The sequence below is a fragment of the Nicotiana sylvestris genome, chromosome 11 (genome assembly GCF_000393655.2).
Source record: "Nicotiana sylvestris chromosome 11, ASM39365v2, whole genome shotgun sequence".
Classification (NCBI taxonomy): domain Eukaryota; kingdom Viridiplantae; phylum Streptophyta; class Magnoliopsida; order Solanales; family Solanaceae; genus Nicotiana; species Nicotiana sylvestris.
The window spans coordinates 29,172,137-29,244,225 of NC_091067.1; the positions used below are offsets into that span (position 1 = coordinate 29,172,137).

At 38.2% G+C, this 72,089-nt stretch overlaps 1 protein-coding gene across 3 annotated transcripts; it reads left to right on the top strand.

Annotated features, from left to right (window-relative positions):
- Positions 1-13,381: 13,381 nt before the first annotated feature.
- LOC104236614 (histone-lysine N-methyltransferase ASHH1-like) lies at positions 13,382-37,287 on the top strand. 3 transcript variants are annotated; one of them, XM_070162872.1, is made up of 11 exons: positions 13,382-13,568; positions 14,499-14,554; positions 20,103-20,167; positions 20,868-21,024; positions 27,170-27,256; positions 27,539-27,623; positions 27,698-27,791; positions 27,926-28,124; positions 30,224-30,258; positions 35,371-35,803; positions 36,768-37,287. In XM_070162872.1, the coding sequence occupies exons 2-11, from the start codon at positions 14,522-14,524 to the stop codon at positions 37,062-37,064; spliced, it is 1,485 nt and encodes a 494-aa protein (XP_070018973.1). In that variant the 5' UTR covers positions 13,382-13,568; positions 14,499-14,521; the 3' UTR covers positions 37,065-37,287. The 3 variants fall into 3 exon arrangements, with proteins under 3 accessions (XP_070018973.1, XP_070018974.1, XP_070018976.1); XM_070162873.1 differs by having other exon boundaries at positions 13,442-13,568; positions 14,483-14,554; XM_070162875.1 differs by having other exon boundaries at positions 13,458-13,568; positions 27,548-27,623.
- The last annotated feature ends 34,802 nt before the right edge of the window (positions 37,288-72,089 follow it).

Here is a 72,089-nt window from a genome sequence, read left to right on the forward strand (position 1 = left end):
ATCTTGTGGTAGGCGTACCACCCGCTCCCATTTTATTATATCTTGTGGTAGGCGTACCACCCGCTCTCATTTACAAGTCATCACAAAATTACAAGAAAACCCGGCAAGGGAACAAAAATAATATAATAACTTCCCGGGAAGGGAACAACAATATCAAAATAGTCATCCCGGCAAGGGAGAATCAGCTATAACCAAATCCTAACTCATTTTGCACTCAACTCAATTAATGACAATACTCAATCATAACTAAGATCTACGAGGATAAAATCAATCTTTACTCTATATAGGAGATCATTAATTAAAGCATCCGAAGTGCCATCTAAGAGCACAATAACGTTCAAATTGAAGACTCATGGTCATGCTCGACAGTAATGTATAGATACTCGTCACCATGCATATACGACGCACTCAACAAGAAGCAAGTAGCAAATAGGACTCAATTTCTAATCCCTCAAGCTGAGGTTAGACCGAACACTTACCTCGAACTTTCACGGCCAACTCAAGCCTCGAACACCACTTTTCCTCTCAAATTAGGCTCTAACCCAATCGAATTTATACATAATTGACTCAATATCATCAATAAGTGCTAAACAATCCAATTCCAATGTTCAATTATAACTTTCCAATCATTCTTCCCAAAATTCCAAAAATCGGCCTCGGGCCCGCTTGGTCAAAATACGAGGTTCGGACCAAAACCTGATCACTCATTCGCCCACGAGCCCGAATATATAATTTGTTTTCAAATCCGATCCCAAAACGAGGTCTAAATCACAAATAATCAAAAAGCCCTAACTCTACCCAAATCCCTAATTTCTATCCTTAATTACATGTTTTAGGCCTAAAATTCTAGTGGGTGTTGATGGAAAATGAAGAAAACAAGTTAAAGATTACTTACCCAAGAGATTATGGTGAAGAGAAGCTTCAAAAATCTCCTAAGAGCTTTGGAGAAGAAGAGGTTTGTGAAATTTTTATAAAATCCGAAAGTGTTCTGTTTTTGGCCTTTTTAAAATCACTGGGCGAAAATGCCCTTCGCATTCGCGACTGACCCTTCGCGTTCATGATGGTCAGGCTGGGTGAGCCTTCCCGTTCACGTACATAGGCTAGCGTTCGCGAAGAGTAATCTCTTCGAGCCCTCGCGTTCGCGTCCAAGGGTTCGCGTTCGCGTAAGACAACTACCCCACCCCCTGCCCAGGCCCATTTGGCTTTTGCATTCGAGTGTCCAGGACCGCATTCGCGAAGGGTTATCCCCCCCCCCCCTAAAGCCTCGCGTTCGCGACCTGAGGTACGCATTCGCGTAGAAGGAAATTCCTTCAGCAACAATTAACCCATCGTGTTCGCGTGGGTACTCCCGTGAACGCGAAGAAGGAAGTACCAGAAACCCAACAGCTGAGAAACTTGCAACATTTTCTAAGTCTAAAACCCCCCGAAACACATCTGAATCACACCCGATCCCTCGGGGCTCCTAACCAAACAAACATACTAACTCAACAACTTCATATGAACTTATCCGTGCGATCAAATCGCCAAAATAACCTTTAAAACAACGAATCCATCCTCAAAATCAAAGGTTTTTTCTCAAACTTCATAAAACAGCAACTTTAGCAATTTAGGTCCAAATCACGTCAAACAGACTCCGTTTTCAACCAAATTTTACAGAAATGACTTAAACCATATATAAGACCGGTACTGAACCAAAATACGGGCCCGATACCATCGCTTTCTAATCAGATTTCATTTCAAAATTCCTTAAACATTTTCAGAAAACAATTTTACTTAAAAATTCATTTCTCGGGCTTGGGACCTCGAAATTCGATTCTGGGCATACACCCAAGTCCCATATTTTCCTACGGACCCTCTAGGACCGTCAAATCAGGGGTCTGGGTCTGTTTACCCAAAATGTTGACCGAAGTCAAATTTATTCATTTTAAACTCAAATTTCATCATTTTTCATAGAATTTCATATTTAAGCTTTCCGGCTATGTGCCCGGACTGCGCACGCAAATCGAGGCGACGCTAAATGAGGTTTTCAAGGCCTCAGAAGCACATAATGAAATTAAAAAATAGGTGATGACCCTTTGGGTCGTCACATTCTCCACCTCTAAAACAACCGTTCGTCCTCGAACGGATAGAAGAAAGAAGTACTTGAGTCGGGGAAAAGATGAGGATAATGGCTCCGCATATCAGACTCGGACTCCCAGGTCGATGCCTCAGGAGGCTGACCTCTCCACGGAACACAAACAAAAGGAAAACTCTTCGACCTCAACTGACGAACTTGCCAGTCTAGAATAGCCACCGGCTCCTCTTCATAAGGCAAGTACTTGTCCAATTGGATAGTGCTAAAATCTAACACGTGGGATGGATCGCCGTGATACTTCCGAAGCATGGACACGTGAAACACTGGATGCACGACTGATAAGCTCGGTGGCAATGCAAGTCTATAAGCTACATCTCTCACTCGATCAAGAATCTCAAACGGGCCAATGAAACTAGGGCTAACCTTGCCCTTCTTTCCAAATCTCATCACACCCTTCATAGGCGACACTCGGAGCAATACTCGCTCACCAACCATGAAAGCCACATCTCGAACCTTGCGATCTACATAACTCATTTGCCTGGACTGAGCTGTACGAAGCCTATCCTGAATGATCCTGACCTTGTCCAAGGCCTCCTGAACCAGATCTGTACCCAACAACCGAGCCTCCTCCAGCTCAAACCATCCAACCAGAGATCGACATTGCCTACCATACAAAGCCTCATAAGGAGCCATCTGGATGCTCGACTGGTAGCTGTTGTTGTAGGCAAACTCTGCTAAAGGCAAAAACTGATCCCACGAGCCTTCAAAATCAATGACACAAGCTCGGAGCATATCCTCTGGAATCTGAATAGTCCGCTCGGACTGGCCATCCGTTTGGGGATGAAATGCTGTACTCAACTCCACCTGAGTGCCCAACTCTTGTTGAACTGCTCTCCAAAAACGCGAGGTAAACTGCATACCTCGGTATGAAATGATAGACACAGGCACACCATGAAGACAAACAATCTCCTGGATATAGATCTCAACTAACCTCTCGGATGAATAGGAGACTGCCACAGGAATGAAAAGCGCTGACTTGGTTAGCCTATCAACAATGACCCATACTACATCGAACTTCCTCCGAGTCTGCGAGAGCCCAACAACGAAATCCATAGTGATCTGCTCCCACTTCCACTCGGGAAGCTCAATCCTCTTAAACAATCCACCAGGCCTCTGATGCTCATACTTAACCTGCTGGAAATTCAAACACCGAGCCACATATGCAACAATATCCTTCTTCATTCTACGCCACCAATAATGCTACCGCAAATCCTGATACATCTTCGTGGCGCCCGGATGAATAGAGTACCTGGAGCTATGGGCCTCCTCTAAAATCAACTCTCGAAGCCCATCCACATTAGGCACACAAACTCGACACTGCAATCTCAAAACTCCATCATCACCTAAGGTAACCTGCTTGGCACCTCCACGCTGCACCGTGTCTCTAAGGACACACAAATGAGGATCATCATATTGCCGATCACGGATACGCTCCAATAAAAAAGAACGAGTGACCGTGCAAGCTAATACACGACTAGGCTCAGAAATATTCAACCTCACAAACCGATTGGCCAAAGCCTGAACATCCAAGGCAAGCGGTCTCTCACCGATCGGAATATAAGCAACACTTGCCATACTGGCTGACTTCCTACTCAAGGCATCAACCACCACATTAGCCTTTCCCGGGTGATATAAGATAGTGATGTCATAATCTTTCAACAACTCCAACCACCTCATATACCTCAAATTCAACTCCTTTTGCTTGAACAAATATTGAAGACTCTTATGATCCGTGAACACCTCACATGCCACGCCATACAGATAATGCCTCCAAATCTTCAATGCGCGAACAATGGCTGCCAACTCTAAATCATGAACCAGATAGTTCTTCTCATGAATCTTCACTGCCTCGAAGCATAGGTAATGACCTTGCCATCCTGCATCCACACTGCACCAAGCACAATATGAGATGCATCACAATAAACTGTATAAGGCCCTGAGCCTGTGGGCAAAACCAACACCGGTACCGTAGTTAGAGCTGTTTTGAGCTTCTGAAAGCTCGCCTCACACTTGTCCGACCATCTGAACTGGGCACCCTTCTGGGTCAACCTGGTCATCGGGGCTGCAATAGATGAAAACCCCTCCACGAACCGATGATAGTAGCCTGCCAATCCTAAGAAACTCCGAATCTCTGTAGCAGATGCTGGTCTAGGCCAGTTCTTGACAGCCTCGATCTTCTTCGGATCAACCTGAATACCCTCTACTGACACAAAATGACCCAGGAATGCAACTGAACTCAACCAGAACTCACACTTTGAGAACTTAGCATATAACTGACTATCCTTCAGAGTCTGAAGAATCAATCTGAGATGTTGCTCGTGCTCCTCCTGGCTACGGAAATATATCAAAATATCATCAATGAAGACGATTACGAACTAGTCCAAATAAGGCCTGAACACTCGGTTCATCAAATTCATAAAGGTTGCTGGGGCATTTGTCAACCCGAACGACATAACCAAGAACTCATTATGCCCATACCGAGTGCGAAAATCTGTCTTAGGGACATCAGAGGCCCTAATCCTCAATTGATGGTAGCCAGATCTCAAGTCTATCTTTGAAAATACCTTGGCACCCTGAAGCTGATCGAATAAATCATCAATCCTCGGCAATGGATAATTATTCTTGATTGTAACCTTGTTCAACTGCCGGTAATTGATACACATTCTCATTGACCCATCCTTTTTCTTAACAAACAACACCGGCGCACCCCACAACGAAACACTAGGTCTAATGAAACCCTTCTCAAGCAAATCTTGCAACTGCTCCTTCAACTCTTTCAACTCTGGCGGGGCCATGCGATACGGCGGGATAGAAATGGGCTGAGTGCTCGGAGCCAAATCAATGCAGAAGTCAATATCCTTGTCGGGTGGCATCCCTGGCAGGTCTGAAGGGAATACCTCAGGAAACTCGCGACCAACAGGCACAGAATCAATAGAGAGAACCTCAGCACTAGAATCGTGAACATACGCCAAATAGGCCAAACACCCCTTCTCGACCATACGCCGAGCCTTCACATACAAGATAACACTGCGGGTAGAATGACCAAGAGTCCCTCTCCACTCTAAACAAGGCATACCCGATAAAGCTAAGGTCACAGTCTTAGCGTGGAAATCCAAGATAGCGTGGTAAGGTGATAACCAGTCCATCCCCAATATAACATTGAAATCAACCATGTCTAAAATCAACAAATCTACACGAGTCTCAAGACCCCCGATCACCACAATACAAGAACAATGGACTCGATCAACCATAATAGAATCACCTACTGGTGTAGATACATAAACAGGATCACTCAATGAATCACTAGGCATGATCAGATACGATGCAAAATAAGGCGACACATACGAGTACATAGACCCTAGATAAAATAGCACCGAAGCATCTTTATTACAAACCACAATAATACCTGTAATGGCTGCATCTGAAGCCTCAGCCTCGGGACTAGATGGAAGGGCATAACATTAAGGCTGGGCCCCACAACCCTGAACTACCTCTCTGGGACAGCCTGCTGCTGGTTGGCCTCCACCTCTGGCGGCCTAAGCTCCACCTCTAGGACCTCTACCTCCACCTCTAACACCTCTACCCCCACCCCTAGCTGGTTGGGTGGCCTGTGGAACACCTGGGGCCTGAACCATAGCACGAGAACCCTGATGCGGAGAACTGCTCGAAGCTCGAGGGCAATACCTAGCAATATGCCTTGTGTCACCACAAGTAAAACAAGCCCTCGGCTACTGGGGCTGACGAACCTGGAAACTCTGAAGTGGTGGTGCATTGATAGGTGCTGGTGGTGCACTAAAGGACTGCTGATCAGAATACTGCATCGGAGGACCACGACTACCTGAAGCACCGTGAGAAACCTGAAGAGCTGACTGAAAGGGCCTAGGAGGATGGCCTCTACCATATGAATCTCTACCTCCAGACGAAGTACCACTGAATCTGCTTGAATGACGGGGCCTCTTATCCGACCCATGACCACCTCTCTACGACAGAACCATCTTAACTCTGCGGGACACATTGGCTGTCTCCTGAAAGGTGATCTCACTCCCAGTCTCCCTAGCCATCTGAAGACGAATCGGCTGAATCAGACCATCAATAAACCTCCTCACCCCCTCTCTCTCTCTCTCTCTCTCTCTCTCTCTCTCTCTCTCTCTCTCTCTCTCTCGGTAGGAAGTATGATAAGAGCATGGCGAGCTAAGTCAATGAACTTGGTCTCATACTGGGTAACAGTCATGGAACCCTGTTGGAGGTGCTCAAACTGCCTCCGATAGGCCTCTCTCTGAGTAACGGGGAGAAACTTCTCCAGAAACAACATTGAAAACTGCTCCCAAGTCAAGGCTGAAGAACTGGCTGGTCTAGCTAAGCAATAATCCCTCCACCAAGTCTTGGCGGATCCAGACAAGCGAAATGTAGCAAAATCGACCCCATTGGTCTCAACAATACCCATGTTCCTGAGAACCTCGTGGCAACTGTATAGAAAATCCTGGGGATCCTCAGAAGAAGCACCGCTGAAAGTAGTAGTGAAGAGCTTGGTGAACCTATCTTGCCTCCACAAAGCATCGGTAGACATGGATCCTCTATCGCCGGTCTGAGATACTACACCCGGCTGGACTGCCCCAACTGGCTGAATCGTTGGAGTCTGAATCTGAGGAGCCACCTGCTCCGGAGTGCGAGTAGCAGGAGTCTGAGCCCTTCCTCCAGCCTGAGAGACGGCTGGTGCTACAGGAAGCAAACCTGCTCGGGTGACACTCTCCATGAGGCCCACTAATCGGACTAGAGCATCCTGAAGAACTAGGGTAGCAATAAACCCTTCCGGGACCTGATCTGGGCCCACCGGAACCGCTAGGGCCGAAACCTCCTTGTCAAAATCAACCTGAGGCTCCGCCACTGGTGCTGCTACTCAGGGCTGAGCTCTGACCCTACCTCGTCCTCTAGCACGGCCTCGGCCTCGCCCTCTACCCCTCGTAGGAGCTGCTGCTAGGGGCTCGGGCTGTTGAGCGGTAGATGAGGAAGTGCGTGTTCTTGCCATCTGCGAAAGAATAGAGTAGGAAGGCAATCAATATTGAGAAACAAAACCGCACAACAGAAAAGAACAAATGTGAAATTTTCCCAACTCTGTAGCCTCTGAGGGATAAATACAGACGTCTTCGTACCGATCCCTCAGACTCTACTGAGCTTGTCCATGAATTGTGAGACCTATGTAACCTAGAGATCTGATACCAACTTGTCACGACTCGGAATTCCCACCCTCGGGAGTCGTGATGGTGCCTACTCGTAGAAGTTAGGCAAGCCATGAACTTAGAAACCACTAACTCATTCGTTTTTATACATGTTTCACCAGTTAAATTATCAATGATTAAGCATTTAAATGACAGCGAAAAATAAAATTTAGTGGAAGTCTTAAATAAATATGAAACCCAAATATCTAGAAACCAATACATGTCTCTACCCAGAACCTGGTGTCACATCATCCACGGACTACTAAGAATATTGCATACATCAGTTTGAAAGAAAGATAACATTGTCTGTCTCGAATACAGGAGATAACAGAATATAAAATAGGATAGAGTAGACGCCGGGCCTGCGGACGCCTGCAAGGCTACCTCGGTGTCTAGGTGGACTAAAGGCTGGCTCCCGAGCTAATGTTGCTGCTCAAACACTGATCCGGTATCTGCACATAAGTGCAGAGTGTAGCATCAGCACAACCGACCCCATGTGCTGGTAAGTGTCTGGCCTAACCCCGGCGAGGTAGTGACGAGGCTAGGACCAGACTCCAGATAAACCTGTGCAGTTATATAAGATATGGCGGAAAAAATAAATAGGTAATAAGCAATCAAAGTTGGGGAAGGGGAACATACTTCGGGGGTAGCAGATAAAACAGAATATCAAAGAATAATAAGGAAACTACAATTTAACTTCTAACACAGATAAAAAGAAATAAGGCAACTTTCACTTTTAGTTTCATCTTGTTGCAAGCGTGCAATCCGATCCCATTTCTCATATCTTGTGGTAGGCGTACCACCCGCTCCCATTTCATTATATCTTGTGGTAGGCGTACCACCCGCTCCCATTTCATTATATCTCGTGGTAGGCGTACCCCCCGCTCCCATTTCATTATATCTCGTGGTAGGCGTACCACCCGCTCCTATTTCATCAATCTTATGGTAGGCGTACCACCCGCTCCCATTTCATCATATCTTGTGGTAGGCGTACCACCCGCTCCCATTTTATTATATCTTGTGGTAGGCGTACCACCCACTCCCATTTACAAGTCATCACAAAATTACAAGAAATCCCGACAAGGGAACAAAAATAATATAATAATTTCCCGGTAAGGGAACAACAATATCGAAACAGTCATCCCGGCAAGGGAGAATCAGCTATAACCAAATCCTAACTCATTTTGTACTGAGCTCATTTAATGACAATACTCAATCATAACTAAGATCGACGTGGATAAATCAATCTTTACTCAATATAGGAGATCATTAATAAAAGCATCCGAAGTGCTATCTAAGAGCACAACAACGTTCAAATTTAAGACTCACAGTCATGCTCAACATCAACATATAAATACTCGTCATCATGCCTATACATCGCACTCAACAAAAAGCAAGTAGAAAATAGGACTCAACTCCTAATCCCTCAAGCTGAGGTTAGACCGAACACTTACCTCGAACTTTCACGGCCAACTCAAGCCTCGAACCCCGCTTTTCCTCTCAAATTCGGCTCCAACCCAACAAAATCTATACATAATTGACTCAATATCATCAATAAGTGCTAAACAATCCAATTCCAATATTCAATTATAACTTCCAATCATTCTTCCCAAAATTCCAAAATTCGACCTCGGGCCCGCTTGGTCAAAATACGAGGTTCAGACCAAAATCCGATCACTCATTCGCCCACGAGTCCGAATATATAATTTGTTTTCAAATCCGACCCCAAAACGAGGTCTAAATCACAAATAATCAAAAAGCCCTAACTCTACCCAAATCCCTAATTTCTACCCTTAATTACATGTTTTAGGTCTAAAAATCTAGTGGGTGTTGATGAAAAATGAAGAAAACAAGTTAGATATTACTTACCCAAGAGATTATGGTGAAGAGAAGCTTCAAAAATCGCCTAAGAGCTTTGGAGAAGAAGAGGTTTGTGAAATTTTTATAAAATCCCGAAAGTGTTCTGTTTTTGGCCTTTTTAAAATCACTGGGCGAATATGCCCTTCGCGTTCGCGACTGACCCTTCGCGTTTGTGATGGTCAGGCTGGGTGAGCCTTCGCGTTCGCGTACACGGGCACGCATTCGCTGAGAGTAATCTCCTCGAGCCCTCGCGTTCGTGTCCAAGGGTTCGCGTTCGCGTAAGACAACTACCCCACCCCCTGCCCAGGCCCATTTGACCTTCGCGTTCGCGTGGCCAGGACCGCGTTCGCTAAGGGTTATCCCCCCCAAAGCCTCGCGTTCGCATAGAAGGAAATTCCTTCAGCAACAATTAACCCATCGCGTTCGCGTGGGTACTCCCCCGAACATGAAGAAGGAAGTACCAGAAACCCAACAACTGAGAAACCTGCAACATTTTCTAAGTTCGAAACCCTCCGAAACACATCCGAATCACACCCGAGCCCTCAGAGCTCCTAACCAAACACACGTACTAAATCAACAACTTCATACGAACTTATCTATGCGATCAAATTGCCAAAATAACCTCAAAAACAATGAATCAAACCTCAAAATCAAAGGATTTTTGTCAAACTTCATAAAACATCAACTTTAGCAATTTAGGTCTGAATCACATCAAACGGACTCCGTTTTCAACCAAATTTTACAGAAATGACTTAAAACATATATAAGACCTGTAACGGGCGCCGGAACCAAAATACGGGCCCAATACCATCGCTTTCTAATCAGATTTCATGTCAAAATTCCTTAAACATTTTCAGAAAACAATTTTACTTAAAAATTCATTTCTCGGGCTTGGGACCTCGGAATTCGATTCCGGGCATACGCCCAAGTCCCATATTTTTCTACGGACCCTCCGGGACCGTCAAATCACGGGTCCGGATCCGTTTACCCAAAATGTTGACCGAAGTCAAATTTATTCATTTTAAACTCAAATTTCATCATTTTTCACAGAATTTTATATTTAAGCTTTCCGGCTACGCGCTCGGACTGCGCACGCAAATCTAGGCAACTCTACATGAGGTTTTCAAGTCCTCGAAAGCACAGAATGCAATTAAAAAACAGGTGATGACCCTTTGGGTCGTCACAATAAACGTTTTAGTATGCGCAATAAAATCCAAAGGATTCTACCAAAGTTAATTCCACCTCATCTTCGGTAGTGAACTGCTTCTTTCCGTAATTGGTTCATTTAGATTTACTAGTCATTTGAAGGAAAAATTTGAGTGAGAAATCATTTTGGAATGAATTGTAGATTATTTATCTTAAATTAAGAGATAACAATATACACTTATGAGTAAAAGGGAGGGAAAGGTACTCCCGACGTCTCATTTTTAATTGATATTTTAGCAACAACAAAAAAATTCCAAATAACTAGTATCACTTTGGAAATAACCAAGACATAATTTATTATTTTTATCAATCTTACTCTTGCTATTTCATTAAAGAAGTCAAAAGTGATTAGTCATACTCACTTTCCAAAGTAGCATTTAATAGTCAAGAAATAAATAAGGGAATTTAGTAAATTGTATCTTGTATTTAATGTTTTTTTTGTGGAAATACTAAAACCTTAAACAACACTTGAAATGTGAAAAATGGAATAATAAAGATGGTTTTTGCTTTAGAAAATATCTAATGTGATTTTTTGTCTACATATGTTAGTTTACTTACAAGCATTTGATTCTTTTCCACGACAAAAAAGAAAAAGAAAAAAAGAAAGATAATTATCATTACCACAATATCTACATAATAAAATCAACATAATCTTCTCCATCAATGCAAATAACACAATGTACTATATAAGAATTCATCATGACTCACAACATATAGGAAAGATGAACTCCATGAGAACATCAATAGTGATTTTTTTTATACTTCTCTCTTTTGCGAACCATTCGTTTGGAGATTTGATAGAAGATGTTTGCAAAAATTCTAGTGATTACAAATTATGTGTCAACACTCTTAGAGCGAATCCTAAAAGCGCTTTTGCTGATCATAAAGGGTTGACACGCATTATGCTTCAATTATCTTTAGCTAAGGCTAAGAACATTCAAAGTCAAGTCATAATTCTATTGAATCAAGCTACAAAGCCTATTCTCAAACAAAGCCTTCAGATTTGCCGGGATAATTATGGAAATGCTGTGTTTATGCTTACGAATTCGATTAAATATTTTGATACAAGTGCCTTTTTTTCAGCGAAGATTGATTTAGCTGCTGCCGTGAATTGCTGCGTCACTTGTGAAGAGTCATTCACTGAAAGAGATCCTACACGCAGGTTCCCAATAAAATCAGCGAGTGATGATTTTTTTCATTTTCTTGATGTCACATCGAGTTTGTTAGTCATTTTTTAATATTTGTAGACCTGTTATCTTTAGCGCGGTCTTGAAACAAAGAATTAGAAAAGTAAAACCAGTTTTCATTTACTATATGTGAAACATTGTGATTACTACTTATGGTTTATGCTAAAGGTGAATAGGGTGTTATTTAAGTTGAAGTTGCTCATCTTCATAAAGCAAATTGTTTCTACAGTTAACTAATGTGCGTTATTTGGACAAATAGGAAAATTTAGTGCGTTGCTTAAATTTTTATCCCCTTTTAAGAGATTTTTGTAAAAATAGCCCAGATTCTTAAAAGGGTAATATGTCATGCAATAATTTTACCTTAAAATTAACTTTTTCGGATAAATTTAGCGTTCAACTTTGTATTTTTCCTTTGTTTTTAACTCATGTTTAAATCAAAGAACTCATTAAAAAGAACGGGGCATTGACATCTATACCCACTTTTTGTATTACGTTTTAACTTGTGCCCGCTTTGCAAAAAAAATTGCAAGCGTACCCGCTTTTTCGCATAACTTTAACATACTAGGCTGAAGTAGCAAAGGCAATCACGCAAAACTTCAGCATTCTAGTAGACGGGCATGAAGCAGCAATTGTGCTGAACCAAGTGTGCTGAAGTTTTTGTTTTGTAACTGGCGAACTTCAGCTGAGCTGAAGTTCTTTGTTTTTGTAACTGGCGAACTTCAGCTCTAGAGCTGAAGTTTTTTGTTTTTGTAACTGACGAACTTTAGCTCTAGAGCTGAAGTTTTTGTTTTGTAACTGGCGAACTTCAGCTCTAGAGCTGAAATTTTTGTTTTTGTAACTGGCGAACTTTAGCGCTAGAGCTGAAGTTTTTGTTTTTGTAACTGGTGAACTTCAGCTCTAGAGCTGAAGTTTTTGTTTTGTAACTGACGAAGTTTTTATTTTGTTTTGTATTATGTATCCTTTACCAACCCTATCACCCTCCCATTTTAAAAACCCTGTAGTACATAGAAGTCAGAAAAGAAAAAGCGCTAAATGTGCCTATTCCTTCGACACCTTTCCATGGAAACAGGGGAAAAATGGCTTATTCCGCATCAACCTAAGCCCGCTTATTCCGACTAAGTGATCCATTGGCGAAAAGAGGGCCTTCATCCTTCTTGCTTGAAGCTCTGTCAAAGAAGCATTCTTTTCCGAAAAACATAGTTCCTTCGTCAATTTGGAGATACGAAATTAATTGAAATTTAAAGTCTGGAACATTTAAGAAATCCCTCAACATCTGATTGTCTAATATAGAAGCATTCCCTATATGTGTTATTTTACCTCTATTACCTACTAACAATTTCACTCCACTATTTTTCTGATGACTAAAGTTCTTTATATCATGAAAAACTTCCATATAAAAAGTAATATAATGTGAATCACCTGAGTATATTATCCGATCACACTAAAATGCATTGGATATTAATGTAGTTATATCCATAGCAGTACCAACAGCAGCAGAAGAAGGAAGAAAACGAAGGAGGAGAAGGAGGAGGAGAAAGATGACTCAAGTTATTTAAAAAGTGGGTACAAGTTAAAAGTTTTTAAAAAAATGGGTATAGGTTAAATGGGGACGACCAAATAGGGCGCCCCGCGCAATTTTTACAAAAATAACTCGTTAAAAAGCACAAACCCAAAAAAAAAAGTAGTTCCGTGGACAAGCATAAACGACGTCGTAACTATAAGTCTTCAAATATTTCTGTCATTAAACCCAAGTTTTGTCAGCTACCTTAAAACCTTTGCCAACCGTCTGAAAATCTGGGCTGCGAGTGACACAATCTGATTCTGCTTTTCTCACAACACACACACACACACACACAGTACACACGCTCTCACATTTTTTGTATATATATATATATATAGAAGAAGACAAGATGATGATTCAAGTTCCAGAACAAAACCCTTCTTCCTGTAAACCCTGCGGCAAAGGTTAGCTGAATTTTACTCTCTTTTCTTCTTTTTCTTTTTTTCATACGTTAAACATAGATGTGAAGCACTCATTTCATGCCTTAGTGTATAGTACTTAAAATTAGTACCCACATTGAATTAATTAATCAGGAATTCTGATTTTATCTAATTATAACATTTTCTGGTGTTTGAGAAATTTCAGGCATTGAATAAACCTGTTTTTGAGAAATTTGCTTTTTGAAAGATTTTTATGGGTCAAGGTTCCTTTTTATTCTTTTATTTTTCTTGTTGAAGTGGTAATTCTGATTTTATCTCGAATTCTAATATTTACAGGCATTGAATTAATTAACCCGTTTTAGTTTTCAAGATTTTTGTGTGTTGGATGGGGAATTCTGATTTTTTTTATATTTTTTATTGTAACATTTACTGGTGTTTGAGAAACTTTTCTTAAACGAACTGAATAAGCCTTTTTCTTTGTGAAATTTGCTTTTTTATTTTGGAAGGCTTTTGTTCTGGGTCAAGTTTTTTTTTTTCCTTGTTCTTTTTGTTGTTGAAGGGGTAATTCTGATTTTATCTAAAAAAGGCATTGCCTAATTATGTTTTTGAGAAATTTCACCCTTTGAATTATTTTGTTTTCTCATGCTCTTTCCTTTTTTCTTGGTAGAAGGGAATTCAGATTTTTCTAAATTGTTTATTTATATGTAACAGAAGCAACAAAATTGAACTTTTTCTTCTTGGCGGGCAGATTTACATTTCTAGAATAGGTAGCATAAAAATGGATAGGCACACCCATCAATGGCTACTTTTTGTGTGTGTGAGTGAGTGATCCTGTATGTCTATGTGTGTTATCTTGTGTGTGCGAGTGATCCTTTTTTTTGTGTGTGTGTGATCTTGTGCTTGGATAAGAAATTGATGAAACCTTTTTTGTTGTTGAGTTTTTGGAGTTTTCAGATTTCTGATCAGAGGTTGCGCAAATGCTGAATTCAGGCGAAGACAAAAGCAATGTGGTATGCCTAAGTTCATGTTATCTGTTACTGAATCTCAAGCCCATTATAAAAGTTTAAGTATGATTTTGGATGGACCGACTGTGTGTCTTTAGGAACTATTGTATTTCTAAGCTACTTGCTCCCAACAACAATAAGATATGAGGAAACAGAGAAATAAAGGAAGATCCATTCAAGGAGATCTTAGTACTAGAAAGAAAGATGCCGTGGTCTTATTTTCTTTACATCATCATGTGAAGCTTGCAAGGACATGCAATATTTAACACAAGATAATATTCACCTTGGTACTTGATACCTCAAAAAGGCATCTCTTTTTTTCCCTTCGTTTTTCTAATTTGTCTCATCCTTTTTTAGAGGATGTAATGTTAGAAAGAATGAAGAACATGCTTTTCCTTTTCCCTTGTGCACGTTAAAATGACTAAAATCTACCTCTAACTGTAACTTCTTGAGAAGAGCAGTACTGTATTGAAAGCTTTGTTTTGATGTTTGGATTACTAGTGTCTTTGATGCGGAACTAGAGACCATTGTGGAAGAGAGTCGTAGTTCTAATGTGTGTATATGCCATTGTTATCAAAGGCAGAAAGCGCAAAAAAACACTGAGGTATGTTGGGGCTTTAAGCGCAAAAAAAAAAAAAAAACATGAGTTTTAGGAAGAAAAAAACACATTGAAAAAAAGAGAGAATGAAATTGAAGAATAATAAAACTATGGACAAAGGAATTAAACTTTTTTTACAATTACGTGAGAATTTTATTATTTAGTGTCACCTCTTTAGGACATCGCCCATTTACGATGAGGCATATGATTTAGTGCCTTGTGACTGCACTAAAGCACCAGTTAAGTGAGATGAAGCTGGCAGTCCTGTGCGTAAAACATTCCCCATTCACGCAGGATCCGGGGAGGGACCGTACTCCAAGGGGTGTGAGATGAAACGCTCAACCTATTTTTCACCTAACTTGAGGGTTTAAGCGCGCATTAAATTTTTTTTGACAACACTGACATGCACATACAATTTGTTTTCCTAATGCTTAAAGTAATTATAGTCATTGGCCCTTCATGGTAAACTTGATGTTCCAACTCGAGAATTCAAAGTGTTATTTTCACTGAAGGAGAATCAAATTGAATTGAAAGTCATAAGATTTGTTAAGGGTTTAAGTACAAGTCTTAGTAGCGGTAGATTTTAAATTGTCAAGTATTGAAGTAATTTTCTGTATTATGGAATAACATTTCTACAAATTTTCCGTGCACAGTAAACCATCCATATATAGATAAAATTCCACTTTGAATATAATATGTTTGGTATTATTTTAATATCATAACATGAATTTTTGTAATTGAGGTACCACAATTATTTATAAAAAAAAAAAACAAATAGAAAAAGAAAACTTACGATCAAACTTTTGGTGTGTGTTAAGTGACCCATCGATAGAGGGAAGGTTTGGGCTATCCTCATCTACTGAACTAGCTTTCGGGTTTGAGTTAGACTTAAGGTTCATTTCTTAATATGGTATTAGAGTAGACCCCTATTCTTGGTTTATCTAATGTTGAGCCCCCAATGTACTTGGAACTACTTTCTATTTTCTTGCAAAACCACATAACACCATTCATGAGCGAAACCTTTCAGAATACCCAATTACCCTCCATGAACTCCAAGTCTCTATGTCGCTTGTCCAAATAGGACTTTTGACGACTTTGAGCGGTTTTCAACCTTTCCTGAATGAGTTTGACTTTTTCCATGGGTTAGTAGGCTAAGTCGGGGCTCACCAATAAAGCTCTATATAGTGGTGCTCCATTGCAATATTTGAACCTATACCATGAAGGTAAACGGGGTGAGTATAAAAATATCCAGTAAGTCTCCTCTACTTTCGTCTAAACAATAGGACGAGTATTTTGAGATTTTATTAATTTACATGAGAAATATGAACTTTATATTAAAGTGCATGTTTGGGGAAAGGGTGTTAAGTGTGAGCATTGATTGAGGGAACGAGTTATGTCTCCTTATATGGTTTTAGGCAATTCTCAACTTGTAAGCTGATTTTTGGAGTTAAGTTAGGTTCACAGTATCTTCTTAACAACGTGACCTTGAAAATACATTTTCAGGTCAACCAATTTAACTTTTATTGAATCAACATCTCTTTAGTCTCTTCCTTTTATTTGACACTTTACTATACCAATAACCCTTAATCCTTATTTTATGAAAAGCAGACCTTTAAGGATTAATTATCTTAGAGTTGAAATTCCTATTGTCGACCTACTTAAAATGAATGGAGTTATACACTTATGGAATAACTTTTACACTCATATAAAGCTTTCGTGATAGGTAGGTTTGCATTTCCTTTTAGACATGTTGTCAAAAGTGGAAAATGTGGAAAGATGCCAAGATTTGCCGGAGATTTAAAGACAAAAGAGCAATGAAAGCATGAGATTTTGTAAGGCACAAATAAAGAAAAATATAGTATATATGCTGCACCTAGCTTCAAGGTTTAACATAACAAATTATTTGTAGTGACCTTAGATTTGAGCTCCCAATTTTCTTCAAGCAAGTCAAACTAAGAGCTTATTTTAAAAATAATACTTTTTATATCGTAACCAATTAAGTTGACCTTGAATATGAACCTTGAAAAGCTCCATAAATATGTCAGCATGATTTATGACTCCACGCAACCAATCTTCTTAAGGAGAACTGACTATTCATAATTTGATTTGTCCAAGTTTTACTATGCATGACGATTAGGAAATTTACATGTCTAGCTTGTTTGAACTTTTCTCTGCGATTTTCATCTTTCTGTCATTCTTGGATTTTATTCATCATTGTTCCTAAGGTTGGTGAACATTGGTTAAGAAAAGGTTTTGCACCACCATCAATTTTTAGACATGGACCAATGCTTTTGGCAATTGGGTTTACTTAATACATTTATCTACTTCACATTAGCAAAATGATCATTTAATAACTCGGACATAATTATGTGGATGTATTTATTTAAAGACAATAAATCTAAAGCTTTCTTGTAAGTGACAAGATGACGTTTCCTTGCATAATAGATTCTGTTACTAGTATAACAAATGAGAAGCTAATTCTAGTTATTCCAAATGATCTTCTTAGGTATGGGGAACTTATCTTGGTACAGCCTAGTTATTAGTGGTTATTATTAAATTTGGGCTTGTGAATCCGTTACAGAGGAAAAAAGTGTAATGTCAGATTTGGTGATAACTAAATAAAAATGAGTAAGTAATTGATATTCTATGAAACACCTACTCTGACCATCATAGGCAGAATAAAGCATTTGAATAGTTCATTATATTAAGTTGGTAAAAAGCTGTATATGACAATAGTTTTTAACAAGTCTTTAGATTAAGAGTTTAAGTAGGAAAAAGTAGACAATTTAGCTAGGTGTTACATCACACATGAGATATAAGAACTCAATATTAACTTGTTAGCTGGAATGGTTGGAGGGAGGATTTTCTATTCAAGGAAAGACATTTTTAGATGGATAAAAAAGGAAAGTACGTGAATTTTGTTAGAGCAAAGAGACTGAAGTTTTTCTTAAATGCCTTTAAAAAAGTGCCAGTTGTGAAACTTTAATGATGTAGCTTTGCCTTGTTTAGCCATAAATGGACCTATTGATGATATATCTTAATTTTTTAACCACTTTTCACTAGAATAACTATTTCTAAAAGGAACAGTCTATTTTGACGCTTAGTAAACTAGATTCACTGTTCTACTATCAAATTTTGTTTGTGTCTGAACACAAGAAAAGTAGAAAAAATGATGGAGTTGTAAAATCGTTCTCTTAACCCCCCTTGCCGCTTTTGTATACGGTGAAAAAGAAGAACAATGAATAAGGGAAAAACGAAGATCGGAGAGAAAATTTTAAGGAAGCTAGAGTTAGAATTTTATGAATTACCTTCTTCGAGAAGATCTAATCAAAATCAGATCCGTCGCAGGAGGGCATTTCAAACAACTATCTTGGTCTGATTTTACTTGTTTGATTTCGAATGTTGAGAATCATACTCCTTTTGGATTTGATATATCTAGATACCCATTGACAAGTTAGATGCATGCACTCATCGTTTATTCTTTATTTAGCATTTCTAACTTAGTTTAAAGATTATTTATTTCTATTTAAGTCTTGCAAGTCTCGACGACGCTCTCCTTGGGTTAAATGGGAAAAGATTAAAAGAGTTTAGATCTAAAGCTTACCGTTTCTATATCATATAATTATTGATTCCAAATGTATTCTTCCTTTCTATGATGGTGGTGGTGGCTCGACCAGCTTGCGCGCCCCTCGACCATTCCACCCCGTACATGCTACCTCCCACCAGCACATGTACCGGGTAACTCTGTCCATCAACACTTAGGCAGATGGGAAGAAATCACCTAGTATTTTTTTCCTCCCCTAGTATTCTAGATCATTTATGCGTCACATGAAATGTGATGCTTTCTTGTGGCGATGTGGACTTGACTTGGTATGACACTGTGGACTTGCTGAAATCACGAGAAGACTGAACCCGGCAAACCGATGATAAGATTAGTGCAGCATTTTGAACATGTCTATATACTACATGTCGGCTCAAATATAAATAAAGAAAAATTTCTAGGATTTGGATCCTGAGATTGTCGGTTGGTAGCCTGCTATATACCTGTCAATAGCTGTGCTATTTTAAAAAGAATAGTAATTGGTAACACTCATCCACCAAAAAAAGAGAGAAAAGATTGGTAACATACCAACACGCCACTACCAAGGTTTCGAGGCATTGGCTCGAATGTGAAAATTTAAAGACATAAATTTAAGGAAATTAGAAACAATTTTGAGGATATTATGTTCTGTTAAGTACTTATATGGGTTTGATATTATTAAACCAAAAAGGTGCATCTTGGAAATTGGGTAGTTTTCAGCATTTTTTTTTCTAGTAGACCCTACTGCTTTAACTTGTATTGACCATTTAAACAGGTGATATTGAGTCAACACATGTCTAGAGTACTCTACTTCGTTCTTGCCTTCTAACTAACTAGTTGGAAGCTGTAGTTCCTCAACAAAGTCAGGTTCTTTCTCTCGACAAAAGTGGGCATATTGAGAAATGTTGATGAAAAATAAAGCACTTATACACTCTTTTGGGACTATATTGACCCCTTTCAGAAGAAAGGAGCTATAGTCATACACATCGTACAGTTCCAGCACCGTCTTAGTGCTGCTGTTTTAAATTAAATTTACTTATGAAAATAGTGGGCTTATTGAATATCCTAGTGGTTTGGCTGGTTGATGTGACGGTTGCTGCATTCAGTTGTACCTTATTATCGAGTTACTTCATCTGCCCTTCCATCAAAACATGGATGCACACGTCGGTTACATTGTTTGTGTAATCAATTAGCTATATGATATCTGTTTTGCTTATTGTCAGTCATATATTTGCTAGACTAATACTGTATAATAATGTTTATGGAGCCAGTATAATAAATGCAGCCCCTTCGCTCATACATAAGTGATTTTCCATTACAGTATGCCATTGTGTGTATATCAAGTGAAGAGGTGAATTATTTTTGTTTTTTTGAAGGTCCAACTGCCCGAAGGAGTAATGCCATTTATACATATTAATCAGAATGAGTTTCTAGGGCGAAAGTGAGCTCAATTCCTTTCTTTGCTTCTTTTAATGATGATCTCCCTGCCAATTGCTGCATTCTTTCTGACTTCTGTTGATAATTATGAGTACCACTTGAATGGTATGTTGACTATAGTCATGATCCAAACATCTTAGTTTCAGATATCAAAGATCTGGAAACTGTGGCTATACGAAAGAGATTGGTTCTTAATTCTATTTTCACTGGTAAGATAAAACTAGATCCAAAAAAAAAAACTTTGATTAATTATTGTACCCTGTTCCATGTTGTGCCAAGGATGCTGTGGAAGTATGAATCTAATGGCAAGAAAATGAGTAGAAGAAGAAATTTGAACTCCAGTTTATGATTATCTGGTCAAGCTTAAAGGGAAGAACTTTCTGTGAGTCGAAAATAATGTTGTATAACGCTTATGTTTCAGCTTTTTCTTTGATCTATAGAATGGAGAAGCATAATTTCTTTCTGTAATAGAGAAATAAATTTCTTTTTCATACCTACGAAAGTTTTTGTGTCCTACATGCTCATTTTGTGGTTTATGGCTTTCTATCTTTCAAGGTTGAAGCTTCTGATGCCTTAACTTGAATCCCAAATAATCACCATAAAGAAGAGAAAGAAAACCAGTGCCCCAAAAGATGCATACCTTGATCCGTTCACCTTGATTTAGTTAAGTCAATTTTAATGTGGAATGTTCTATTGTCTTACAGACATAAGAAGCTGAAAGAAGAGGATATCGCTATTTGTGAGTGCAAGTATGATGCCAGTGATCCTGAAAGTGCATGTGGAGAAGGATGCTTGAATGTACTGACCAGCACTGAATGTACACCAGGATACTGTCATTGTGGTGAGAATTGCAGGAATCAGGTAAGTTAGATGATTCCGTTAATTAGTTGAACATTCTCTCTGATGTTTCTCTTTATTAGTACACTTTACAGTGGTCTTCATGATGTCTAAACTTACAACAGATTTTATGGGAAGTGCACCAAATTTGTGTTACCATTATGTGTTGAGAAAGAGAGAGAAAGTAGTGGTATTTTAGAACTTCTATGATAAGCCCCAAAAAGCCATGTCACACCATTACCTTTCTTAGTGCTATTCTAATACAGTTATTACCTTCTGGACTAAAAACCATGTCACACCATTTTTATAGTTTCTCCTTGGTGTTTATTATTTGTGGATGGGTGTATAGATTTTCTGAAAATACTTCTTTGGAACTAGAAAACTATCAAAAAAGCAGCAAAAAAAGAAAAGAAAAGAAAATAAATGCTGCAAATTTTGAGAAAAGCTTTTATGCAGTCCTGAAACTATTCAACCAAGAACCGCCAAAAGCATTTCTACAACCAATCCTGAAATTATTCTACCATAAATTTTTTCTAAAACTAGCTTTAAACCATCTTATTATCCTAAAAAGGTCAAAGCATCTCCTCCCTGCATGGTGTGCAAAGAGGTTCAAAGCACTTCAACATGCTGTTCCTCATTTGTTTCATGGGACAGCTTTATCTAGTTTCTTGTCTTGGCAATTTTCCATGCTTTTACTTCTATATTTTTCTTCTTTATAAGTGTCCTTATGCTACCTTTACCTATGTGCATCATGGGACTCTTCCTCATACCCAAGTAGATCACCGGCTATTATTCTCATTTCCCTCCCTATCAGCCACTAAGAAATCAAGATCTTCATATCAATTTGGCACAGAGAGCTTCTAGACGGATGGAAGTGTTCTTCTTCTGCGATAATCAAACCTTTTTTTAAATGAGTCTGCTATAACTGTACCTTTGTCTTACCTTCCTCCATCATCTTTGTTTTTCCGTCACCCACCCTCTTGAGATGAACCATCAGATTGGAGGCCTATGGCAAACTGTTTCCTGCATCTACTGCTTTATGAGTGTCCATTTGTTGCTTCTCTTCTTTCACCTTCCATTGGGTAAGTTTTGCCCACTTCAAGCCACGTAAAACTATTCTAAAATACAGGTTTATTCAACAATTCGCTTTCTCCTGGCCTAGTAGTGATTTCTTCCCATACAGGGCTAGGGGTAGCCCTCATATTCTTTGATCGATAATTCTGCACATCCTTTCTTACAACTGATGTCAAATTATTCTTGAATTTTTTTACTTTTTCTTTTCTGGTTGGTTTGAGGAATACTTAATTCCTTACTATTTCAAACCAGTTGTTCAATCCACATTTCTTCAGTTATTGACAGACATGTGAAGTCAATGGACTACCCATTTAGCAGTACATGTGATCGAGTCATTGACGCTATAATGCCGACCTAAGTTTCGCCGACATGGTAGCTTAGGTGCCGCACCCGTGTCAACACGACACTAGTATGGGTATGGGTATGGGATTCGTACCGGATCTGGTCAAACAATTTTGGGTACTTTGACCACAACTGACGGAAAAATTCCAGATGAGATATAACTTGATTCACGAAATAACCAAAACTAGGGTAAATTTGAAGAAAATAGCACACCTTATCTTGATTATCAATCATTTACTTATCTATATATTGAGAATATGTCACGACCCTAAACTCAGACCTGATCGTGATGGCGCCTCTCGTGAAGACAAGGCCAGCCGACACAATACCCAAATTAACCATTGATCAATAAGAATCATTTTAAGCCTTTAATTAAACAAATGTTTCATAATGTAAGTCTACATGAACAGTGTGAAAATAACATACAAGCCTAATATCGGGGTGTCACTAGTCATGAGCATCTACCAAGGCCTGGATACAACAAAAACAGTCAAAATGTACTAAGTACAGAAATGGAAATGAGAGGAAGGAAGCAGAGTTGCGAACGTCGTGCAACCACCTTGCTAACTCTGATGACTCCGCGTCTGAGCAACCAACACCCACTACCGGGTTCCGAAATACCTGAATCTGCACATGAGGTGCATGGAGTAATGTGAGTACTCCAACCCAGTAAGTAATAAGAGTAAATAAAGACTGAGCAGTAGGAAACAATGAATCCACATTTATGTTAAACTCAATAAGCACTACAGGCTTTTTAAATCAGAATACGAGTCAATCGCCTTATTTAAAATCCAGCCTTTGGTAAAATCATTTAAAATGCCTTCCAATAGTTTCAGTAGGGGTTCAATACCATTTTTAATAAAAGAGCTGAAAACCATAATCGGCCCCTCGGGCAAAACATAAGTCGTAAACAGCCCCTCGGGCAAAATAGGAGTCATAAACACCTCATAACAAGAAAATCTCAGTGGAAATAACAAAAGCCAAGTCAGTGATTAAGTTCTGAACATCTCATAAAACCCAGCTTAAATGATAGTTGTTTAAAAATATTTATTCAACGTTTTCGACAAAAGGCTCAGTGTAAAGATGAATGAAAGCAGTCAATAAATCAATATATTCGATAGGAACTCACTTAAAGAGGAGTGAAAATCAATAAGTTCATAACCAGACCCCTCAGGCAAAGTATCACTCATGTGCATGTATATATCTATTGCCCCTCGGGATAGCCTCTCAGTCACTCGTGACTCAACTCTTTACCAATCAGCGCTCACTTAGCACTCACGCTCAATAAGTACCATATAGTAACCGCTGCGGCGTGCAGCCCGATCCATATATATAGTCGACTGCGCTCACTGGGGGTGTACAGACTCCGGAGGGGCTCCTACAGCCCAAGCGCTATATCGCTTCGGCGTGCAGCCCGATCCAACATATCGCTGCGGCGTGCAGCCCGATCCATATACATATCTATATATATATTGCTGCGGCGTGCATCCCGATCCATAGATATATAATCCTCACAACCAGGCCCTCGGCCTCTCTCAGTCATTAACCTCACAATCAGACTCTCGGTCTATCTCAGTCATCAACCTCACAATCAGACCCTCGGTCTATCTCAGTCGTCAACTCACGATCACTCGGACCATCAGTAAAATAGGGCACTTAGCCCAAACAGTTTTCACATTTTTAAGAAATAAAGTGATAAAGCCAGATTTAAACAATAACAGGTAAAACATGACTGAGGATATGCTTTTAAAACAAATAGAGTGAGGAAAATTAGTGAAAGTGCCCCTAAGGGTCTCAGCAGGTCGGCACAAGGCCCCAAACATGACATATAATCCAAAATGTAATATAAATCTCTAGAACATGGAACATCATAAGATTTCAAATCAAATACGCGACTTAACAGTCGTACGGGACGGACCAAGTCACAATCCCCAACGGTGCACAACTCCACGCTCGTCATCTAGCGTGGTCGTCACCTAACACAACGAAGTGTAATCCGGGGTTTCAAACCCTCAGAACAATATTTACAATCATTACTTACCTCGATCCTGTCCAAACTCTAGCCCGCGATACCTTTGCCCTCACGAGTCGACCTCCGGATACTCCAAATCTAGCCACAATCAGTACATAACCATTAGAATATGCTAAGGGAACAAAGCCCACTCGAAAATATCCAATTTACATAAAAAATCCCGAAATTGCTCAAACACGGCCCCGGGCCCACGTCTCGGAATCCGACGAAATTAACATCAGTGGAATCCTCATCCTCTCCCGAGTCTATACATACCAAGCACGTCAAAATCGGACCTCAATTGCCCCTTCGAATTCCCAATTTACACTCTCCAAATCTAAGCCCTAATTTCCCAATTTTAGGCTTTAATTTCCACATATTTCATGATTAAACAAGTAAGAATCAACAGAGGATCGAGTATTGAGTTCAAAAATCTTACCTCCAAGTGTTTCCCTTCGATTCCCTCTTCAATCTTTCTCAAAAACTCCAAAAATTGCTCAACAATGGAGAAAATGGACCAAAAGTCGCGAACTCATTTTTCTTAACTCGCAGCAAACAGCTGAATCTCAAAACCTGCAACTCCAAACAATATGGAATGGTCCGATTGACCACCTGAAACTCACCCGAGGCCCTCGGGACCTCAACCAAACATGCCAACATATCCCATAACATCATTCAAACTTGTTCCAACCTTCGGAACGCTCAAAACAACACCAAAACACCAAAATCACATCGGATTCAAGCCTAAGAATCTTAAGAACTTCCAAATTCCGCTTTTGATCGAAAACCCAACCAAACCACGTCCGGATGATATGAAATTTTGCACACACGTCACAAATGACACAACGAAGCTACTGCAACTTCCGGAATTCCATTTCGACCCCTATATCAAAATCTTGCCTATCGACCGGAAAACGCCGAAATCTCAATTTCGCCAATTCAAGCCTAAACCTTCCACGGACTTCCAAAATGCATTCCGATCACGCTCCTAAGTCCCAAATCACCCAACGGAGCTAACCAAATCATAAAAATTCCAATCCGAGATCATATACAAACAAGTCAAATCTTGGTCAAACCTTTCAAATTTCAAGCTACAAACTGTGAACTGTTCTTCCAAATTCATTCCGATTAACTTGAAAACCAAAACCAACGATTGACATAAGTCATAATACATCACACGGGGCAAGTCATGCCTGAAAACTGGCGAGCAAAGTGCAAAAGCTCAAAACGGCCGGTCGGGTCGTTACAGAATAAAAATAAAAATCCACACTTTACAAGCTATACGTTAGTATTCCATAGAATTTCTCATAATTTAGAGATATTTTTATATTTTTATTTTTTTTGAATTATTTTTAGCTGTATTCCCGCACTCGTATCCGTACTAGGATCCATATCCCCGAATCTTAGAATATACATCTCGAAGGATCCGACCTCTAGATCCGCACCCGTGTCCGAGCAATTTAGATGCCGACCACATCAGCAATACATTGCACATCACTAGTCTCCATCAATTGCTACATAAACAGCCACATTATTTAACATGTCAAGTAAATATTTCATGTTGACTAACCTGTCTTGTTATTTCACTCTAGTAAATCTGTTGAATCAAGTCTTGTTGTCAGCAAAAATTTCTAGAAATCAAGTATTCGCGTGGTAAGAGCGGCGCATATGATCTATTACTTGCCTGTTCAAAAAATAAACTTGATTGTGTGAGTTAGAATGTGTTTATACTTTTCTTATATGTTCAGGATTGATTGTACCAAATCTTATATGAAATATTCTTAATGGTTGTACTATAAGTCTATAATTAGGCATCTATGTAACTAGGAAATCTTCCTTGTTTTCTGTATGCTAAACTCCTATAAGGAGCTCTATTTTATGTTGCAAATTGCTAACTAGTGAACATTTTCTCCCTTCTTTTCTCTCGTTTCATACCTTTGATTAAAAACATCTTTTGGCTGTTAAAAACACCATATGTTGCTCATTGTAGAGGTTCATGTGTGATATGAGGAAGCTGAGTTGTATAAAATTTTCATCCTATGCTCGTGCAGCAAAGCGTGTTATCGTCTATGTTGCTCGGACTCTCCCAAAATCTCGCCAGATATGTGTCGGATCCTCCAAAAGTAGTGTATTTTTGGAGGATCCGATACGAGTGTAGCAGCATTGGAGAGTCCGCGCAGCATAGGTTATCGTTACATGTATGACACCCTAGCGTCTGCTTTTTATAACTGTAAGTAGTGACTCATTTGTTTAAAGATTTGGTTGTAGCAAGAAGGTTCTTTGAAAAGGTGTGATATTTTGGTTGGTTGATGTTTTGTGATAAAATGCAACTATCGAGTACTCTGGCATCAGTATATTTGTACAGCAGGTGTCCTATTTTATTGCAATGTGATTAGATGATGCTTTGGAATTTAGTGGTTCATCTATCAGCTATATCAAGGAACTAGGAATCACTGTTTGGTTGAACTTGCTTTGTTCCGAGCAGTTGCTGTATAGCATAATTGCTCCTAGTTTTTTTCCTAGTTATTCCTTGATAAACAAAAACCTAAACTTAAATTTCTTCACTTAAATTTATCCTTTCATCTACTGCAAGTAGGAGTTTCTAGATCCTATATGCGGTTGACTGCTTCAATAACTAATGGGAGACTCTACTCAGTGACATATTTGAAAGATACAGAGTGAGTGTCATTTTAGATATTTTTAGGTATATTGTTTTGAAGTGTTTTGCTTTTCTATCCACAGAGATTCCAGAAATGTGAATATGCGAAAACCAAGTTGTTCAGGACTGAAGGGCGTGGTTGGGGTCTTTTAGCTGATGAGAATATAAAGGTAATTCTGCTGAAGCGACCGGCCTATTTTCTTTTCGGGAGACCAATTAATTTTTATAGCATAGTTTCCACATATATTAAAAGATTTTTCTTTCTTTTACCTTTTCCTATAAAAGAATTTTCTTTTGTTGACAATCATGTGGAGAGAAAATGTCCATAGCTGAGCCTATCAAATTTGAGTTCTCTGCAATATATCAGAGGCTTTTGCTCAGTAACTGTAATTATGGCTTATTCTTAATTAGCTGCAATCAACCAATTGTTCCTCTCTCTTTAACATGATTAGGCTGGACAGTTTATCATTGAATACTCTGGAGAAGTGATATCATCTGAAGAAGCAAAGAAAAGGTCTCAGGCTTATGAAGCTCATGGTAAGTTATCAGCATTGGGGATGGTTGTCAATGCATCTCCAGATCACTACTACAATTTCGCATGATTTGTGCAGAGCTCAAGGATGCATACATAATTTCTCTGAATGCTAACTATTTCATTGATGCTACCCGGAAGGGAAGTTTTGCAAGATTCATAAACCATTCTTGGTAAGTGCTGAAATGTCAGTTGTCAAATTGTTAAAAAGTGAAATAAGATACAGATCTTGGTCAGTCAGTGGCATATTATTATGGTTAATTGGTGTGAAATGACAGCACTGATACTGTGTTCCTGAATTTCCCAGCCATCCAAATTGTGAAACAAGGAAATGGACGGTGTTAGGGGAAACAAGGGTAGGAATATTTGCAAAGCAAGATATATCTGTTGGAACGGAGTTGGCATATAACTATAATTTTGAGTGGTACGGGGGTGCAACTGTTCGTTGTCTATGTGGAGCTGCAAACTGTTCTATATTTCTGGGTGCCAAGTCTCAAGGATTCCAGGTAACATATGGTTTCTTGTGAATTGTTTTATCTAGAATGCCCTTTATAGCATCATTTCACTTATTCCTTCTTGCCCGAATTCAAACAACAAACAGATTTATGATTTATGCATATAGATTGAATTTGCTAGTTACATACTACAATCCGCGAGTCACATGTTGTAGTATGGTGTATCATTACAAAACTCAGTTGGTGATAGTCTGTTCTTTAATGTAATCTATTAAAATTCCTGCGAGTTATGACATTTTAAAAGAATGATTCCTTTTTTGTCTGCTTCAGTGAAGTTGTCATCATCTTCTTCTGTTAAGAACCTGTACTTATCAAATGTGAAGCTCCCGAAGATTGGTAGTCATTTTCCTATTCCTTCTTTACATATTTCTCCTTCCTTCATCCAAAGGGCCTAAAATGCACCACAATATAAGGACCTTAAGTTTTCTTAGAGGATTAAGAGCGTGTTGCTTTTGAGGCTGAAAAGAGGAAGTAATCCAGGATAAATGCTTATTGCACCGATCGGGAGAAATAAAAAGATAAATGCTCATTGCTTATTATGTTTGATTTTAGAACAGAACACTGGAAGTCTATGTAGTAGATGTTTTTCCTTTTCTCATTTAGGGCTTGGTTGACTGAGGGGATTATTGATAACCCTCACTATTGAACTGTTTTGAACTAGCATGTAAACCGATTTTCCCTATCTTTTAGGACGAGAGCACTGTGTCTTAACCCTGAGACCTTGAATACACAAATTTAAGGGGTTTTTTAATTATCACACCAATAATAGATTTCACAGTTGATTTGAGATTGTCTAAGGAGGAACTATGATTCCAACCAGTGTTTGGAAAAGCGATCGCTTCGTCGCTTTAAGTGCGAAGTGACAAGGTTTCCCTGAGAGAGGCGACTTGACCTTGTGAAGCGCACGCTTCAGTGGAAAAAACAAAGCGATGAAGCGACAGAAGCGATAAAGCGATCGCTTCTGTTAAAAAATCGCATCTGGGCCCTTTTATTTTTAAAAAAAAGATTGGGTCTGTTTGTAATTATACAAAACAGACCCCTAAGCTCGCTTCTGTAATTGCTTGACAAAACAGAGACCCAATCTCTCTTCTTCATCGACAAAACTAGGGTTTCCAGTTAATTTTCTTCTTCTCCTTTCTTCTTCTCATTTCTTTCTTTCTTTCTTTCTTTCTTTCTTCTTCTTGTTCCCGTCCAGATGCTCCTATGTTTTCTTTCTTTTTCCTTCTTTCTTCCTTCTTCTTCTTCCTTATTCTTTCTTTTTTCTTCTGAGTTCTAGCGATGGTTTGAATCTTCTTCTTCCCTTTTCCTTGTTTCTTCCATTATTTATATATGTTATATTTTTCAGTTTTTTTTTTTGATTTTTTTGGTGTATATTTCAGTATATAAAATTAATTATTATATATGTTATATTTTCAGTTTATTTGATTAATTTTATATGTATTTCATTTTAGAAAATTCATTATATATATATATATATATATATATGTTATATGTTAGTTTATTTGATTTTTTAATGTGTATTTCAGTTTATAAAATTAATTATTATATATATGTTATATTTTCAGTTTGATTAATTTTATTATTTCAGTTTAGAAAATTTATATATATATAAGAATTATTAGTTTATCCTGATAATGTTATATATATATATATATATATATATATATATATGTTATATTTTAATGTGTATTTCAGTTTATAAATTAATTATTATATATATATTATATGTATTTTAAGAATTACGCTTCACCTCAATGAAGCGTGCGCTTCGCTTTTGAAGCGAGGCGAGCCCCTGTCGCGTCGCGCTCTCAAAAACACTGATTCCAACTACGGTAATTTAATGAGAAAAAATATGGCTCCCAGCTCAGCCTTTAAGCTGATTACATATATAATATGTTACCTTTCTCAACAAAAACAAATGTGGTAAGCTTGCTCATGTTGATAAATGTAACAAAGAAGTGGGGACGAAAGAGCTGCCGATTGGCATATGCTTTCTTCTGTTTTCTAGAGCATTGTAGATGTTTATAAATTTAATATTAGTCTTTGAATCACATTTCTTATTCTTTTGTTGCCTTTTTATCTTGGCTTAGGAGTACAACCATGTTTGGGAAGATGGGGATGTCAGGTAATGCTCAACTTTATTTGTTGTAGTTCTTACAAATATTGAGCTTCGTGTCTATTAACTTGATTTTGTTTGTGTTCTATTAACTTGATTTTGTTTGATCTGTTGATACCTTTATGCAATAGGCAGTGGATCTGAAAACGTAACAGTCAATGAAAGTGAAAACCTTAAATAAAGTGTCTACAGCTGTGTTAGATTTGTAATTTTCTCATTTCTTTTCTTCCTTCTTCTGGTTTTTTCTTTTATATTTTTTAAATTGGTAATTGTGCTCTTCCTCATGTTTTAACTTGATAAAAAATAGAAGTTTTTATTTTTATTTTTATTTTTATTTTTTTGTGAATTACGAAAAAGGAAGTGGACCTTTGGATTCACACCAAGGAGAGCGGACCTGTATGTCTTTTCTTAGAAGACTTGAAGTAGTCTGGCATTCTGCATATTGTCTTAGATCTTCAAAGTTTTGGATTTGTCGTAGTAATTCTTCAGGAACTGATCTCTTTCCATTACGTCTACATCTTGATTCTCTTTGTAAAAAAAGAAACATTAGTGGCACCATTCAAACCTCGGAGAGATATATAAATGTGAAAGGAAAGATAGTATGGAGAGAATATACTATTTTTTGGAACGTTACTTTCATGATCCAATTCTCCCTCCGTAAGACGTCGTGACGGCACCTAGTCGCTACGACTAGGTAAGCCTAGTAGATTGCAGAATAATTGAAATAAAAGCAGAATTTAACAGCTAAACTTCAACAGATAACTATATAACTGAAAGATGCCGCTCGACATGTACAAGCAAACCAACACTCGAGTATAAACAATATTCTCAAAACTCGGTAGTCACAGGTCACAAGCTTTAAGAATTTGTTCTAGTTGTTTCTATACATCAGTAACTAGGAAAAATAAAGGAGGGACAACATAAGGGATATAGGGGGACTCTGAGGTCTGCGGACGCTAACAGATATACCTTGAAGTCTCTGAAAGCCGTAGCAAAAACTCTCGACTAGTAGCGGGGCTGGTAGGAGGTACCTGCACACCAAACATGTGTAGAAGAGTAGCATGAGTACACCACAGCGGTACCCAGCAAGTGCCAAGCCTAACCTCGGTAGAGTAGTGACGAGGCCAGGTCAGGGCGCAACTAGTATATAATAAGTAAGACAAAGATATAATCTATACTATATTAAAAGTACGAAGGCCCTTAGCGAAATATCGTTTGCCTTTTTTACCCTTAAAAAATAGATTTCACATTAGACAAAATTGTAATTGGATTTTCCTAATATGTAGGACTTTAAAATCAACTAAATTTTATTTATTAAATCCTTCCTTATTTGAAATAGGTAACTCCTAATGTTTAGGAGTTTAAAATTAAGTAAGATTTTACTTCTATAAATTTTTTCTTTGTTTAAATTGTATGACTAGCACGATTAAGTTTTTAAAATCTTAGGAATAGTAATGAAAGCCTTTCTTCAAAAAATTTATCTTAGAATTAAACACTTAATCATGAAGTATATTTTTAAGAATATCTTGTATTACTTTTTTTAATATTTAGATAGATATTAGTTTTTAATTAACTTGAGATACGAATTAAGAGATGTTGTCCGTCAAGTATAAAATTAATTCTGAAAAAAAGTACTCCAGTAAATATTAAACCAATTGTGACAACTTTTATTAACAATAGTGTATTCTATATGTTATAGCCTGTCATAAACTTTATTTTAGACGTATTAAATTATATTTTATAACTTTTTGTAGCGCAGACAATTATTTTAGACATATAGAATTTTATATGGTCTAATTGTCACTTTTTATAGGTATTACGTACCACTTCTCACATTTTGCGAGCAAATAATTAAATAATTTGAAAAGGCTTGGATATATGTGGATGAGTATGCCTGAAGAATATTTTCACTCGTCTAAGCCACTAAAGTTTATTAAAATCTAAAATTTTAAGGAGCCTAGCAGGTGAAGAAAAGAAAAAGAAATAATATTCATTAAACATGCCTTAAATCATTAAAAGCATAGAAATAAAATAAATATAGTAGAGAAGGAAAATCAAACTTGAAGAGGGAGATAAGAGTATTGATTAATAAGAGAGAAGAAAATTTTATTATAATTTATTCACTCATTCGAACAACCTTAACTAAATCCAAAAAAGCATATAGTTTAGAACACTTGACTAAGGATAATCATACATACTATAGTATATATAATACTTAATACTTGGAGTAGTATTTTCTACTCCAAGAACATCGTCTATAAAGAGATATTAGGTCAGATGTATTTTTTACTCCGCCCCTTCCGCGTGGGCCCGGGCCCCCGGACCCGGATCGCCTAAATTTTTTCCGGGTCATTAAATTATCTTCATAAAAAAAATACACACACACACATATATGTACAATATAATTAACCTACATAAATGTTTAACCTTTGCAAGTTCAGAAGATACCTAATAAATTTGCATTCAACTATTTTGCCAATGTAACATTTATTTTTCAATTTAAATAAATATTGTATTTATCTCGACGTCAATTGCTATTGCACATAATTCATTCTTATTCTCAATTTTATTCACTTTTTTAATAGACGCAAAAAATACGTGCAACGCACGTACACTAAATCTAGTAATATAAAAAGACTGAGAATCTAACAATGAGAATTTGTAAAGCAAGTAACAACACAACACATAGAGATAAACAACAGGGGCGCTCCCTAGATACCATCTCGTAGTCCCAAAAGTAAATATGTAAGGGATCTCCCGAGGTACCGCCTCATAGTCCCAAGTAAATGTGCAGCGGGGATCTCCCGAGGTACCACCTTGTAGTCCTAAAAGTAAATATGCGACAAGGGATCTCCCGAGGTACTGCCTCGTAGTCCCAAAGTAAACACACAGCTCGTAATTGATGGAAACAACAATTACAACAAGAAATCCTATAGTGTAAGACTAAGTATAAGTCAAGAAAAAGGCAGGAAATCAACTAAACATGCTTTACAGGTTTCAAATAAGCAATTAAGATACGTAGGCATGTGATACTAGGCTAAATAGGATAACTACACATGCTGGTGTAACTCAATTAAGATGTAACAGGTTACTGCTCAGTAAAAAATCAGGTTTTGCAACAATTAGCCCATGTACGCACTCGTCACCTCGCGTACACGACACTTACATATCACAGAATTATCACAACAAAACCAAATCCTAAGGGGATTTCCTTTATGGCAAGCCATTTACCTCGAACCGAGCTCAATCAATCAGTAAGAATGCCTTTTCCTAAATTTTCCGACTCCGAATGGCCCAAATCTAGCCAAAAACAATTACATACCATAAGTATAACTATAAGAAACTAATCTAATTAATGAACTCAAGATATTAACAAGAAATTCGAAAATCGCCCCCAAAAATCAACCTGGGCGCACGTTTCAAAATAGGGTAAAAGTCACAAAATACGAACACCCATTCAACCATGAGTTCACTCGTACCAAAATCACTCAAATCCGATACCAAAATCTCAATCAAAACCCAAAAGTTTGGTTAAAGAACTTTTTCCACTTTTTCCCCAAATTTCTCAACTCAAATCTTAAATTAGAAGGTAAAATTAATGATAGATTAGTGGGATATAACCAAAAACAAGTGAAGAATCATTACCCAATCGATGCCTCTGAAAATCCCTCAAAATCTTGTCCCAATCCGAGCTCTCTATCTTATGTTTTGATAAAAATTCAAAACCCTCGATTTGAAATGCTTATATCTGCCCAGTGAAATCCTTCTTCGGGAACGTGGAAGCCTCCTCGCGTTCGCGAAGCATAAAAATTCCTTCTGCCCAAAACCTCCTTCACGAACGCGATGGCCCACTCGCGAATGTGGAAGCTCGCACAATCTAACTCTTCGCGAACGCGGGACCATCACCGCGAACGCGTAGGCTAAATGCCTGGACCTCTGCCCGTACCTCTACGCGAAGGCGAGGTCCTTATCGCGAATACGTAGGCTCAATGCTCCAAAGCTTCGCGAACACGGGAACCATATCGCGAAAGCGAAGAACAAAACCCAGCAGGCCTCCCAGATGCCTTACACGAACGCGAGACCTCTCTCGCTAATGCGATTGAAGGAAACCAGCAACTGATGCAACAGATTTTCTACAATTTCTACAAGTCCAAATCTAGTCCGTTAACCATCCATCGAGGCCCCCGGGACCTCAACCAAACATACCATCAAGTCCTAAAACATCATACGAACTTAGTCGAGCCTCAAATCACGTCAAACAACGCTAAAAACACGAATCGCACTCCAATTCAAACATAATGAACTTTGAAACTTCAACTTCTACAACTGATGCCGAAACCTATCAAATCTCGTCCGATTGACCCCAAATTTTGCACACAAGTCATATTTGACATTACGGACCTATTCTGACTTCCGGAATCGGAATCCGACCCCGATATAAGTCCAAATCACCAAACGTAGCTAACGGAACCGACGAAACTCCATTCCGGAGTCGTCTTCGTACAATTCCAATTACAGTCAAAATCCTAGAACTTAAGCTTCCATTTTAGGGACCAAGTGTCCAATTTCACTCCAAAACCAAAAATAAATCCTCTCGGCAAGTCACATAAGTATAAAATGATACGGGGAAACAGAAAATAGGGGATCGGGGCTAATGCTCTCAAAACGACCGGCCAGGTCGTTACGGTTACACGTTTGAGTAATAAGGGACTGATTGTTGGATTTCCTCAGCTTCCGACTGTGATATAAAGGAACTGTTTTGCGTGTAATTTGGCACAAACTCTGTGCTTCTGTTTGTAAAATCTTATCATTCTAAACCAAAAAGAGGGACTGATCGCTAATATACAAAGCATAGTTAATATTCAGATGAAGCATGTTTCATTTTGGTTCAGTGTTGGAGGACTTGAGCTTTACTTTCTAACTGAATAATATAATTAAGGTAGTTTACTTATAATGTCGTTCACTTATTTGTCAACTGTAATAGGAGAAATATCTTACGTAGTGCTTTACGAGTTTCATTGGAAAAAATTCCCGATGATTTTGTAATTTGGTGCTACAGCTTTTGCAGCATTCTTTTTTATCATTAAATATTTGTTACAATCTGGCTAATCTTAATATCAGATATTCAGTGGAGGAAGTTCCACTTTATGACTCGGCAGAGGATGAACCTTTTCCAGTGATCTCTGGAAGTGGAACTAGTGGAGGAAATGAGCATTCTACGTGCAAGTTGGAACTAAATTCTGTGGAACCGCATTATTCAGCTCCACCCGGAAGCATCGAAGTAAAAGCAATGACCACTGAGGTGAATGAGCAGGGTCAGTTGTATCCTTTGGATATCCAGCAACAATTTCAGCAGGCAAATCCAATATCTCGCATCCGAAGTAATAGCACATCTAGGAATTATAATATTGGATCTGGTTCAACACCAAAGAAGAAGTCTCAGCATATTCCCAAGCGAAAGGTCAAATCTTCCAACCGTAAGCAAGTGAATGATGCCGATTTTGCTAAAATGTTTGCATCAAAGGAAGCACAGGAAGAAGTTACTAAGTACGAGGTATGATCCCTTTTTCTTTGTCACACGTCATGGTGTGGGCAACTACAGAATCCACTTTATCAACTTTTTCTTTCATATTTTTTCCTGGGCTTGGCAAAGAGACTAATGTTTCAACTCCATTTAACTTCATAAGCTCTTCTTTCGATAAAGTTATGGATTTACGAGTATGTGCTCTTAGGAATAGTATAGCTTATGTTAACTCCAAATTTGCCTCCTTCTGCCAACCATATTATATGTGCTCTCTCAATCTTCTCTCTTGTGTGTTTTATATTGTTATGGATATTAATTATTTAATTTTGTGCTCCGCAGCTAAACATAGTTCTATTCGGTTATACACAAAGCATATTGATGGCCATATTTGTATTCCTAGGCACTACAACAATGCCAAAGTTTACTGATTACTCAACCCTCCACCTTTCTCAGCCTGAGTCCTTTTTTCTGTTGGACCATACCAACACTGTCTGCTATGTTTCAGATGTTTTATAACAGTAATGGTCTTGTAGTGGCACGTAGGAATTTTCAGACGCGGAATGGTTATGTGTTGTTGAAAATCCTTTGAAGTTGGAAATCTTTTAGTATCTTTTCAGTAGATTTGGCTCATTATCTACTCTTTAGCATTTGTGAGAGAGGAGAGGGAACGAGAAAACCTGAAAGGGGGGGGGGGGGAGGTTGGCAGGTTGGATAGTATCATTTTTATGCGTTTTAGTATGCTTCCAAGTAGTAGCTGTTATCATTATGATTGCAACTTCCATGCCCCCCACCCCCACCCCCACCCTCACCCCCAACTCTTCCCGCATAAAAGAGAAAGAGAATCTCCACATTTCTCTCTTTGCGAGGGCTCATTGACAAAAATGCTGTGTCAGGTATGGGTAGTTAAACTAGTGATGAAATAATAGCTCATTTTGTGGAAGGAGAAAACCCAAGTGTAATTTTTTTGAACACTTTTGCCAATACGGTCATGTAGGGGATAAAAAATGAAGCCGCTTCGAAGCTCAATTCCATATATGATGAAATTCGCCCTGCCATTGAAGAGCATGGGCGGGACAACCAGGATAGTGTGCCGACCAGCGTAGCAGAGAAGTGGATCGAAGCAAGCTGCTCCAAATACAAGGCAGATTTTGATTTCTACTTTTCTGTGATCAAGAATGTGATGTGCCCTCGTCCAGCAACCAACACTGATGCAGGGGGGCCTTCTGAAGGAGGAGCCGAACCTCAAACAGCCAATGCTGAAGTCAAGCCTTCCGAAGGAGAAGCTGAATGAAGTTTTTGGCAAATCAATGACTTTAAATCTGGTATTTGATACCATTTGATACAATTTCGGACAAATTCCTGTTGTAAGTTAGGTTGGACATGGAAACTTAGGTTTTTACCAAACTAGACTTTGGTTGCTTATCTTGCAGTCTTTCTCAGAGTTTGAAAAACTAAAGGTTCAGGACATGGAAACTTAGGTTTTACCTAATATGATGGTTGGACGAGTCGTACTATATTTTCGATTGATCTCTATGCTTCCCTACCCCTTTTATATTGACATGTTTTCTATGCATATACACAGGACAAACGAATGTAAAGCAGTTTATGATAGAATTCATGCGTAACCACTTAACCAGTCTGGGAATTTCATGCGTAACCATTACACCATCCCACTTGGTGTTTAGGCCAAACCACTGAATACATGAAAGTTTCATATGCACTTTTATCGCTATCTATAGTTAGTTACTCTATTTATCACTTGATGATGATACACTAATATGGTTGGTGTCAACACAATGAGATTTGGTATAATCACTTGGTGTGAGTAAACTATCGGCCAGCAGTTAAGCACGAACAACTTATACACTTTCCACTTTACCACTCTCATTCTTAATATAAAGGTATTTATCTCTTATTTTTCTTAATAATGATTAATGATTAACTAAAAACATCATTTCGAAGGTACCCATCAATTTGAATTCTAGGTATTATGTTAATGTAAAAACAGTAATGTCCCTCATTAGAACATACTTTTCTACTTAAATTTTATAACGTCGGGCTTGTTCAATTTACAACATTTTTTTTTGTGCCGAATATTATGTCCTATTTTTATTTTGTTTCTCTTGTGCACACGCAAAACGTATGCAACTAAGTTGTTGAACTGGTAGTTTACTCATTAAAGAGATGCTCCTCACAAATTTAGACAAAGAATATTTGCTTATAAAAGGACATTATCTAACTGGTTTATGCATCTTATTTCTTTCTTCTTCTCCATTGTTTTAAAGGCCGAAAGAGAAGTCAAGAAACATCAGAACGATGAAATTGCTTCTTGTGGCATAATTAAGTAATACGGTCTTGCATCCAATGAAGAGCCAAAGAGACATAGGGACGATTCACACTATGAATCAATTTCAATCTCCTTTCTACAACTCAAAATTCTATCTTGAAGATCGTTGTTGAAGAATGAACAAAAGGTCTCATGCTCACAATCTTATAGTTGTCTCAAGTGATTTGTAAAAAAATGGAGTTGGAGTTTGGCTTTAAATCCGAACTTCAACGCCATCTTTTTTTCAGATTATTTGAGACAACCATAAGAACCTAAAATGTGAGTTTCTTATCTTTGATTCGTTCTTTGCTCCACAATCTTCAAGTGTGAGTTTTGGATTATAGAAAGGCGATTTGATTGATTCATGGTGAATCATCTTTATAACTAGCCTACTTTTCTTGGATTCATGATAGGATGCAGAATTAGATATGGTTATATAAAATAGTAGAACTCCAAAAATAATACTACAAAGGAACAATTCCACTACAAGTATCTACTCTTGGTCATTCATTCATACATACATACATACATATATATATATCATTTTTTAATTCCAACATTTTATGCTCGTAATATTATCTAATTTAAGATAACTATTCCATATGTCATGGTTTATCAAATAGAACTTACAGCAATTCATATTATTGTGAGAGTTGATAACTTGAATATTTGTGTGTGTGTATATATATTTTCTTTTCTTTTCCATTATGTTTCACGCCTTTGATACATTGCTTGATGATCTAAGTGTTAAAGGTAGCTAAATATATATATATATATATATATATATATATATATATATATGGGGCAATGGGGGTTTTCATTAGAAGAAAGTCAGTTATTCAACTCTCACCGTGCACAAAACCGTCAAGCTTAAATTGAATTTCTTTTTCTACTAACAAACCAACTCAAATTAGTTAAAGAATATGCAATGATAGTTGCAAATTACATACCAGCAGCACATTTAGGATTAGCACAATACATGATGGAAATTAGTAGATATACCGCCACGAAAGGATTGAAAATCATTGAAAAAAACTTTTAAGAAGGCAAAACGAAAAAGTAGAATACTAATCTTAAATTTGACAAGGGAGCAAGGCCGACTCTAACGTTGTTCCAACTAAGGCTTTTGCCTTAGGCCCCAAATTTTGGGGCCCAGTTTTTAGAACTAATAAGTTTATAGGTATTTAAAAAAAGTAATATTTAATACTTTTCATATAAAAATAGAGTTTTTAATAACAATAGCCTAAAAAAAGAAGTTTGTCAAGATTATAATTGATAAAATCTTAACTGCGATTAATAATGTCTCAAGATAGATTAGATACGTTGGCTACATTATCAATTGAAAAGGCATTAGAGGAAATCGATTATAAAAAAAATATTAATAACTTTACATCTCAGTAGAAAAATAGACTTCAAATAAAAATATATATCATACCTTCTAAAAATTTAGGTTTCACGTTAAACTTTTGGTTATAAGCCACACATGTGTTTGAGCGACCCTTGGGATCAAGTCGAATATTTGAACTTCAAATTAAAATAAATGAACAAGCCATGCCGCAGGGTAAATTTTACCATACATAGTTGTGCATTAAGCCTTGCTCCACATGACTTTCTGAATTCCCTCTAATATATTACAAATGATCAAATATATCCAGAACTACTATACCAATTTTGTAACGACCCGACCAGTCGTTTTGCTTTCTAGAATCCCGTTCTCTAAATAAGACTTCCCAACCACTTAACCATTCTGGAAATTTCATACTTAACCATTACACCATCCCGCTTGGTGTTTAGGCCAAACCACTGAATACATGGCACTTGATGGCAGTCTTTCACATGCACTTTTATCGCTAACTATAGTGAATTACTCTATTTATCACCTAATATGGTTGGTGTCAACAATGAGATTTGGTATAATCACCTGGTGTGAGTAAACTATTTCTGTATCTTTATATCTCGTTTGTGATTTAAACCCTTTGGAAGTGGCAGCCTTGCAACAAGGACGGAAAATGGCAAAACATCAGCAATATGACCGTGTGGCAAAATCCTTTGATTCATTCTTCTCACACGATCTTCAAGCGTGAGTTTTGAATTATAGGAAGGCAATTTAATTGATTCGTAGCGAATCATCTTTATAGCTAGCCTACTTTTCTTGGTTTCATGATAGGATGAGAAATTAGATATGGTTACATAAAATTGTGGAACTCCAATAATAATACTACACGAAACATTCCACCTGTGATGACCCAAAAGGTCATCACTTGATTTACGACTAAATTCTGTGTTCCGAGACCTTAGAAGCCTCCTTTTATTCTCACTTTGATTTGCGTGCGCGATCCGAACGCATATCCGGAATGCTTTTATGTGGAAATGTGATAAAAATGTTAATTTGGCCTTTAAAATTGAATTTAAGTTGACTTCGGTCAATATTTTGGGTAAACGGACCCGGACCTGTGATTTGACGGTTCCGGAGGGTCCGTAAGAAAATATGGGACTTGGGCGTATGCCCGGAATCGAATTCCGAGGTCCCAAACCCGAGAAATGAATTTTTGAAAGAAAGTGTTTTACTGAAAATATAAGAGTTTTTGAAAATTTCATTGTATTTGAAATTTATGGTATCGGGCCCATATTTTGGTTCCGGAGCCCGGTACAGGTTTAATATTACATTTAAGATGCGTTTGTGAAATTTGGTAAGAAACGAAAGTCATTTGTTGTGATTCGGACCCGTAGTTGTGAAATTTGATGCTTTGAAAGTTTTGAGATGTTTCATAGATTTCTATATTAAATTTGTTGTTTAAGATGTTATTTTGGCGATTTGATCACACGAGCAAGTCCATATGATGTTTTTAGACTTGCGTGCATGTTTGGTTTAGAGCCCCGAGGGCTCGGATGAGTTTCGGATAGGCGTCGGGGTGATTCGAACTTAGAAAATCTGGTGTTTTTGCTGTTTGCTGGTGTCCAAGTTTTTGTTCTATGCGATTGCATAGGTAGGTCCGTGATAGCATAGAGTTAATTCTGGGGGTCATCATTTGTTCTATGCGACTGCATAGGTAGGTCTGTGATAACATAGAGTTAATTCTGGGGGTCACTATTTGTTCAATGCGAACGTATCCAATCGTGTGCGAACACATAAGTTCCCTGCCCAATTATTTTAAAACAGTAGCAAAACGGGATTTCTTCAAAACTTCATAACCTTTTCACTTAAACTCGAACTTGGGCGATATTGAAGAGGGATTTCACCACAAAACCATAGGTATGTGTTCTTAGACTTGTTTTCTTCAATTTTCATTAACCCCCATTAGATTTCTAGGCCTAAATCATGTTCTTAAGGGTAGAAAATTGGGGATTTGGGAAGAGTTAGAGCTTTTTGAATAATTGGAATTTAGACCTCGTTTTGAGGTCGGATTCCGAAACTAATTCCATATTCGGGCTCGTGGGTGAATGTGTGATCGAGTTTTGGTCTGAACCTTGTGTTTTGACCAAGCGGGTCCAGAGTCAATTTTTGATTTTTTGGGGAAAATGATAGAAAACCTATAATTTAGCATTGAGATTGAATTATTTAGCATTTATTGATATGGTTAAATTATTTTTACTAGATACAAGTAATTTGGAGACAAATTCTAAAGGAAAACCGGTGTTTGAGGCTTGAGTTGGCCGTGAAAGTTTGAGGTAAGTGTTTGGTCTAACCTTAGCTTGAGGGATTAGGAGTTGTGTCTTAATTTCTACGTATTAATTGTGGAGTACGACGTATAGGCATGGTGACGAGTATCTATACGTCGGTGTCAAGCATGCCTGTGAGTCTTGTATTGTAAATATTATGACTCCATTGTGGTTATTCGTGGTTCATATGAGAATTTTATTATTGTTCACTTGCCGGGATGTTGTTGTGATATTGTTGTTCCCTTGCTGGGATGTTGTTGTGATATTATAGTTTCTTTGACGGGATGTTATTGTAATATTATTGTTCCCTTGCCGGGATGTTGTTATTATGCTATTGTTCCCTTATCAGAATTCTTTTATGATTGGTGTTGATAAATGAAATGGGAGCGGATTGCACACCTGCAACGGTAATACATGAAATGGGAGCGGGTTGCACGCCTGCAATGGTAATACATGAAATGGGAGCGGGTTGCACGCCTGCAACAGTAATATATGAAATAGGAACGGGTTGCACGCTTGCAATGGTACTATATAAAATGGGAGCGGGTTACACGCCTGCAACGGTACTATATGAAATGGGATCGGGTTGCACGCCTGCAACGGTATTACATGTGTACTTTTTCTTCTTATTTCCTTATCTTTTGCTGGTAATTGATTTATGGCGATCCTTACATTTCTCTACTGTTATTCTGTGGTTATCTGTTACTCCTCGCAGCATGTTTCCCCCGCCCAACTTTAGTTGTAATTATCTGCTTCTATTTCCGCTATATATGATTTAACTGCACATGTTTATTTGGTAGTCTGGTCCTAGCCTCGTCACTACTTCGCCAAGGTTAGGCTAGGCACTTACCAGCACATGGGGTCGGTTGTGTTGATACTACATGCTGCACTATATGCAGATACTGATACCGGAGCGTTTGGACCGCAGTGAGAGTGCTGTCTTCAGTCCATTCAGGCGACCCGAGGTAGTCCTGTAGACGTCCACGGGCCTTGTCGTCTCTCCTATCTTTTCTCTTTCTGTTTTTACTTATCAAAGACAGACTTATGTATTTCCATTCAGACCTTATTTGTAGTATTCTTAGATAGTCCGTGACTTGTGACACCAAATTCTGGGTAGTATTGCACTTCAGATTATGTAGCAGTGTTTGGTTGAATTATTAAGTTTCGACTTTCGCAATTCCTATTATTTAATTTATTCTGCTGTTTAATCACTTATTATTTTAAATTGTTGAACATGTTTAATAAAAAGGGTAATGATTTATAATATTCGGCTTGCATAGCTTCCACGAGTAGGCGCCATGACGACTCTCAAGAGTGGGAAATCCGGGTCGTGACAAGTTGGTATCCGAGCTTTAGGTTACATAGGTCTCACAATTCACGGACAAGCTTAGTAGAGTCTGAGGGATCGGTACAGAGACGTCTGTATTTATCCCCTAGAGGGTACAGAGTTGGGAAAAACCTCACATGTATTCTTTTCTGTCGTGCGGTTTGGTTTCTCAATGCTAATTGAATTTCTACTTTATTCTTTCGCAGATGGAGAGAACACGCGCTTTCTCATCCACCGATCAGCAGCCCGAGCCTCCAGCAGCAGTTCCCACGAGAGGCAATGCTAGAGGCCGAGGCAGGGGCAAAGCTTAGCCTAGAGCAACAACACCAGCGACAGAGCCTCAGGTTGAGTATGATGATGAGGTTCCGTCCTAGGTAGTTCTGGTGGGCCTAACTCAGGTCCTAGAGGGGTTCATTGCTACCCCAGTACTCCAGGATGCTCTGGTCCGTCTAGTAGGCCTTATGGAGAGTGTCACACGACTAGGCTTGCTTCCTATAGCACCAACCGTCTCTCAGGCTGGAGGAGGAGCCCAGACTCCTACTACTCGCACTCCGGAGCAGATGGCTCCCCAGTTTCAGACTCCAGTAGCTCAGCCAGATGGAGCAGTTTAGCCGGGCGTGGTAGCTCAGACCGGTGATGGAGTAGCTATGTCTGCTGATGACTTGTGGAGATTGGACAGGTTCACAAGGCTCTTCACTACCACTTTCAGCGGTGCATCTTCTGAGGATCCCCAGGATTATTTAGACAGTTGTCATGAGGTTCTCAGGAACATGGGGATAGTGGAGACCAATGGGGTCTGCTTTGCTATTTTTCGCTTATCTGGATCCGCCAAGACTTGGTGGAGGGATTTTTGTTTGGCTAGACCAGTTGGTTCACCAGCTTTGACTTGGGACCAGTTTTCTCAGCTATTTCCGGAGAAGTTTCTTCCTATCACTTAGAGAGATCTATCGGAGGTAGCTTAAGTATATTGTTTATCAGATACTCAAGCTGATATAATCTACCGAAACAGATAGATCTCTCAAGCTGAGAAACTGATATAATCTACAGCAGTTTAAAATTAAGTAAGATTTTACTTCTATAAATTTTTTCTTTGTTTAAATTGTATGACTAGCACGATTAAGTTTTTAAAATCTTAGGAATAGTAATGAAAGCCTTTCTTCAAAAAATTTATCTTAGAATTAAACACTTAATCATGAAGTATATTTTTAAGAATATCTTGTATTACTTTTTTTAATATTTAGATAGATATTAGTTTTTAATTAACTTGAGATACGAATTAAGAGATGTTGTCCGTCAAGTATAAAATTAATTCTGAAAAAAAGTACTCCAGTAAATATTAAACCAATTGTGACAACTTTTATTAACAATAGTGTATTCTATATGTTATAGCCTGTCATAAACTTTATTTTAGACGTATTAAATTATATTTTATAACTTTTTGTAGCGCAGACAATTATTTTAGACATATAGAATTTTATATGGTCTAATTGTCACTTTTTATAGGTATTACGTACCACTTCTCACATTTTGCGAGCAAATAATTAAATAATTTGAAAAGGCTTGGATATATGTGGATGAGTATGCCTGAAGAATATTTTCACTCGTCTAAGCCACTAAAGTTTATTAAAATCTAAAATTTTAAGGAGCCTAGCAGGTGAAGAAAAGAAAAAGAAATAATATTCATTAAACATGCCTTAAATCATTAAAAGCATAGAAATAAAATAAATATAGTAGAGAAGGAAAATCAAACTTGAAGAGGGAGATAAGAGTATTGATTAATAAGAGAGAAGAAAATTTTATTATAATTTATTCACTCATTCGAACAACCTTAACTAAATCCAAAAAAGCATATAGTTTAGAACACTTGACTAAGGATAATCATACATACTATAGTATATATAATACTTAATACTTGGAGTAGTATTTTCTACTCCAAGAACATCGTCTATAAAGAGATATTAGGTCAGATGTATTTTTTACTCCGCCCCTTCCGCGTGGGCCCGGGCCCCCGGACCCGGATCGCCTAAATTTTTTCCGGGTCATTAAATTATCTTCATAAAAAAATACACACACACACACATATATGTACAATATAATTAACCTACATAAATGTTTAACCTTTGCAAGTTCAGAAGATACCTAATAAATTTGCATTCAACTATTTTGCCAATGTAACATTTATTTTTCAATTTAAATAAATATTGTATTTATCTCGACGTCAATTGCTATTGCACATAATTCATTCTTATTCTCAATTTTATTCACTTTTTTAATAGACGCAAAAAATACGTGCAACGCACGTACACTAAATCTAGTAATATAAAAAGACTGAGAATCTAACAATGAGAATTTGTAAAGCAAGTAACAACACAACACATAGAGATAAACAACAGGGGCGCTCCCTAGATACCATCTCGTAGTCCCAAAAGTAAATATGTAAGGGATCTCCCGAGGTACCGCCTCATAGTCCCAAGTAAATGTGCAGCGGGGATCTCCCGAGGTACCACCTTGTAGTCCTAAAAGTAAATATGCGACAAGGGATCTCCCGAGGTACTGCCTCGTAGTCCCAAAGTAAACACACAGCTCGTAATTGATGGAAACAACAATTACAACAAGAAATCCTATAGTGTAAGACTAAGTATAAGTCAAGAAAAAAACAGGAAATCAACTAAACATGCTTTACAGGTTTCAAATAAGCAATTAAGATACGTAGGCATGTGATACTAGGCTAAATAGGATAACTACACATGCTGGTGTAACTCAATTAAGATGTAACAGGTTACTGCTCAGTAAAAAATCAGGTTTTGCAACAATTAGCCCATGTACGCACTCGTCACCCCGCGTACACGACACTTACATATCACAGAATTATCACAACAAAACCAAATTCTAAGGGGATTTCCTTTATGGCAAGCCATTTACCTCGAACCGAGCTCAATCAATCAGTAAGAATGCCTTTTCCTAAATTTTCCGACTCCGAATGGCCCAAATCTAGCCAAAAACAATTACATACCATAAGTATAACTATAAGAAACTAATCTAATTAATGAACTCAAGATTTTAACAAGAAATTCGAAAATCGCCCCCAAAAATCAACCTGGGCGCACGTTTCAGAATAGGGTAAAAGTCACAAAATACGAACACCCATTCAACCATGAGTTCACTCGTACCAAAATCACTCAAATCCGATACCAAAATCTCAATCAAAACCCAAAAGTTTGGTTAAAGAACTTTTTCCACTTTTTCCCCAAATTTCTCAACTCAAATCTTAAATTAGAAGGTAAAATTAATAATAGATTAGTGGGATATAACCAAAAACAAGTGAAGAATCATTACCCAATCGATGCCTCTGAAAATCCCTCAAAATCTTGTCCCAATCCGAGCTCTCTATCTTATGTTTTGATAAAAATTCAAAACCCTCGATTTGAAATGCTTATATCTGCCCAGTGAAATCCTTCTTAGGGAACGTGGAAGCCTCCTCGCGTTCGCGAAGCATAAAAATTCCTTCTGTCCAAAACCTCCTTCGCGAACGCGAGGGCCCACTCGCAAATGTGGAAGCTCGCACAATCTAACTCTTCGCGAACGCGGGACCATCATCGCGAACGTGTAGGCTAAATGCCTGGGACCCCCCTCTGCCCGTACCTCTACGCGAAGGCGAGGTCCTTATCGCGAATACGTAGGCTCAATGCTCCAAAGCTTCGCGAACACGGAAACCACATCGCGAACGCGAAGAACAAAACCCAGCAGCCTCCCAGATGCCTTATACGAACGCGAGACCTCTCTCGCTAATGCGATTGAAGGAAACCAGCAACTGATGCAACAGATTTTCTACAATTTCTACAAGTCCAAATCTAGTCCGTTAACCATCCATCGAGGCCCCCGGGACCTCAACCAAACATACCATCAAGTCCTAAAACATCATACGAACTTAGTCGAGCCTTTAAATCACGTCAAACAACGCTAAAAACACGATCGCACTCCAATTCAAACTTAATGAACTTTGAAACTTCAACTTCTACAACTGATGCCGAAACCTATCAAATCACGTCCGATTGACCCCAAATTTTGCACACAAGTCATATTTGACATTACGGACCTATTCTGACTTCCGGAATCGGAATCCGACCCCGATATAAGTCCAAATCACCAAACGTAGCTAACGGAACCGACGAAACTCCATTCCGGAGTCGTCTTCGTACAATTCCAATTACGGTCAAAATCCTAGAACTTAAGCTTCCATTTTAGGGCCCAAGTGTCCAATTTCACTCCAAAACCAAAAAATAAATCCTCTCGGCAAGTCACATAAGTATAAAATGATACGGGGAAAGCAGAAAATAGGGGATCGGGACTAATGCTCTCAAAACGACCGGCCAGGTCGTTACGGTTACATGTTTGAGTAATAAGGGACTGATTGTTGGATTTCCTCAGCTTCCGACTGTGATATAAAGGAACTGTTTTGCGTGTAATTTGGCACAAACTCTGTGCTTCTGTTTGTAAAATCTTATCATTCTAAACCAAAAAGAGGGACTGATCGCTAATATACAAAGCATAGTTAATATTCAGATGAAGCATGTTTCATTTTGGTTCAGTGTTGGAGGACTTGAGCTTTACTTTCTAACTGAATAATATAATTAAGGTAGTTTACTTATAATGTCGTTCACTTATTTGTCAACTGTAATAGGAGAAAAATCTTACGTAGTGCTTTACGAGTTTCATTGGAAAAAATTCCCGATGATATTGTAATTTGGTGCTACAGCTTTTGCAGCATTCTTTTTTATCATTAAATATTTGTTACAATCTGGCTAATCTTAATATCAGATATTCACTGGAGGAAGTTCCACTTTATGACTCGGCAGAGGATGAACCTTTTCCAGTGATCTCTGGAAGTGGAACTAGTGGAGGAAATGAGCATTCACTGCTAGAATTCTGGGAAAAAGAGACCGCAAAAAGCGATCAACTTTGGTCGCCTTTTGGCTAAATAGCGACCAAAATGCGACCAAAAATGTCTGGTAGCTATATTGATGGTCCCTTTTATTTAGGGACCAAAGTTGGTCGCTAATTAGCGACCAACTTTGGTCTCTAAGCTAAATGGACCCATTTTTCTGGATATTGACTATAGAGACCAACTTTGGTCGCTTTATTAATTTAATAATATAAATTTGGTGACCAAAGTTGGTCTTTAAATAAAAAATACATTATTTATTATTAATCACTAAAAAGCGACCAACTTTGGTCTCTATACCAAATATTATATTTTAAAATCTGGAAACTAGAGACCAATTTTGGTCGCTTTTGTATTCAATTATTTATTTATTTTATTAAACTAGCGACCAACTTTGGTCCCTAAATACATGGATTTAATTTATTTAACTTGGTCGCTTTTTGTAGAAATCTGGGTAAATAGCGACCAAAGTTGGTCGCTATTCTCCAGAAAATTATTTTTTTAACATGAAAAGCGACCAAATAGAGACCAACTTTGGTCGCTTTTCTGTGTATTATTTTGGCAGAAACTGCCTGTTTTTGCAGCTACACCACCTGCGAGCCATACCAATTTCCTAAATAGGCATTTTATGCCAACAACAACAACAATAAAAAGCAATTAAAAGCAACAAAGAATAAAGTTCAATAGAACTAACACATTAAGCTAACAAAACTAAGTTAACGCTTATTACAAGCCCATTCGAACTAAAGAGAACTAACACAATAGTAAATTGGTATGTAAATTAGTTCTTAACACAATAGAACTAACACAATGTAAATTAGTTCTAACACAATAGAACTAACACAATAGTATATAAAGTACTGAAGGAGTGTTCTTTCATCATCCTCGTCTGCAAGTTGGATTGCCTCGCTCGGTTCATTAGGTGGTTGACTGCGTACGGATTCCCCCACGTCAGATGTGAAGCAAATTGAACCTATATGAAAAATTATATTGAATTAGTATTTCAAAATTTATATAAAACAACGAAAAGTAAAAAACTTACATGAATGTAGTCGAGGCTCGACCCTCCTTTCTGAATCAGTCTCTTTCTTCTTCTTTACAATACGAGTTTCATTGAATAGCTCATCTTGCTTCATTGGCATCATAAAGTTGTCTGGTGGCTTTGGTGATTATCCTCGTGGTACTATTACTCGAGATGAACTTTGATACAGAGAATAACTTGGATACGGTACATGACGGAGTGTGTCTTTGATCAATTGTTTATCTCATTAGCTACAATGATAATAAGAAGGCAACGACATGTGTTTCAAAAAAGTGATGGTGTAGGTAGGATTTAACATTTCTTAAGTAGATAAAAGAGGTTATAGAGGAATTATGTACTTCATTTTCTATGAGGAAAAGAAGTTTGATTGAGAGTGACAAGGTTGATGAAGACGGATGGTTTTTCGTTGGTCGTTGCAGTTCCCATAAAACGTGGATCATAAGACTTTATGATGACAAAGATTATAGGAAGTTTTGTGCTCAACTTTCTTCCAAGTCTGATCCGTACAAGCTTAATGTGATATTGGATGATATTTCTTCAGATTCAGACAATAATTTGACCGACAAAAGTATGGAAATGCTCTTAAAAAGAATTAAAGGTAAAACATTTTTCTTGGTCGAGAAGGAAGCTGAAAAATATTTTACCTTTAATTCTTTCTAAGAGCATTTCCATACTTTTGTCGGTCAAATCATTATCTGAATCCGAACCAATATCACATTAAGCTTGTACGGATCAGACTCGAAAGAAAGTTGAGTACAAAACTTCCTATAATCTCTGTCATCATAGAGTCTTATGATCCCCATTTTATGGGAACTGCGACGACCAACGGAAAACCATCCATCTTCATCAACCTTGTCATTCTCAATCAAACTTCTTTTCCTTATGGAAAATGAAGTACAGAATTCCTCTATAAGCTCTTCTTTTATCTACTTAGGAAATACTAAATTCCTACCTACACAATCACTATTTGAAACACATGCCATTGCCTTCTCATGATCATTGTCGCTAATGAGAATAACAATTAAAGGCACATTCTGCCAGGTACTTAATCTTAGTTATTCTTGGTGGAAGTTTCATTGCATGTCTAATAACGTCATCAACCTCTTATACAAAATCCTCCCGCAATCTAAATTCCAAAACATAAACCAAAATTTCAATTCATATCCTAAATGTTCAACTCATACCTAAAAGGTTAAATTTATATCCTAAATGTTCAACTCATACATAAAAGCTTCAATTCATATCCACAAAAGTTCAAGTCATATCCTAAAGGTTCAACTCATACATAAAAGCTTCAATTTATATCCTAAAAGTTATATTCATATCCTACGAGTTTAAACTTAAACTAAAAGTTCAATTTATATCCTAAAAGCTTCAACTCATACCTAAAAGGTTCAATTCATATCCTAAAAATTCAACTCATATCCTAAAAGGTTCAATTTATATCCACAAAAGTTCAAGTCATATCCTAACGGTTCAACTCATACATAAAAGCTTCAATTTATATCCTAAAAGTTATATTCATATCCTACGAGTTTAAACTTAAACTAAAAGTTCAATTTATATCCTAAAAGCTTCAACTCATACCTAAAAGGTTCAATTCATATCCTAAAAATTCAACTCATATCCTAAAAGGTTCAATTTATATCCACAAAAGTTCAAGTCATATCCTAACGGTTCAACTCATACATAAAAGCTTCAATTTATATCCTAAAAGTTATATTCATATCCTACGAGTTTAAGTTCAATTTATATCCTAAAGGTTCAACTCATACCTAAAAGGTTCAATTCATATCCTAAAAATTCAACTCGTATCCTAAAAGGTTCAATTTATATCCTACAAGTTCAATTCACAAGAACAAAACCTAAAAACTATAAGTTATATTCGTATCCTACGAGTTTAAACTTAAACTAAAAGTTCAATTTATATCCTAAAAGTGGGCGACTCGTTGTACTCAAACAAGAGCCACGCAACGATTCGCTTAAGGCCTTAAACATTAACATTGTCTTGAACTTTAAGAGAAAATCCAAATATACTATCATGTGTCTATATTAAATATCTACCTATAAACTAATCAAGATTAAACTAAAAGTTCAATTTATACCCTAATATATATCTACCTATGAATCAAGTCTTTGACGTTAAATTAGTATCTATTGCTTACTAAAATATTGAAGGAGAAATACTCAATAAAGCCTAGCCTAAATATTCAACCCATACCCTAAACCCTAGATTTCTATAAAATGTTAAATAATGATAAATACAATCTAAACCCTAGGTTTCTATAAAATACAATATTAAATAATCAATTATAACACTAATTCTAGGTTGAAACAATAAACAATTGAAACACTAATTGAAACCCTAGGTTTGTAATTCTAACCTTGAATTTTTAGGAGGTGGAGAAGGAGAGACGCAACAGTGGCAGAGGCGACGGCGGCAGCTGAGCGGTGGTCGTTGGTGGCGTGGGTGGGGCCTGGTGGTGGGAGTTGGAAGGGGGGTGGGGTTTGAGTGTGAGAGAAAAAAGAGGGATTTTGGGAATTTTTTAGAAAGAATGGGAGGGGATCCCGGTTTTGAGAGTTATGTAATTAAAATAGCGACCAATGTTGGTCGCTATTTTGGTGGGTAAAACAGTTTTGAATTTTTAGAAATAGCGACCAACTTTGGTCGCTATATTCTGACTGTTTGAATATATATAAGCTATATTCGATACGGTATTACCTCATACACTTATACTTAGTGCATAGTATAGCGTAAGTACATATATTATATATATATAAGCTGTATTCGATACGGTATTACCTAGTACACTTATACTTAGTGCATAATATAGCGTAAGTATATATATTGTATATATATAAGCTGTATTCGATACGGTATTACCTCATACACTTATACTTAGTGCATAGTATAGCGTAAGTACATATATTATATATATATAAGCTGTATTCGATACGGTATTACCTAGTACACTTATACTTAGTGCATAATATAGCGTAAGTATATATATTGTATATATATAAGCTGTATTCGATACGGTATTACCTCATACACTTATACTTAGTGCATAGTATAGCGTAAGTACATATATTATATATATATATATATATATATATATATATATATATATATATATATATATATATATAAGCTGTATTCGATACGGTATTACCTCATACACTTATACTTAGTGCATAGTATAGCGTAAGTACATATATTGTATATATATAAGCTATATTCGATACGGTATTACCTCATACACTTATACTTAGTGCATAGTATAGCGTAAGTACATATATTATATATATATATATTATATATATATATATATATATATATATATATATATATATATATATATATATATATATATATATATATATATATATATATATAGCTATATTCGATACGGTATTACCTAATACACTTATACTTAGTGCATAGTATAGCGTAAGTATATATATTGTATATATATAAGCTGTATTCGATACGGTATTACCCAATACACTTATAGTTAGTGCATAGTATAGTGTAAGTACATATTATATATATATAAATATATATAAGCTGCATTCGATACGGTATTACCTCATACACTTATACTTAGTGCATAGTATAGCGTGAGTACATATATTATATATATATATAAGCTATATTCGATACGGTATTACCTCATACACTTATACTTAGTGCATAGTATAGCGTAAGTACATATATTATATATATAAGCTGTATTCGATATGGTATTACCTTATACACTTATACTTAGTGCATAGTATAGCGTGAGTACATATATTATATATATATATAAGCTATATTCGATACGATATTACCTCATACACTTATACTTAGTGCATAGTATAGCGTAAGTACATATATTATATATATAAGCTGTATTAGATACGGTATTACCTCATACACTTATACTTAGTGCATATTATAGCGTAAGTACATATATATATATATATATATATATATATATATATATATATATATATATATATATATATCTTAATACATATTACTTAATACACTTATAGTTAGTGCATAGTATAGCGTAAGTACATATATTATATATATATAAGCTGTATTCGATACGGTATTACCTCATACACTTATACTTAGTGCATAGTATAACGTAAATATATATTATATATATATAACTTGTATTCGATACGGTATTACCTAATACACTTTTAGTTAGTGCATAGTATAGCGTAAGTATATATATTATATATATAAGCTGTATTCGATACGGTATTACCTCATACACTTATACTTAGTGTATAGTATAGCGTAAGTACATATATTATATATATAAGCTATATTCGATACGGTATTACCTCATACACTTATACTTAGTGCATAGTATAGCGTAAGTACATATATTGTATATATAGACACACACGCCCGCTTTGTAGTACTATTCATCCCTTGTATTACAAAATTATTAACGACTTACATTTATATTATTTACATAGTAAACACAAAAGTGATTTTTAAATTTGACCATATAGAGACCAACTTTGGTCGCTAACTTTAAATGAATTTAATTTAGCGACCAAAGTTGGTCACTAAATGTACATGAATTTAAATTAGAGACCAAATTTGGTCACTAAAATTTAATCAGATTTATTTATATTTTATATAATATTTAAATTAATAATAAAAATTGTTAAACGTTAGAACTGGGTCCCACATTGGCGACCAACTTTGGTCGCTAAATTTTGAATTATATTTATTTATATTTTATAAAATTTTATTACATAAATATATATTTATTAAAATATTATAACTGGGTCCCACTTTAGCGACCAAAGTTGGTCGCTATCTTCTTATCCTTCAGTTAGCGACCAACTTTGGTCGCAAGTTTTAAATTATATATATTTATATTTTATAAGTTTTATAAAATAATAATAAAATTATTAAAAAAATTTGTGTGGGTCCCACTTTTGCGACCAACATTGGTCGCTAAACTCAGTGTATCTTTGACCAAGCAAGTCTGACCAGTCCAGTCAACAGTTCATAACCTTTTCACTTAAACTTGAACTTGGGCGATTTTTGAAGAGGGATTTCACAACAAAACCATAGGTATGTGTTCTTAGACTTGTTTTCTTCAATTTTCATTAACCCCCATTAGATTTCTAGGCCTAAATCATCTTCTTAAGGGTAGAAAATTGGGGATTTGGGTAGAGTTAGGGCTTTTTGAATAATTGGAATTTAGACCTCGTTTTGAGGTCGGATTCCGAAACTAATTCCATATTCGGGCTCGTGGGTGAATGTGTGATCGAGTTTTGGTCTGAACCTTGTGTTTTGACCAAGCGGGCCCGGAGTCAATTTTTAATTTTTTGGGGAAAATGATAGAAAACCTATAATTTAGCATTGAGATTGAATTATTTAGCATTTATTGATATGGTTAAATTAATTTTACTAGATACAAGTAATTTGGAGACAAATTCTAAAGGAAAACCGGTGTTTGAGGCTTGAGTTGGCCGTGAAAGTTTGAGGTAAGTGTTTGGTCTAACCTTAGCTTGAGGGATTAGGAGTTGTGTCTTAATTTCTACGTGTTAATTGTGGAGTACGACGTATAGGCATGGTGACGAGTATCTATATGTCGGTGTCAAGCATGCCTGTGAGTCTTGTATTGTAATTATTATGACTCCATTGTGGTTATTCGTGGTTCATATGAGAATTTTATTATTGTTCACTTGCCGGGATGTTGTTGTGATATTGTTGTTCCCTTGCTGGGATGTTGTTGTGATATTATAGTTTCCTTGACGGGATGTTATTGTAATATTATTGTTCCCTTGCCGGGATGTTGTTATTATGCTATTGTTCCCTTATCAGAATTCTTTTATGATTGGTGTTGATAAATGAAATGGGAGTGGATTGCACACCTGCAACGGTAATACATGAAATGGGAGCGGGTTGCACGCCTGCAACGGTATTACATGAAATGGGAGCGGGTTGCACGCCTGTAACAGTAATATATGAAATAGGAACGGGTTGCACGCTTGCAACGGTACTATATAAAATGGGAGCGGGTTGCACGCCTGCAACGGTACTATATGAAATGGGACCGGGTTGCACGCCTGCAACGGTATTACATGTGTACTTTTTCTTCTTATTTCCTTATCTTTTGCTGGTAACTGATTTATGGCGATCCTTACATTTCTCTACTGTTATTCTGTGGTTATCTGTTACTCCTCGCAGCATGTTTCCCCCGCCCAACTTTAGTTGTAATTATCTGCTTCTATTTCCACTATATATGATTTAACTGCACATGTTTATTTGGTAGTCTGGTCCTAGCCTCGTCACTACTTCGCTAAGGTTAGGCTAGGCACTTACCAGCACATGGGGTCGGTTGTGTTGATACTACACGCTGCACTATGTGCAGATACTGATACCGGAGCGTTTGGACCGCAGTTAGAGTGCTGTCTTCAGTCCATTCAGGCGACCCAAGGTAGTCCTGTAGACGTCCACGGGCCTTGTCGTCTCTCCTATCTTTTCTCTTTCTGTTTTTACTTATCAAAGACAGACTTATGTATTTCCATTCAGACCTTATTTGTAGTATTCTTAGATAGTCCGTGACTTGTGACACCAAATTCTGGGTAGTATTGTACTTCAGATTATGTAGCAATGTTTGGTTGAATTATTAAGTTTCGACTTTCGCAATTCCTATTATTTAATTTATTCTGCTGTTTAATCACTTATTATTTTAAATTGTTGAACATGTTTAATAAAAAGGGTAATGATTTATAATATTCGGCTTGCATAGCTTCCACGAGTAGGCGCCATGACGACTCTCAAGAGTGGGAAATCCGGGTCGTGACAAGTTGGTATCCGAGCTTTAGGTTACATAGGTCTCAGAATTCACGGACAAGCTTAGTAGAGTCTGAGGGATCGGTACAGAGACGTCTGTATTTATCCCCTAGAGGGTACAGAGTTGGGAAAAACCTCACATGTATTCTTTTCTGTCGTGCGGTTTGGTTTCTCAATGCTAATTGAATTTCTACTTTATTCTTTCGCAGATGGAGAGAACACACGCTTTCTCATCCACCGATCAGCAGCCCGAGCCTCCAGCAGTAGCTCCCACGAGAGGCCATGCTAGAGGCCGAGGCAGGGGCAGAGCTTAGCCCTGAGCAGCAACACCAGCGACGGAGCCTCAGGTTGAGTATGATGATGAGGTTCCGCCCTAGGTAGTTCTGGTGGGCCTAGCTCAGGTCCTAGAGGGGTTCATTGCTACCCCAGTACTCCAGGATGCTCTGGTCCGTCTAGTAGGCCTTATTGAGAGTGTCACACGACTAGACTTGCTTCCTGTAGTACCAGCCGTCTCTCAGGCTGGAGGAGGAGCCCAGACTCCTGCTACTCGCACTTCGGAGCAGATGGCTCCCCAGTTTCAGACTCCAGTAGCTCAGCCAGATAGAGCAGTTTAGCCGGGTGTGGTAGCTCAGACCGGTGATGGAGTAGCTATGTCTGCTGATGACTTGTGGAGATTGGACAGGTTCACAAGGCTCTTCACTACCACTTTCAGCGGTGCATCTTCTGAGGATCCCCAGGATTATTTAGACAGCTGTCATGAGGTTCTCAGGAACATGGGGATAGTGGAGACCAATGGGGTCTGCTTTGCTACTTTTCGCTTATCTGGATCCGCCAAGACTTGGTGGAGGGATTTTTGTTTGGCTAGACCAGTTGGTCCACCAGCTTTGACTTGGGACCAGTTTTCTCAGCTATTTCAGGAGAAGTTTCTTCCTATCACTCAGAGAGAGATCTATCGGAGGCAGTTTGAGCATCTCCAGTAGGGTTCTATGAGTGTTACTCAGTACGAGACCAGATTTATTGACTTGGCCCGTCATACTCTTCTTATACTTACCACTGAGAGATAGAGAGAGAGTGAGGTTCATTGAAGGACTTATTCAGCCTATTCGACTTCAGAAGACTAAGGAGACGGGGAGTGAGATTTCCTTTCAGGATGCGGCCAATATGGCCAGGAGGGTTGAGATGTTTCTATCACAGGGAGGTGCTTAGGGGTATGACAATAGGCCTCATTATTCAGGCAGATTCAGTGGTGCCTCATCTGAAGGCAGGGATTCTTTTGGTAGAGGCCATCCTCCTAGTCCTTTTCAGTCAGCACTTCATGCTTCTCACAGTACCCCAGGTGGTCGTGGTTCTCACATGCAGTATTTCGATCAACAGTCCTACAGTGCATCACCAGCTCCTATCAGTGCACCTCCACTTCAGAGTTTTTAGGTTTGTCAGCCCCAGCAGCCGAGGGCTTGTTTTACTTATGGAGACACGAGGCACATTGCTAGATATTGCCCTCGAGCACCGAGCAGTTCTCAACACCAGGGTTACCGTGCCATGGATCAGGCACCGAGTGTTCCACCGCTCGCTCATCCAGCTAGAGGTGGAGGTAGAGGTGCTAGAGGTGGAGGTAGAGGTATTAGTGGTGGAGCTCAGGCCGCTAGAGGTGGAGGCCAGCCAGCAGCAGGCCATCCCAAAGATGTAGTTTAGAGTGGCGGGGCCCAATCCCGATGTTATGCTCTTCCAGCCAGGCCTGAGGCTGAGGATTTCGATGCAGTTATCAAAGGTACTGTTCTGGTTTGTAGTAGGGATGCTTCAGTGCTATTTGATCTGGGTCTACATACTCCTATGTGTCATCTTATTTTTCACCGTATTTGATCATGCCTAGTGATTCTTTGAGTGCTCCTGTATATGTGTCTACATCGGTGGGTGATTCTATTGTGGTATATTGTGTCCATTGTTCTTGTATAGTTGTGATTGGGGGTCTTGAGACCCGAGTAGACTTGTTACTTCTAGACATGGTTGATTTTGATGTCATATTGGGGATGAACTGGTTATCACCTTACCACGCGATCTTGGACTGTCATGCCAAGACTGTGACCTTAACCTTGCCGGGGTTGCCTTTAACGTGGCCATGTTATCAGCAAGAGTATTGGATGGATCTAAGGGCACTGAGTGAACCACTGGAGTGATAGGTGCATTTTTGGTTGTCAACCCCGAATTCTGTGCCATCTTGTCAAGCAGACTCTGGCCTTCTCTCCATGTTTTGCTCAAAAATACTCCATCAGCTGATGCATCAACATTACCCTTCACGCTATCTGATAATCACATGTAAAACCGCTGACCCAACATCAGATCTGGAATACCGTGGTGCAAAAATATAACCAGCATCGCTTTGAATCATTACCATGTTTCATGCAGTGTCTCTATTGGTCTCTGTTTGAAACTCAAAATTTCATTAATTTGTTGAGCAGTCTTGTTGGGTGGGTGGAACTTGTTCACGAATTGCTTGACTAACTCCTCCCAAAATGTTATGGAATTAATGGGGAGTGAGTTTAGCCAGGTCTGGGTACCTCCTGTCACTGAGAATGGAAACAATAACAGCTTGATTTCTTCCTGAGTTACGTTGGGTTGCCTTTGAGTTTTGCATATTGATAGGAAATTCTTCAAGTGTTGTTGAGGATCTTCGACTTGTGACCCTGAAAATAGTCCCTTGTTTTGCAACAAGTGCAGCATGTTGTTCGTGATTTGAAACGATTCAGCCTGTATCTGCGGGACTAAAATCGATGTGGTCAAGTTCTCTGCTGTGAGTTGTGCCTAGTCATAAAGCGTAGCCTCTGGAACAAGAGGTGCCACTGGCCTACCGGCGCAGCTGGGTCTACTATGTGATCCTCCATGTCTGGTTTGAATTGTTGAGTTGTTTTTTGTTGTTTGTTTTTCCGGTTGGCCCGATTCAAGGCCTTGAAAACTTTCTCGGGATCTGATAATGCTTCAAATACTTTACCAGTTCTCGATGAGTTTCTAGGCATGAACCAGTACAACCAAGTCAACAAACGTTAAAATTTCATTGTATAGATTGGGTATAGAGCAAACTGACTACACTAAGAATTTTTGTATTTCTTTCAATTGGAATTGATAACACCGTTAATTCCCCGACAACGATGCCAAAATTTGATCGCTCCCAACTATGCCTTATAAAAAGGACATGCGGACGTTGCAAATATAATCTGAGTATTTCGCCCAGAGTCGAACCCACAAGAAATTAACCTATCAATTACTCTCGTTAGACTTACGAAATTCTACGTAATCAACTTCCCAAACGTTTTGAATCACAATTGAAGATGTTTCTACTAACTAAGACTGGCTGTGATTAAGCAACTAAAGATTAACTATGATTAAGTTGTAAACAATTAAGAGAAGGATCTAAGGTTATGATTTTTAGTATTGATGGAATCCCTTCCGGTTATGTTTCACATAAATTCGCCTATTCATCTCTATCAATCGTGAGCACTCTTATTACCGTAAATCTCTCCCGAGTAATCACGATAATTTACTAGATGCACTCTCCCGAGATACGCTAGCTGGCTTTGTTTATTACAGCTCACTTTAGATTGCACCAAGGCTTCGTTATCCCTAATCCCGCCTTTAAACCCTTGGGAATGGCGTTGTTCAACAATTACCTAAATATGCACTCTCTCCCGAGTTATGCACACTAAATAGGCACAGCTAATTGAGGATCCTATTAATTAACTACAACAAGAACGTACTTGAACAAATATAGATTAAATTGGGCAAACTATATTAACATAACAAGAAGTTCATCCTTCAATAGGTTCCATCAAAACCCTAGACTAAGGAATTAGCTACTCATAACAAAACAAGATAAAACTACTGAATTATTCATAATGTGTAATTGCAATAATAAAGAGAAGATAGAAAAACTCTAATGTTTGGTTGCTCTTCTCACACTTGTTCTTACCTCCAAAGTAGTCTAAAAACAAGCTTGATACTTTCTTGGGAGAGCTTCTTGAGTTTATAAGGGTTTGGAATAAGTTTTCCCCGAGTTACACTTTGGTCCCAAAAGTTCTGGGCAACTGCACAGTACACCGCGGCCGCGACAGAACGCGGCGTGATCGCGGCAGAATGCGGCGCAACTGTGGTGAGAGACAAACATTCAGCCTTGCATATAAGTGCAGAGTGTAGCATCAGCACAACCGACCCCATGTGCTGGTAAGGGTCTGGCCTAACCCCGGCGAGGTAGTGACGAGTCTAGGATCAGACTCCAGATAAATCTGTGCAGTTATATAATATTCGGCGAAAAAATAAACAGGAAATAAGCAGTTTTAAAGGAAAGGGGTACATGCTTCGGGGAACATATCAAATCTAGCAGAAACTAAATAGGAATCTGGAAAGAAAGTACAATACTAAAACAACACAGTAATACTACTATTGCGGCACGCAACCCGATCCATATATATAACTGTTGCGGCGTGCAACCCGATCCATATATATAACTGTTGCGGCGTGCAACCCGATCCAACATATAATATTTGTTGCGGCGTGCAACCCGATCCATATATAATAATAATGTTTCGGCGTGCAACCCGTTCCAAATATACAGTCAACAATAATCATAATAACCATCCCGACAAGGGATCAATAATAAACTAAAGGTGGTTATAAGTGCAAATTTTGGCTAAGACCCCGCAAAGCCAAGAACCTAAGATTTACTAGGAAGATCGGACCCTATGTGGGTTGCCTACGTATCACGCCCCGAAAGACGAGAATCAGGTATGCATAGTTCGGACAGATTGGATACGGGCGAGAAAAATAAAAAAAACAACTGACATATAGAAAACACATCCTTTCTCTTTTTTTTTCGAAAAGTGATGAAACATATAAAATCTTTTTGGATTTTCTTTTCTTTTTTTTCGATTTGTTTTTTGATTTTTGAAAAATGATAGAGTGCAAAATCTTTTTGAAGTTTCCATGCTTTTTTTTTCTTAATAAAATGTAACAAAAATATAATTGGGCCTTACTCGCTTCATCCTCACACTTCAACCTCTCTCTCTCTTTTTTTTCTTCTTTCTTTTATTCATTATTTTTTTTCATTTCTTCATTTACCCTCAGCTATCATTGGTCCACCAAATGACTCTTTTACCCTTGAATAAATGCAACATGTAGCACATAAGATGCATCAGGATGGTCTTTTATTTTTGGGGTATACCTGTCCTAGACAGACCCAACCCCTGTGTTGAGTCCCCAAAGTCAAATGCACGTGATACAAGCAAACGTTCCTACTAGGGATCCAGCATGAGGTCTTGTTATACTAGGTTCAAAACCTGGGTTTATTGTTCTAGGCCTGGCTTACCCGAGAGGACTGCTCGAGCCGAGGGGGGGGGGGCAGCGTACCGGGAATACAGAAGCTTCATCGGCTTTGCAACTTGTCCGAACCTCGTTCTAAATTTGGGATATGACTCTAACAGAAAAGAAAACACACGAAGTGCACACTTTTTCATGATTTAGAAGACTTAGAGAGAGGAGGGGTTTCAAAATAGTTTATATACAGTTCACGGAATATCAAAGCGGTAAAAGCAATCAATTAGCACATTAGGCCCAAATCATGTAACAAAATCAGATAATGGATAAAGCCAACTATAACAATTATTCTAAGCTCGAATTCTTAAACCCTGAACCAGAGATTCTGGGTTCTTGTCCCAAGCAGAGTCGCCAGAGCTGTCACACCTCCTTTTTACCTACACCCCCGGAAAGGGTGTAAGGGAGTTTTTCCAACTTAAAGTGACAATCGAAACGGGATTATTTTATTTAAAATCAGAGTCGCCACTTGGGATAATTTATGGTGTCCCAAGTCACCGGTTCAAATCCCGAATCGAGGAAAAGATTGACTTTGTATTACAGTTCGCGAACCAGAAACCCGAGTAAGGAATTCTGTTAACCCGGGAGAAGGTGTTAGGCATTCCCGAGTTCTGTGGTTTTAGCACGGTTGCTCAACTGTTACATCTGGCTTAATATCTGATTTTAAACTTATGTGCAGATTTTAGCCTTTAATCGCTTTTATTCAATTTTTAAAGAAGATTGAACGTCGTTTAAAATACGTCTTTGGATCGCGCTACATGAAATGCACCCACCATCCTAAACATATTTTATTCAACGTTTTAAGATTTTGATTTGGGTCACATAAAATGCACACCCGAATTCAGGAAGGTAATGTTATTTAATGACGCGCCTAAAGCAGCTACGCATTTTGAACTTTTTGAGGGCCATGGAAAATTCGCTAAATAGCACGCCTCGAATTCTAAGGATTAAAATATTAACCAAGCGAGGGCCATAAGTTATAAATTTTGGCTAATCGGCATGCCTCAACCCATTTTAAAGGGTCTAGTTAGTTAACTAAAGGTCTAAAGTTATTTGAATTCCATCAAACAAGGGTCTTAACCTTTAAGGCTCAACAAAGTGCAACAGCGTTTCGCTAATATAAAATCCAATCAACAGCAGGCCCAAATCAACAACAGGCCCAAATCACAAATGAAACAGAGGTCTTGAACGCAATTGGTAGCGCATCCAAAGACACTAGGCCAACGCTAAAGGCCCAACTGCAGATTTCAATGCCAAATCATACATAAATACTCAGAATTGTACACATTTTATTGAATACCAATCATAAAACTATGTTGAGCACATGACTGAACTGACATCTTTGCTTCTTTGATTATTTAAACATAAAGCAACTAAAATTATAATTCTGATCTTGTCTGCACCTCGGGCCCACGCTTGCCTTGGACTCACAAGACCATATCACAAGGAAAATGAACTTTGGGCCCAAACGAGCCCAAGCCAGATTTCAAGGCCAACTGCTGGAGGTTTTAAGACTCGATATCGAGTCTCCTCAGAAGCAGATAACATATGTATAACCTTCCTTCCTAACAATAAACAGGCCTCAATCTGCAAGGCTGGAAATGTATAGCTAAACTAGAAACAACTGAGCAGCATGCTCTCAATCCAACAACACTGGCCTCAACAGGCCAAACAAGACCTGAAACATACTTGACATTACTAAAATTTCTTTGCAGTAGTTCTCTACTGCTCATACATAGGATCAGGGACCTTCAAACATTTAAGCTAAGCAAGAGAAAGGGAAACATTTATACAACACCATAAAAGAATCTACAAAGATAATGACAAGAAACTAAATAACTTATGTGAGCCTAGGAGGAACATGAAGACAAAATATAATAGACTTCGAAGCTGGTAATGTAACGGAAAAGGGAAACAATCAGTTTCTTCGACTCGAATTACATGATTCCAACACAAATAGCCATAACAAGCTTCATTTCCATTCAAGGTCTAAAGGAAATACCTAGAAATAAGATAGAAACCAAAATAGTGAAGAATCAGTAGCTAGCAGCGAGCAGCACAACACAGATTTGAGCAACAATGAGTAAAACCCAAGTTCAACACAGGTTGACGCACATCAAACCCCAAGACCCAACCTTAAACTAATTTCCAAACCCAAATCAATTCACACTCAACCTCAGATGAACCAAAAATGCTTCAAAACTTTGAAAACTTTCAGAAAACCTAAACAAAAGATCAATGGAACAGTGAAAACTTCAAACAAACTAAACCCCAAAGCTTTTCCAGCACAAGATCAAGCCATTTACATTTAAAAGGCTTCAGAAATTGTTCTGAAATCTAAGAACAACTTAAGATTTAGGGCTGAATTCCAATGGAATAATGTTTTCTTATCAATTTTAGTCTTCTGGTGTATTTTTGATTTTTCAGCTCTCAAAAATCTCCCTTGAGGTCTAAGTAACAATGACTTTATAGGCAAGCTACTAGGGCAGCCTCAAGGAGTTCAAAATTGCACTTAAAACCTTCTGAAATTTTCATTTTAGCTTAGAAATCCCTAGTGTAAACCTCAGAATTTCAAAATAGCCCCCACCCCAGCTTCTAGGAAGCTTCCTAGTTCAGTTATATAAGATTTTCAAGCCTAGACTACCCAAATTACCCCTTAATGACGCTATTATTACCTGAAGGAATCGGATAGAGCATGGGTCGATTCGACCCAATTGAATTTATTTAGGTTCGTCCCAAACCAGTAAATCAAAGATCAAAGGCATAAACCCAAACCCAACCCAAGTCGAATTCATTAAACAAATGCTCATAACAGAGACGAGTCTGAACAACAAAAATCAAGTACTGGACTAAGATTAAAGATATTACCAGATAAAACTAACCTAACTAATCAAGCTAAGTGACCTAACAATTTTTTAAAATAAAATGCATAATAGACAACCCATAAACAAACACAAAAGACCTAACAGGACAACAAATAATAGAAGAAACGAAGAAAGTAGAGGAGGAAAAGAACTGAGGAGAAGAAAAGAAACATACCCAAGAGGACCCGGACAAAAGAGCCTAAGGGACAGCTTTCAACTCATCGATTCCGGCCAAATTCGAAGTTAATCGTATGTTCTTAATATCAAGAACACACGAGTAACATCGATTTAGGCCTAAAATCTTCTAAACCTCGCTGATTCTGACCTCTAGACTTTTTAGGGCTGTTCATTCAAATCCATATTCGAGGAGCTTCCCTAATATTCGAGGGAAACGGAGTGGATTTCCAGAATGAGGGTGAGACAAGGGTTCAGGAGGTGTTATTTTGGGGACGATTGGGTGAGTTGGAGTTTTAGTTTTCCTCTTCGATTCAAGATTCGTAGAGTTCTAGTAGGATTCGAGGGAGGGGTTTTGGAGATTTAGGAAGAGGATAAGGAGGGAAGTCTATGGCGTTAATTTGGGGTCGATTGGAGTACCGCCGCCGGCGGAGACGATTTCCGGCAGGCGGTTATGGCGGAGGCGATGAGGGTCTGGTGAAGGAGATGAGAGGGGGTAGGGGGGCTGTTTGGACACATATATATCAAGATGAGGTTAGTTCTGGACCGTCAAATCAACTAACCTCGACGGTCGAGATCAAAGTATAATAAAACGACGTCGTTTCGGATGAAGGGGTGACCGGACAGGGTTGGGGCGCGGGTTTGGGCCAGGTTTCGGGTGGTTTGGACGGGTGTGGGGTTTGGTCTTGGCAATGTTTAATTGTTTTTGGCCCAAATGAAAAACCTGATCTCCTTTTTCGAAGATCTTTTCCTCCTTTTCTTTTCTTTTTTTTTTCATTTTTTCAGATTTTATTAAATGCAAGTTAACATAACATAAAAAAGCCTGATTTAAATCCAAAAACTAACTAATTACTTTTCTCAAAATTAATTAAGTCCTAATTTAAAAAGAAAACTATGACAAATTCAAAAATTAAAAGTTAAAAATGCAAGAACGAACTATTTTTGTTATTTTCTTCCATTTTGTAACATTAATTAAATAATTAACCTAAAAAAATATGAAATTGGGTCCTAAATGCAAATGCAACATATATTTTTTATTTTTTGTATTTTTCACCAATTAAAATGCATAGACAAAATGCACCCAATTAACAGAAAATGCCACGAAAATCCACAGAATTGCAAACACTGAAAGAAATTATTTTGTTTTGAATTTATGGGAGTGATTCATATAGGGCAAAAATCATGTGCTCACAACTACCCCTCTTTGCTCGGAAACACGAAGAGTTTTCGTGCAAAGATAAAATGAGTGGATATGAGCGACTTTTGCCCGTTTGAATATTCCGTGGGAAGCATTTTGAAAAAGCTGACTGCACCCTGCTTCTGAGGTTGCCTACATATCTTTGGCTGAAAAGGAATCATGTCAGTGTAGTTCGGGAAGTTTTGGTAGCTGGGACTACCATGAAACTGTGGTTTTACTGTTGCTGCTGTTGCTACTACTGCTTATTGCAACCCCTTATTACACCATGATAAAATAAAAAGAAGCTAGACTATACTATGGTCTATGCATTGCAAAATCCTATCTATATCTTCAAACTTGCTCTTGTGGTTCTTGTTGCCTTGTTGACTGGTATTCTCCCGGTGGAATCCCCTTGTTGCCGCCTTGAATTGTAATCTGAGATGTTTTCCGCTTCTCCAGGTGGATGTTTGACTGTCAACTACACTTTGATGATGTTTTTCTTTTCTCCGATTGGACACTCGACTTCTGAACTTGAATGTATTCCCTGCTCTCCAGGCGGGCTCCTGACTGCTAACTTGAAATGTATTCCCTGCTCTCAAGGCGGGCTCCTGACTGCTGACTTGGAATGTATTCCCTGCTCTCTAGGTGGGCTCCTGACTTCTAACTTGGAATGTATTCCCTGCTCTCTAGGCGGGCTCCTGACTTCAACAAAATAAACGAAAACAAAGGAAATTCTTCTGCCCCAGTTTGGGTATCTGGAAACATATGTATGTGTAAAATGAATCACATCACCAAATATCAATAAGAACTTGAAAACTAAAACTTGAATTGTACTCCCTTGTTCTCCAGACGGGCTCCTGACTGCTGAACTTGAATGTATTCCCTGCTCTCCAGGCGGGCTCCTAAATTTTAACTTGAAATGTATTCCCTGCTCTCCAGGCGGGCTCCTTACTGCTGACTTGAAATGTATTCTCTGCTCTCCAGGCGGGCTCCTGATTGCTGACTTGAAATGTATTCCCTGCTCTCCAGGCGGGCTCCTGACTGCTGACTTGAAATGTATTCCCTGCTCTCCAGGCGGGCTCCTGACTGCTGACTTGAAATGTATTCCCTACTCTCCAGGCGGGCTCCTGACTGCTGACTTGAAATGTATTCCCTGCTCTCCAGGCGGGCTCCTGACTTTAACGAAATAGACAAAAAACAAAGAAAATTTTCTGCCCCAGTTTGGTGGTTGGACACATATGTGAGTGTTAAACTGAATCATATTACCAAATATTACTAAGAATTTGAAAGCTAGGTCCCATTATCCAGGGGTCCTGGCAATTCTTATCTAAACGACAATTTTAAATCTGCGTTATATCTTCTAAAGGTGTGACTTCCGCTAAATCTTGTTATATAAGAGGGTCTTAAGGCTACATCCCATTATCCAGGAGGGTCCTGAAAACTCCTAATTACATCCTATCTTAAACATGCAAACTTTGAAACCAACTTATATTCCTTGGGGTACATTTATGCTACTTATGATTATTTCGATTTTTAAACTAGGTCCCATTTTACAGGAGGATCCTGAAAACTCCTAATTGAATCCATCTTAAACATGCAAACTTCGAAACCAACTTATCCCTTCGGAATACATTTATGCTATATTATGCTATTTATGAACTAGGTCCCATTTTCCAGGAGGGTCCTAAAACTCAAAATCAAGTCTTGTCCAAAAAAATAACACTTTTACGACTGAATTATACTACCCTACGACAAAATTTACGATACATCTTGTGATCTAGTAGAAATCTTAAAACTAGGTCCCATTATTCGGGGGGGGGAATCCTGAAAACTCCTAATTGAATTCTATCTTAAACATGCAAACTTTGAAACCAACTTACCTTCCTCTATGCTATTCATGATTGTTTTGAATTTTAACTAAGCCACTTTTTCCAGGAAGGTCATGAGAGTTTACGGTCAAACCTGTCTGGTGCTTGCTTTTCCTTGCGGAGGGTTTCTCCGAAACAAACGAAATTTTCTGCCCCTGTTTCAAACAAAGAAAAATCTTGTCAGTTTAAAATGTGGTGGTTGGTTTGTGGCCTTGACTTTGAGGGCGATTGCTCCTTCACTTCCCATGATAACTGATTTCCACTGGAGGACCTTGCTTGCTTATGGACTAACCACTTTCTCTATCATCCTTATCACAAAAAAATACCCCTTCTCCGTTCAGACCCAATTCCCTTTATCCGTTGCATTGCTCATGAACTGATATTTACCAACCTTTGTGTTTCACCGAAAATACCTTTGATCAGTCCACCTAACACCCTCCATCTGTTGCATCGTGCTCTTGTGTTGCCATGAATTCCAAAGCACATTAATTGCCATCCACTTAGTGCGCATGTCGTTCCTTCCTAACTTAAATCACTGGCCTTGGCCTTGAAGTCTACTATTCCCTCACTTGTCATGATAACTTTTGATTTCTGCTTGGAATACCTTGATTGTCACTAGTTAAACACTTTCTTTGTTGATCTTATCAGAGAGAATACCTTTGACCCGTTCACCCAACATCCTCTAACTGTTGCACTATTCACGAATTGAAATATACCAAACCTTTGTATTCCTCATGGACTCAAAAGCATGTTGATTGCTACCAACTCAGTGTGCTTGTTGTTCTTCCTAACTTATGCCACTTTGATGTGCTGGCCAGATCCCATTTTGTGTAATTGGAAAGCTGGTGGCAAATTTTGAAGTCATTTCTCACTTATTCTGACCAAACAAACTCAGGAAGAAGAAGTAAACAAGACAAAAGGAACAAAGTAAAGGACAAAGGAAAGAGATGATTCCTAACAAGAAAACTACAAAGTAGAAACCTATCAGATGTGGATACCAGCTCTAATGACCATGACATGCACATGTTGATTAAGTGGCCTAATCTGTCAAACAAGTCCGATGTTCAACTCTTGTTATACCCCTTAACCGTGAAATTGGACTTTAATGCTCCGATTATCCAATCTGATTCACAATCCTTATTCGACTTGTAGTGCCCGAAGGGTTTTCACTATCAAGCCTCTCTCATTTTGTTCTTTCTCTCAACTTACCATCGCCTTACGATGCCCGCGAGGGTTTTCACCAATAAGACTCTCTCATTTTTGGATTTCTCTCAGCTCCCGTCGCCCTACGGTGCCCGTGAGGGTTTTCACCAATAACACTCTCTCATTTTCATTATTTTTCTACTTGGACCAGAGTGTTGCCCCTGATATGAATTACCTCTCCTTGCTTGACTTGGCATCTCTCGAAAACTGATCGGAATGTCTTTCTTTGTACCGTAACGTAGGCTTTTGGATAGGGTTAAAAAGAAAGGATATCAAAGGCTCAAAACAATTCACATGGGTTTAAAATTACAACTTTCGGAATCAGATTTCTTACAACAACCACAACTTCTGCCCCAGTTTCTTGCTTAGGGACTTTTGGATTTTTATTTTGATGAGACCGAACCATGAGACTGCCTACATATCCTTAAAAGGAATCAGGTCGAACGTAGTTCATGACATAGGAATTACTTTGTTGTTGTGATTTTCTCTTTTCTCTTTCTTTTTTTTCTCTTTTTTGCTTTCTTTTTCTCTTTTTGTTGTTTTTCTTCTTTTTTTTTCCATTCTTTTCTTTCTATTTTTTTTTCTTTTTTTTCTTTTTTTTATTTTCATTTTTCTTCTCTCCCTTTTCATTCTTTTCTTTTCTCCTTTTCCTTTACTTATCTTTCACGTTTGTGTTTCTGATCTTTGCTACTGATTCCGAAAGAGGGGTATGAAAGAAAATAAACAAGGCTCAAAGGGGTAATGAAGGATAAGGTGTTTAGATAGAAGAACAAAATGCCTTCGTCATTCCAATCTTCAAACACGCCAAATACAAACTACACAATTTAAACAAACCAAAGAAAATATTTGTAACATCTTTTGATTGCACTAGACTTGATAACCATATCCACGCATTCGCCTTCTATATCTGTTAATTACCAAGCCCCATTGGACAACACACTCACTCTCATTACCATGAACGGCCTCCCTACAAATTTGGGGCAAACTTGCCTTTATCTTCCGATGCAGCATGATGCATTCCAATAGTGTATTTTTATGTTCTACCTGCCCCAGTTTCACATGATTCGGGTTTGAAGTGATCTCAAAATTCCTTCACTTATTTTCCTCCAATGTCCCTACATCTTCGATATTGTTTCATTGCTTCGTGACCAAACTGACTTTTAAAACCAGTCTGAAAATGATGTGTGCATGTCACGTCACTAGAGTCAACAGGAAAAGAACTATAAAAAGAAAAGAGAACTAAACGAAAATGACCTGAAATCACAGAAAATAGAAAATGGCATTAGACAGATGGTGAAAGGGTTTAGATAACAAAACGAACAAACTAAACCGGGGTTACAAACCTAGAACAAACCTAGACAACACTAAACAAGCTATTATGACTAGACAAACTAAGCAAAATAAAAGGATAGAAGGATTTGAGTCACAAGACAATATCCGGATTATAGCCCTAAAATAACCCGGATAGCAAAAATGACAACAAAACAAACCACCAAAACTCCTCCCTGGCTAACCAAGAAAAGAGCGTCTTTTCAATCATCAAAACTCAACATCTTAGCCACTGACTTCTGCATCAACGATACTAGGACCTTCACAAGTCTCCTTACATTGTTCTTAACAGATTACCTTTGGGTTACCTTTGCCTGCTCGTTCTTAGGATCAACCTCTGATAGCACTAAAATCTTCGTAGCACGTGGACCTCCTAGGATCCCAGAAGAATTCTCACATTCCTTTTCAAAATAAATCATCCCCACCATATGCATCTCATTATGCATAGGTGACGAACTTTGGCTCGTGTCTGCTGTGTCTGGATTTTGCACGACAATGTCGCCTGCATCAATAAGCTTCTGAATTGCATTCTTCAGATTCCAACACTTCTCTATGTCATGCCTCGAGGCATTTGAACAATATGCGCACCTTTGAGAAAAATCAAACTTCTTTGGAAGAGGGTTTGGCATTTTTATTTGGATCGGCTTCAACATGTCCAATTTCCTTAGCCTCTGGAACAGACTGGCATATGACTCTCCCAATGGAGTGAAGGTTTTCTTCCTCCACAACCTCTCGTTCTTAAATGCTTGATTGGGCCGAAAACCTGATCCAGGGGGGTTTCGGTAGACTCGTGGGGGTAGATAGGCATTTTGTGGAGTTGGGTACTGGGAGAGTGATGTATGACTTTGGGAGTTCTGTGGAGAGAAATGGCATTGGGGAGGATCATCTACTGCATAAGGATATCCATGGGGACGACGTCGAGGCTGGAAGTGTTGATCGGGAAAGCCCATTGGATCATCTTTTCTATTTCTCTTTCTTCCACCCAAGCTTACTGGGATGTTCTGAATATTTTTCGAACAACTCATGATTTTGCCTGACTTGATTCCATCTTATACTAGTTCCCCCATTTTTAACACATCATTGAAAGGTTTCCCCAAGGCCGGGATCAAATGACTGAAGTAGGTGGGTCACTGGGATTGTAGGAAAAGCTTAACCATTTCTTCTTCACCAATCGAGGTATTGACTCGAGCAGCTTACTCCTCCATCTGAGCCCAAACTCCCTAAAGTTTTCCTCTGATTTCTTTTCCATTTTAGATAGGGAGGAGCGGTCTGGGGTAGCACCTGATCTATATTGAAAGCACCGAACAAAATCTTGAGCCATGTCACCTAATGTAGGACACTTACCAATATCTTGACGATTATGCCATTCCAAAGCTGCCCCAGTCAAACTCTCACTGAAATACGCCATTAACAGATTTTCTTTCTCGCCAACACTTCTCATTTTACTGCAATAATCCCTCAAATGGGCTACCGGATCCCCACACCCATCATACAAGTTAAACTTTAGCACTTTAAACCCCGCAGGCAGACGAACGTCCGAGGACATAGACAATTCTTTGTAAGACATGCTACCCTGGTCTCCCATTCCTTGCTTGTTCTTTAAGGATTGTTCTATGCCTTTTAGCCTTCTGGGTATCCCATCTCGCCCTTTTCTTCCTGTGAACTCTTCATTTACAACATGAGGCTCATCCCTTGGGCCTTGTTTGTATGAATAGGGAACCTTGTGGGAAACCTCTGAGGGGTAATGTTGGGCATCATGAGCTTGGAGATAAGCGGGTGGATCTGGAGAGTTTGGAGGATCATCTAGCATTGTGTACGAAGTTTGGGTAAGGGCAGCATCTAAGAAGCTAGGTGGTGGCGGGGGTGGCACCTTCCCAATCATCCAAGCCTGATACATGTCAGCCATGTGTTGTTTTAACATCTTTACCTCTTCAACCAACCCATTGTCCTGTTCAACCAATTGCTTTTGGGCACCTGTATCAACCAACTCAGTTTTGTGTTGTCTGCCATTGCCTTTTGACTTTATGTTGTGGAGAGGAGTTACTACTTCGAGGACCACAAACCATCCACCTTTTTGCTATGAAGATAACAAAATGAAGCCACCACGTTATCGTTAGGGAATTTAACATAATATAATATCACATTGCGTGCAATGCACCTAATCGCACTTATTGGTTCTAAAATGACTTCGAGGGTATGAAGGTCATTTGGCATCATCCCAAT

Bases quoted from the DNA above. Each gene is read 5' to 3' on its own strand.
- LOC104236614 (XM_070162872.1), top strand. From the start codon at position 14,522: ATGCTGAATTCAGGCGAAGACAAAAGCAATGTG. The intron at 27,257-27,538 runs GTAATTCTGCTG...TAACATGATTAG, and splicing joins TAGCTGATGAGAATATAAAG to GCTGGACAGTTTATCATTGA. The intron at 30,259-35,370 runs GTAATGCTCAAC...TCTTAATATCAG, and splicing joins TGGGAAGATGGGGATGTCAG to ATATTCAGTGGAGGAAGTTC.